A 72,089-nucleotide genomic window follows, 5' to 3' on the forward strand; every position below is an offset into this window, starting at 1 on the left:
GCACTGTGGTAGCCAAGCTTGCATGGGGCTCTTTGGATCCCCTTTTTTGGGAGGGGGAGGGGGTGCACATTTTTTGGCAAAACTAATCCATCCAAGCATTCAATAAATGATTTTTTAACATGTCAACTTTTCATTATATTTCTCTCGTTATTGTTTGTCACTGACATAATTGCAATACTTAATAATGTAACTTTGGATTGTAAAATACTTTAATATTATGATCATCTTGGACATAAAACAATGCAAAATATTCACATAGAGACATTGCACAAAATATCTCTTTGTATTGGTTAACATATTATAAGGGGTGTATTTTACAAAGGTTCTGTGAATGGGCAATAGTTTGAAAATTTTATTTCATTTTGAGATGTTTGATTCTTTCATGCACTTGCTTGTGTCTCTTTCGGGCCTCTAAGAATAGACATGTCCTAACACTCTACTCTATGGTCCCCTTGGTCACCCCTACGGTTCTTCCAATATTGATGGCTTGCAACACCCTCCCATGTAGGCATGTGCCAAATAGGTGCTTCACTAGCTCCTTTTTTACAAGAATGATCTTGAGTTTGAAGTAATATAGTGGAAGTGCACAACACCTTCAACAAGGCGTGCAAAATGAAGAGGTAAGTCTGCTTTTCTAAGATAAAAGTGGTATGCATGATGGAAAGCCAGTCAAGATTTGACCAATATAGTGCCCTATTGAGAAATCTTTCCTAAAAGCTCCCTGACCCTTCTAGTGACTTGTGAATTCATTGATGTCTAGCATAGCTTACATTGACAAGAAGTTAGTTGAAAATAGTATGTATAGTAAAAAAGAATCTCTAGATGGATGTTTTGTGCACACACTTCCCACTCATCATTGGCAACAATCTTCAAGGATTTGGTCAAGCCCAAACTAGGACTTGGACTTGTCAAATGGGGGGCTTTGTTGCTCGTCATGCTACAAGGATACCTTGTCATTGTGATAGCTTGCATAGCTTCAAAATCTTGGGGGGAAACCACAATGTGCTTTTCTAAGTCAATGGCATCCCCAAGAGCCATGATTGCACATTGCACATCTTCAAGCCCTCCATTGTAACACTCCTCAAATAAGTTCTTTGACACTAGGGGAAAGTCATTGGCAATTGTTGGCATCGACAATGTCTCATCTTCCATCCCTCTAAAAAATTTCTCCACATCATGGTAAAACACAAATTTGTTGTTATCAATGAAGATTTCACTCATGTTATTGAAATAAAACAAAGAGAGAGAGGGACAAAGGCTAGGCAAGAAGGAGAGCATCCATGCTCCCTATCAAAACTTCCATTACATTCCACACTCTCACTTGTGTACATACATTCAAACATACAAAAGTAAAGTGACCTAGATGTAACCGTGGTTGAGTCATTGCGATGCAAACCTTATTCAACTAAGATAACCAAACCAAACCAAAGGTATGTGCTTGAATCTCAACACTCCCCCTCAAGCTCAAGTGTGGTACTTCACTCCAAGTAGCTCTCTGAAATGCACAAACTTATCTTTACCCAATGAGTTGGTAAAGATATTTGCAACTTGGTCTTCTGTCCTCACATGGACCAAATCAATGTCACCTGCAATCACTTTTTCTCTAAAAAAGTGATAATGTACCTCAATGTGTTGAGTCCTAGCATGATAGACAGGATTACTCGCTAGGAGCACACTACTCATGTTGTCATAATAGAGTGTGATAGGCTTGGACTTCCTGCATCCCCAAATCATCAAGAAGCTTCATGAGTTGTGTTGCCGCACATGCAACAAGTGCAATACCTCTATAATCTGCCTCAATACTAGAGAGTGTAACAATAGGTTACTTCTTACTGCTCCATCTGACCATACTAATACCAAGGGAAAATGCATACCCACTGGTATATCTCCTATTATAGGCACTTCCTGCCCTATCAAAATTTGTATATCGTGTAAGCTCCAAAGGCTTACCATGCTCATAGAATAGACTATAATCTGATGTAGCCTTCACATATCTCAAGATCCTCCTCAGGGCATCCAAGTGAGGCTTCCTAGGCTTCTGCATGAGTTAGCTAATCAGTCTAACTTAATAGCTAAGGTCTGCAGTCTAGTAATGGTAAGGTAAATTGGGCTACCCACCATCTGTCTATACATAGTGACATTCTCAATCTCATGCCCAACATCTGCAAGTAGCTTAACATTTTACTCCAATGGAGTGCTCAAAGGCTTGCAATCCAACATATTATACTTGGTTAACATGTCTTGTGCATAATGCTTTTGCAACAACCAAGTACCATGAGGTGTAGAAACAACCTCAATCCCAAGGAAATACTTCAGTTCACCCAAATCTTTGACATGAAATTCAGCATGTAACATTTCCTTGATCTCTCCAATTCCTATGGCATCATCACCTGTAATGATCAAGTCATCCATGTAGATGACTAATATCAAATAAACAGCCATTGTATTCTTTGTGAATATGCTATGATCAACATTTCCCACATTGAAACCAAGCTTCTATAAGCATGCACTTATCTTAGCATTCCAAGCTCTAGGTGCTTGCTTCAACCCATTCAATGCTTTCTTACCCTTTTGCCACAAGTCTTGCCTTGTATCTTTCAATGTTCCGTCTGATTTGCACTTCACCTTGTATACACATTTGCAACCAATAGGCATTTTGCATATGCAAATCAACCAAATCCCAAGTGTCATTTTTAGCTAATGCTAAATATTCCTCATCCATTGTCATACACCAATGATCATCCAAAATAGCTTTAGAAAACTTTGTGGGTTCCTCAAAGCTAGTGACTTTTGCCATATATGCATAGTGCCTCACTGTGTAGCCACTATATGTAAGCCTATCCATAGGCTTTCTGACTCTTTCTAATCTCCTCAATTGAGGTGTAGTATGAGACTCTCCTCTCTCATGAGGTGGTACATATCTATGTCTCACATCAGGAGTCACAAATTGATGGAATGCCAAACTCACTATCCAACCTGTCAGTGCTAGGTGAATCATAACCAGAAGTGAGTGACCATGTAACATCATCAAGTTTGCCTTTGCCTTTATCTACATTTCTCCCCCTCACTGATATAATTGTGTTAGTGGGGATAAAGATGCTGAACTCCTCAATCTACCTATCCAAGGACTAATTGATGTAGTAGCATCTTTAGAAGGCCCAGAAATTTTTGCACTCTCATTTGTACCTGCATGTACATAAGTCTCCTGAAAAAATCATCATCATCTATCAAGATGGTCTTCTTCTCATATCATGAATTCAGCTCATCAAATACTAATGCCAGGAGGCATATTCCACGATGGATTCCGTGAGGTTTTGCGGTGGATTGCGTAAAATTTTATTACTGGGGCTCATACACAATGTGGATTCTTTGTGCGAAAAGTGGATGGGGACGCCTATTCTTTTCGGGCGTTTTGTTAATTTAATGTGTAAGTGGGTAATTCCATAGTAGGTGATTCCACAAAATACATATTTGAATTAATAAACATTTATGAGTTTTGAGTGCGCACTCATAATAAATTAAGGTTAGGATTGAGTTCTAACCAATTTATTTTTGTAGCTGAAGACTGCTAGGTATTCACTTTTGTAGGTTCAATTGTATTATTTTTCTAACAATTGTGAATGCTTCATTTGATGTGTAGAGCAAGCAGTGGTGGCATTGGGAAGCATTGGAGGATAGCATGTATTCAAATTATCATCGATTTTTGATAGGCACATATCTTAGGCATGGCGTCCATATTTTGTCGCGCTTATTTACTAAAGCGCTTGATATTTATTTATTACTTTTGTATGTGCATGGGGGCACGATTTAAATATTTGTATTGGACATTGTATTTGGGTACCACCTAACTTCTTGGGCGCCCTTAATTCTTTAGTGGCACAAAAGCAAACACAAAAGCTAAAGCGTACTAATGGAAAATTGGGCTATTTCTTGAGCTTAAAGATGAATAATATATAAAATACATGCTTTGTGGAGTGCTCACACAAGGCATGGGGGAGATTGCACCAATTGGTCTCTTGTTCATGTTGTGCAAGCTTTCTTCATTGTTTTTTGTGCAAAAAGTAGAGTTCTTTTGCTCTTGGCGACCTTCTGACGCTCACTATGCGCGCATATGGCGTTCGATCTGTGCATCAGTGGTATCAGAGCCAAGCTGAGATCAAGAGCTTCCAATCGCTTACCATCTCGCACGAAGGCGGAGCTCCTGGAACGATCGAGCTCTACAGCGTCTTGTGGCAAACGGTCGATACCAGCGTGTTCCTGGCAGTCAAGAACCCCCTGCTGGGACACTCAAATCGCGAAGGACTGGCCTCTGCAGGCGGAGGACCACGCGGGAAGATCTCTCATCAAGTCATTGAGTACAGATAAGAAAACTCATCCATAGCTTTTCAAGCTTTAGTAATAAGCTTATTAAGCTTCAAAAGAAGCTTTACTAAAAGCTTCATTAATCGAATTCATCCGTCTGCGGCGGTGGCAGCACAAACTGGTCGTCGCCGAATCGGGCGAGGACATACTCAGGTCCTCAAAATCCAAGCTTAGTCATTAAAGCTTAAAACTACAAGTCCTCTAAGTTACTCCAAGTCATTAAGTCGTACAAGTCATCTTCAACAACTACTATAGCGGCAGTTTGTATTCAGCAACATACAACTCACTTTACTACCCTTTGAAAGCCCCTGTTCACACCTGTGAACTGACAGAAGCAGATTACAGCAAACAATCATCAACACACAGACTATACGCAGTCTATACGCACAATTACTTTCTTGGAAGATGATTGTGACATCGAATTTCGCAATCGTAAAGGACAAAAACTACAAAAGGCAAACAAATATATATATATATATATATATACAAGCCTTGTAAACCCGCCTTTGAGCTACGCTCATCCCGCTAATAAGGTTTCGAGTGTGTGAGGTCTTTTGGAAATTTTCAGGATGACTGATCAAACCATGGAAGATTTTATGGCTGAAGGAGATCTACCCGAACCAACAATGGAGCAAAAGTTGGATTTGATTATGATGCAGCTTCAAGAGGAACGAAGAGCACGACAAGCTTTGCAAGATCAATTGACCAATCTGCAATCTACCACCACCCAAGATGGATCCCAACCTGAAGATCTTATACGACGTACCATTGATGCAACACTTGAAGCCCAATCTATTCGGAAAGAAACAAAGATAAGTAAAAGAAACTTCAAATTTCGTACTTTCAATGGATCATGCGATGGAAAGACTGTCCTTGCTTTTATAAGTCAATTTGATGATTATTTCCATGAAGAAACATATGCTGAGAAATACAAAATTAAATGTGTCACTAACCATTTAGTTGACCGAGCATCCTTATGGTGGACTATGGTCCGCAAAAGCGTTGATTGTCCCACTACTTGGGAGACTTTCTAAAAGAAATTTTTGCATAATTTCCTTCCTCCCAATTCCACGAAAAAGCAATCAAGCAATGGGATCTTCTACAACAAAGGGACCGCAAACCTATTTCACAATATACTGAACGTTTGTGGAATGCTCTATTGCAACTATGAATGCTCGAAGATGTACCTGAAGCAACTCATAAACACAAGTTTATGTCTGGCCTACTTGGACATTTTTATGTGGAGGTCAATATGTTCAAGCCAACAACCCTTGAAGATGCAATTTCCTTGGCCCATGACACTGAAGACAAAATTCGCGGACGAGACAAGCGACCACAACAATTTCCAACTAATAATAACTTTGGTTCCAAACCATTCAATTCAAATTTTTGAAGATTCAATCAAAGTCGTTTTCTTCCATCTTCATTTCGTAAATCTTAGGCACGACCACCTGCCTTGCCATCAAACACAAATCCAAACCCTAAGCCATCTCTTCAGTCAAATCCCAACATTCCTAAACTTCCTGCCATTACCAATAATGTATCCAAAGAAAAACCCATAGCTTGTTATAAATGTCATCAACCTGGATATCTAGCAGCCAATTGTCAATCCAAAAAGCCATCTGTCCATATCAATTATCTAGGAGCAATAGAAGATGAAGAACATGAGGAAATGCCAGACTTTATGGAAGAAGATGACAACAATGATACTACTTCTGATACTTTGCCAAGAATGCCAACTCCTCATTCCTTATTAACAATGAAATGTTTTATGCATGGTAAAGAAAAGACTATTTTACATGATAATGGGAGCACACATGACTTTATTTCTGCAAAATTGGTCAAAGAATTGAATTTACATACTGTTTCTACACATTATCACATCAAGGCTGCATTCCTAGGTACGAGATATAATGGAACACAAGAGGTACATAATTTAGAAATTAAAATTGGTGATTATATTGAACGAAAAAATTTCTTAGTTGTACCTTTACAGTCTAGTGACATTATCTTAGGAATGCCTTGGCATCATCAATACAATCCTGATATAGATTATTCTACGCATTCAATTAAAATTTATTTTCAAGGAAAACAAATCACACTGCATGGTATGCACGCTTCCAATAATTTTCCATTGCTTACTCATACTCAGGCTAAACGTGCATTACGTAAAAGTAGCAAATCCTATTTAATATGGGTGAATGAAATTCAAGCTAAAGAAAAATAGATGCATCCTAGGCATACACAATTTCTTACCCAATTTCAAGATTGTTTTGCTGTTGATTTACCACCTGGATTTCCACCTTCACATTCTGAAGATCATAAGATAGATTTAATTCCTGGAACACAACCACCATATAAAGCACCATATAGACATAACCAAATTGAATAGAAAGAAATTCAAAACCAAATAGAAGAATTGCTTAACAGAGGATTAATTAGACCTAGTAGTTCTCCGTTTGCTGCACCTGTTTTATTAGTGAAAAAGAAAAATAATACTTATCGCATGTGCATTGATTATCATGCCCTAAATAAAATTACTGTTAAGAATAGATACCCGATTCCTAGACTAGATGATCTTATGGATAAGGTACAAGGATCTGCCATATTCAGTAAGATAGATCTTAAATCTGGATATCATCAAGTAAGATTGGACAAATCTGACATATTCAAAACTGCATTTAGAACACAATTTGGACACTATGAATTTCTGGTTATGCCTTTCGGTTTAACTAATGCACCAGCCACATTTAGTCGTATGATGAATCGCATATTTTTGAAACATCAGCATTGTGTCATTGTTTTCTTTGATGACATATTAGTTTTCAGTAAAAATGAGAATGGGCATTATGAACATTTGTCTTTAGTTTATAAGTTACTAAAAGACAATCAATTATATGCTAATCCAGAAAAGAGTGAATTCTTCCAAACAGAAATTGAATATCTAGGACATATTATTTCATCAGAAGGTATTAAAGTTGACCCTAAAAAGATAGAAGCAATTTTAAATTGACCGATACCCAAAAATATGCATGAATTACGTTCTTTTCTAGGTCTTTCCAGCTTTTATAGAAAATTTGTGAGGAATTTCTCATTACTTGCATTACCTTTGACAAAACTCTTAAAGAAGGGTATCGTGTATAATTGGTCTGACAATCAATAATTTTGTATCTGAATGCTTAATTTGTCAACGAGTAAAAAGACACCATGGTAAACAATATGGTTTATTAATGCCATTATCCATTTCATCACGACCATGGGAACATATTTCAATGGATTTTATCACTGGTCTACCTAACACTAAAGCTAATCATGTTATGATTTGGACTGTTGTAGACAGGTTCAACAAACAAGCATATTTTATTCCATGCAAGAAAACCTTAACTGCATCTCAAGCTGCTCAACTGTTTTTGAAAACTGTTTTCACTAACCATGGTTTACCAAAAGTCATTATTTCTGATCGTGATTCTAGATTTTGCAATGATTTTTGGATTACTTTGTTTGCTAACTTAGGAACAAAGATTGATTTTTCATCTGCATTTCATCATGAAACAAATGGTCAAACAGAAGCTACTAACAGTACTATTTTAGATCTTTTGTGTGCTTACACCATTTCAAAACCACATACATGAGATACATATCTACATTTACTTCAGTTTGTATATAATAACACACCACATATAGCTACAAAGAAAGCACCATTTGAAGTTATTTATGGATATCGATTGCCTACACCTGTTACATCATTATCAAATAAAATTCAGACTGCTGATGATATTGCTAACATGCATGCTACTATTTTTGATGAAATTAAAGATATGATTGCCAAAGCCCAGCAATCATACACAAAACAAGCAAACAAGAAAAGAAAAGCTATGAATTTTAAAGTTGATGATTATGTTTGGTTACGAATTGAAAAACCAGATTACAAAGTGTAGATAAACACCCCGTTGTCAAATTAGCACCTAGATTTTATGGACCATTCAAGATCATATACAAAATCAATGACAATGCATTTAAACTAGAATTACCACAACATTGGCAAATCCACAACACCTTCCATATCAGTTTATTACGACCCTTTAGAGGACAATTACCTATACACCCTATCTATGAAAACCCTCCTTTGCTAGATGATGAAATTGAAATCCTTGAGCTTGAAACTATTATAGATACTGACTTTATGAACACTAGAACTGGCCGTAGATATTCAAGATATTTGGTCAAGTTTAAAAATCATCCTGTTGAAGAGGCCCAATGGATGCACGCTAGAGACCTAAGTGCTTTCCCCACATTGTTAGCTCCACATTGAGCTAATAGTAATTGAAAACAATTGCTATCCCACCCCAGGGGTATGATGCCAAGAGGCATATTCCACGGTGGATTCCGTGAGGTTTTGTGGTGGATTTCGTAAAATTTTATTACCGAGACTCATACACAAGGTGAATTCTTTGTGCGAAAATTCGATGGGGACGCCTATCCTTTTCGGGTGTTTTGTTAATTTAATGTGTAAGTGGGTGATTTCATAGCGGGTGATTTCACAAAATATATATTTAAATTAATAAACGTTTATGAGTTTTGAGTGTGCACTCATAATAAATTAAGATTAGGATTGAGTTCTAACCAATTTATTTTTGTAGCTGAAGACTGCTAGGTATTCACTTTTGTCGATTTAATTGTAGTATTTTTCTAATAATTGTGAATGCTTTAATTGATGTGTAAAGCAAGCAACGGTGGCATTAGGAAGCATTGGAGGATAGCGTGTATTCAAATTATCATTGATTTTTTATGGGTGCATATCTTAGGCATGGCGTCCATATTTTGTCGCACTTATTTACTAAAGCATTTGATTTTTATTTATTACTTTTGTATGTGCATGGGTGCATGATTTAAATATTTGTATTGCACATTATATTTGGGTACCGCTTGACTTCTTGGGCGCCCAATAGCTTTAATTCTTTAGTGGCACAAAAGCAAACACAAAAGCTAAAGTGTGCTAATGGAAAACTGGGCTATTTCTTGAGCTTGAAGCTGAATAATATATAAAATACATGCTTTGTGGAGCGCTCACACAAGGCATGGGGGGAGATTGCACCCAATTGGTCTCTTGTTCATGTCGTGCAAGCTTTCTTCATTGTTTTTTGTGCAAAAAGTAAAGTTCTTTTGTTCTTGGGGACCTTCTGACACTCACTACGCGCGCATACAACGTTTGATCTGTGCACCAAATACTACATCTCTTGAGACCAATGTCTCATGAGTAGAAGGATTGTAGCATTTGTAAGCCTTCCTATCTTGTGCATACCCAATAAAGATAGCATTTTCTCAAGCTTCTTCCTCTTCTTATCTGGAACATGTACATATGCCAAACATCAAAAGACCTTAAGATGGCTAATGTCATGCTTTATCCCATAAATCCTCTCATGAGGAGTCGCCTCATGCATCCTTGCTGTTGGTGTATGATTCATGACATACGCAACTGTCATTACAGCCTTTGCCCAATATGCATTTGGTAGGCGCTTCTCATTCAACATGGCTCTAGTCGATTCCATGATCACCTTGTTTTTCCTTTTTGCCACACCATTTTGTTGTGGTGTGTACCTGCATGTCAATCGCCTTTTTATCCCATGGGCTTCCAAGAAGTGATCAAAGTCTTTAGAGACATATTCTCCACCACTATCATATCTCAAGCATGAGATGTAATAAGCCAATTCTTTCTCCACATGTCTCTTGTAGTCCCGAAAAGCATCCATGACACCACTCTTGTGCTTCAGCACATACAACCATGTGTACCTACTATAGTCATCTATGAATGACACATACTAGCATGATCCCCCAAGAGATGCATTATGTACAATGTGTAATGGTCTAGTAGTGGTGCTTGCATGCCTCATAAATGGAAGCCTTGATTGCTTCCCAAATTGACATTATTGACATACATGTCCCAATTCCACATGCTTGAACTTCGGGAGTCCGAGTACAACTTGCTTATGGTGCATATTTTTCAGCTTTTGGGCATTTATATGACCAATCCTTTTATACCATATCTCAATGTCCCTTATTGCAACATTGTCATGTGAATACATAGCAGCATTCAAGGCTGGGATTTTTGTATCCAATGTAAACATCCTGCCATTTCTTTTGCCTTTAGCAATGAGTTTGCCTTCTTGACTATACTCTTCAATGTAGCATCCATCTCTATTGAATCTAACTTGTAGATTTTTTTCAGCCATTTGTCCCATATAAAGCAAGTTTTTGGTAATGGAGGGTACATGTAACACATCATATAGTCTCTTTTTCTTGTCACCGTGCATCATCAGGGGAATGGTACTTGTATGCTTGATGTCATGCTGCATATCATCCCATGTGCAAACATATCCATAAGCACCTTCTACCAATGTATCAAACCACTCTCCATAAGGAGTCATGTGGTTAGATGCCCTTGAGTCTATATACCATACATAATCTACTTTGCTTTGTGTAGGAAACCCCTTTTTCACATGTTGCATAGAAAACAACTTATCATCCTCTTGCATACCACTAGAAGAGGCATAATTACCATATTGCCTTCCTATTACTCTCTGATCATTATTGTTCTTGTAGAAATCTTTAGCTAAATGCCCATATCTTCCACAATAATGACAATCCTTATCTGCATTTGATTGCTTTCCATGGCTCATTTGGGGCTGATGCCAAGTACCTCTTCCTCAAGATGAGTAACCCCCTCTTCCATGAGCATTAGAGGCACTTCTATTTGCTTGAGGCTATGTATTTTGCCATCCACTACCTTGTTGTCCATGGGATGCATATGCATTTCCAGCCCCTCTTCCTCTAAAGTTTGACCTTCCTCTTTCACCTCTACCCCTTTGATTTGAGTAAAAGACATTTTCCCTGCTATTCTTAGACCCACTGGAACTTATATTGAGTCCAAGCTTCACTTCTTCATGCAAAAGAAGTGCCATAAATTCATCAAAGTTAGGCTGCTCTTGATGCACTAATATGGAAGTGTTAGATTGCTTGTACTCCTCTCCAAGTCCATGGAGGGGAGTGGCGACCAAATCATTATCCTCAACTTTAGCTCTAATTGAGCCTAGTTGCTCTGCAATTGTTCTAATCTCACTCACATAGTCTTCAATAGACCTTCCATTCTTGGATATGTGGCTGAATTTTGGCTTCGATTGTGTCTTTCTTGCATGAGTGACACGGCCATAATTCTTCATCAACAAGTCCTAAGTGACTTTTGGTGATGTACAATTTGCAATTTGCATAGCTTTTGTATCTGACACACATAAGGACAGCCAATGTAAGACCTTGCTAGCCTTTTCCAACCATGTCTTATGTGTCTTCAATTGATCGTGTGTTGGAGGTCTATACTCTAGTAGCATGGGCTCATCTTCAAGACCTGTGATTAAATCCCAATAGCCTCTTCCAACCAAGAAGTTTGACATCTTGAACTTCTATAAAACAAAGTTGTTGTAGTCCAGCTTTTCACCTACTATCTAGATAATAGTATCTGATGGACCTAAAAACGGGCCGGCACTGGCTCATGCACTAGCTGGACCTCGTCACTACGCACAAGACAACCCCTCGGCCTCGCGGCCAGGAGCGTCTATCAAAATCTCTGCCTTCCTAAACATTGCGTTTGTAATACGTTGTAGTCCAACTGATCCTAACTCAATATTACTCCTCAGAGGGAGTCCCTTTCACATAGCCAAAAGGCTCGAATCACATACACATGGGATTCCTCCTACGGCTAAATGCCGTCAACCCTCTGCGACTCTCCTACACCTTGGGGATTGGCCCCTCGATGCGTCGCTCAACATTTAGACATTTCGCACAAACGTCGCTCAAGGTACTCACTAAGCGTGTCCAGGAATGTACCATTGTCCTTACTTAATTTCCCCTTTAGGATCCCACGACTAGCCTACAGCATGGGTATCTCACTGCCTCTCAACGTAGGTCATGTCCTAATAAACCAATTGCAATGCATGTCCAGGAGCTAATCACTGATACTTTTAAATTCTTTTCATGCTCTATGCATTTGGTAGATGCCTAGTGCTCAAACATTTAACAAACAGTATCGTGCACAAGTGCAAAAACATTATTTTAATGGTTTCCAACTACCGTTCGTACTTCGTTGCATGGGCCTAGCACCGAGGTGATCCTCGTGCTACTAAGCTCTTAATTTTAATTATCATCCGTCCTAAATGCTATGCATAGAAATCAGCAACTTTCCCATCATTTCACACGGCATTTAGACATATTTCAACTTCTCTACCCTTCCCCGTTTAAGTATTGCATCGTTGGATAGGTTTATAGGGTATTTCTCCATCATTTTATGTGGAAAAAACAGAAAAAGACACACTAGAACAAGAAGGTGGGGTTGAACTGAGGCAAATCCTCATGCTTCAGTCCCCACAAACATTCACAAACATTGCTCTTATTTATCCTTATTTTTCGAAACCCAAAATGCATTTTTCCCCTATTTTTTAGGGTTTTTCCCTATTTTCCCTTATTTTTCTGCATTATTGAATTGCTGAAAATTCAAAACAGGTTATGGGCTGTGGCCCTTAGTTCCTTCTTGCAGAAAAATGAAAGTTTAGTTGATGTTCCTATCCATTTTTCCATTTTTATGCCAAAAAACCGTCATTTTCCCTTGTTTTTCATGTTTTTCGTGTTTTAGCATATTATTTTGAACCATAAAATGCATATTTTTCTGATTTTTTGATTATGACCAGCAAGAACTCATAGAAAACAGCAACATGAACAATTATTATCCCACATGAACAACATTTCATCCATCAAAAGCCATAAAAGCTCAAATTTCCTTTGAAAATTTTAAATTACCGCTTATTTGCGTGTTTCGGGTTTTGTGTCCATGGCTGTAGATTTGGAAAACAGCAGCACTTCATGTCCAGCAACATCACAAACCACCATTTCCAGCCCGTGGAGCAATCCGATCCATGCCGGACAAGCCTCCATCATTCTTTCTTCTTCCTTCTTCTCCCCACATGAACTTGCCTTTAGAAGAGAGAGAGGGAGGAGAGAGAAAGACTGAAATCAGAATTCTCCAAAGAGGGCATCATTGCGCGAGCGAAGGGCGGCGAAAGAGTCAGGATACAGAGGGGAATGAGGGGCAATGATGATTGGGGGGGGTTGTTTGCAGGCTGGAGATGACATGATCAACATTGAGGGCGCATTTTTCGGACGTGATGGCGCCATCTCCTCCTCCTTTCTCTCTCCACGATTTGCATCTAACATTTCATGTGACATTTAATCTTGGGCTCCCAAGAGTCACTTACTCATTTTGGCCAAATTTTGTCCACCTCTTCGCATCTTGACCGGTTTCTTGGCCATTTCCCCGTCCGGACTCGGAATCGAGCTCTGAAAAATCCTGGGCGTCTGGCTTAGCATCCCGCATTGGCCAGTAGCTCGTGTCAACCCGCACGACTGTCTGAAAAATTATGAAAAATCAACAAGTGTCGCTCGGGCACCTTTAAAGCACTTTGGCGCTTAAAATCGTCCTAGATCGAGCCGTCGCCTTTGACAGTGAATATTTTTCCATTGATATTCATAAATTTTTGCTATTTTTAAGCACTTTCCGGCACCAAAATTCCACTCTCATTGGCGACCACGGGATAGGGCGACACAGCCCGTCGAATCCACGAACATATCTGCACATAAACAACCAAAGAAGCATCAAACTGATACAAAACAATTATCATCATAAAACTCAGCACAATGCTCCCCCTACCCCTGGCAGAACCAAGGCATAGCATCCACAAGGAGTAGGCCTAGCATCATTTAATAGAAGATCCGAAGCGAGCCACTAACCAGCTGCTCCAACACAGCCAGACTAAAAAGAACTGTCAAAGAGGTTGCCCTAAGTGGTAGTCTGAACTACTGACCAACTAAAGACAACACAACTAGGAGCTCCTACAAGGCGAGGACTCCTATAGCCTGATCAAGAGTATTTTCTTTCAGTACATTTCTTCTTTGAGGATTTTATTGGATGAACATACTTGGGCATGTAAAAAGGAGGGAGCTGAGCGTAGTGACCCAAGGAGAACAGGGCATCGGCCTCAGGACCTGTCGCAGCACCCAAGAACCTACCAAGCCCTCACAAGGTGACACTTAATCCTTTTCTCACGCTCACTTTTATTTTCGCTCCAACCTTCCTTGTTTTGATATTATTTTTCCAGCAAGAAGCCACCCCTAGGAAGACAAGGTATCGGCCCCGGGTCTGATTCGTCCCCAGGAACCTACCAGGCCTTCGCAAGGCAATGAGCAACGGCTTATATATTTTCATTTTTTTTCTCTTTTGATAGGGGTTAGAACCCCTTTTTACACACCTTCGCATTTATATTCATCTTTTAGGATATTCAGGATGTCTTGGTATTATCATTATTATCTTCTGGCAGGCTTCTCTAACTGCCTCACTACTAACAAGAACTCCTAGAATGGTTGCCTAGCAGGCTAGCAGAACAGGGCCACTAGGACATCCTTCTAAAACAGGTCGTTCAATGTCTAACAATGTCGTTGCTGGAGGCAATGACTACTCCAACCTCCCTCAAACATACTTAGCCTAAACTTGGGACTTCATGCCTTGGTTGCCGGTCCCCAAAAAATGTATCCCCTCGACAAGTACAAATACACATATAACAGGAAAGAAAGGTACTCGTAAAGGAGAGGTATCACCTGGACTGGCCACAAGAAGCTTCCATCGCAGCAAAGGCTCCTCCAGGCTCCACAAAATTCCACGAACCGCGAAACTTGTCCAGCACAACACTAAACAAAAACCCAATTAAACGCACCCGCACTAGACAGGGAAATGGCCCTCTTGGCCTAATGAAATCAGACATGACTTTGCTACAAAATTGAATCGGCCCTCTTGGCCTAATGAAATCAAACAACACTATGCATAACATCCTCCTGGAAACAATTATGATAGACATCAAAGCATACCATTCCCAGGGGAACAGGGCTTGTAGCCCTAACCTAGGTGCATTAAATTATGACCTATCCCTCCTGCGTATATCGCAAGAGGTGTTCGTATTACATGTCGTCGAATCAGTCTGTGGGTCTGAGATAATAAAGGCAGATGAGTCTCGCTTACCCTCTGCATCACCCAAATCAACCATCGTCTGCCAAAGAGGGCATGTTCAGAAAGCATACCCCACAAACGACCAGGTCCTGTCTCACCATCAATAGATATATCGGGACAAGGCCCACAATTAAAGAAGAGGTCCTCTTCATACGCAAGATTAGCCAATGAATCGGCAAACTGATTCCAATTCCGTGGAATCAGCTGAAAAGACACTCTATCAAACTCGTCTAGCAGGGCTATGGCAGTATGATGGTACATACAAAGGATGGGGTTTCGTACCATGTACGTCCCATTGAGTTGATTTAAAACCAACTGAGAGTCCCCTTTCACCAACAACTGGCGGATACCACCCTTCTTTGCAATATTCAAACCCATAATCAGGGCTTTGTATTCGGCCATATTATTGGTAAAATTCGCCCCGAGATAAGCGGCTAACTTCATGACAATGCATCGTCGGGGGTCTCGGATGACAACTCCTACACTTCCTTTTTTGCATACACCCCTGGACGCCCCATCAAAGTACAAGGTGTACGTCCATAAAGGGTTTACATATCCTGCCATCCTGAACTCTACTTGTAATTATGGTAATCGAAATTCAGCATATTCAACGGGTGGACTGTAGGCTCCATCCCTCCATCATCGTTGAATTCAACAGGGATGCTCGTCAAAATTTGTAGGCAGTGATGGCAGAAGACCTTGATTTCCCAAATAAATGTCCCGCCTTCTTGCTCAATCACCTTGTATCCTTTGCTCCACCAAATGAGCTTTCCCTGATGATACCTCTGTTCCAAATATGGGTGTTCTAAATAAGGGATCAGACGACCCATCAACCTCTATCACGATTTCCTTGCAGATGTTTGATCGATCTCGCCTAGACCTGCAAGGCAGTCATAGCATTAGTGCAATCAGAAATAATAAGGTTTAATCTTATTAAGATTAACCTTATTTTTAAATTCTATCCCCTCAAGGTCAGCTAACAAAACTGTGGATTTATTCTTTCCTATTCTATCGATCCTATAGGGCCCATCCCATTTGGGCTCTAGCTTGCCTGGAAATAATTCACGTCGTGCATCATAATACAGAACAAGCTGTCCTTTCTTGAAGGTGTATTTCTTGGCTTTGAGGTCGTGTAGCTGCTTCATTCGGTGCTTTGCCACTTCTTGGTGCAATAAGCTCTACAACTTAAGCTCATCTAAATGTGCCAGTGTCGTCAAGCGTTCAAAAAGTGCGTCTTCATCGCTCAAAGAATGATTGATGGCAAACCGAATAGTCGGCAGCTCAATTTCTAAAGGCAAGACACACTCCTCCCCATATACTAACTTGAACGGGGTATGGCCAGTGGCTCGTTTGAAGGTAGTATTATAAGCCCACACAGCCACGTATAACTTTCTATCCCAATCCCGTTTCTTTTCCGACACAATTTTGGACAGGATGTCCACAAGCTGCTTGTTGGTGCTTTCAACTTGCCCATTGGCTTGCGGATTATATGGGGTTGTCTTGTTATGCTTGATGTTCCACAACTCTGTCAAACCTTTGATCACCTTATTCAGGAAATGGGTTCCGCGGTCCGACACTAATTCTTTCGGCGGACCAAACCGACATATTATCTGCTCTAGAAGGAAACTAGCAGTTTCTTTAGCATCATCTTTCCTTGTTGCACGTGCTTCTGACCACTTTGTGAAGTAGTCAGTTGCTACAATGATGTACCGCTTTTGCGTAGTCGATGACGGAGTAATAGGACCCACAAAGTCTATTCCCCACTTCTCAAATGGAAGTATCGCCATAATAGGGGTGAGTGGTCGTTTCCTATTCTCTCGACTATCATGTCATTGGCAAATATCGCATCTCTTAACATACGCAAACGCATCCTGGAAGATGGCAGGCCACCAATAACCTGCTCTTAAAGCCTTTTGTGCTGTGAGTCGTCCAGCAAAATGGCCACCGCAAGCAGAATCATGGCACTCTTCCAAAATGAATGGCACCTCGTCAGGCATCACACATCGGCGATAGATGTCATCAACCCCTTGCCGATATAATGTACCTGCGATCAAGGCAAACTTTAACGCTTGCTGCTTAATTTTCCTTTTCTCAGCCTTAGATAGTTCGGATCCCGCCTCTCCCGTTGATAAATAATGCGTTATTGCAGCATACCAGGAGGGAATAGAGGCCGTATCTATCTTAAATAACAACTCCATGTCACTACCTTCAGCCATAGATTCTTTCGGCTCCCCAAAGTCCACAAGACATTCCACGATGCCTTGCAACCTTGGTGGCTTACTCTTGATTTCATAATCAAATTCCTGCAAAGTGATTAACCACTTCGCTAAACGATCAGGCGGCTGTAACTTATTCATCAATAGTCGAAGTCCCTCCGCCTTCGTATACAGCACGACTTTCTCATAGAGAATGTAATGCCTGAATTTCTTGGTCCCAAAGACCATCGCTAGACACAGCTTCTCCATGTAGGTGTAATTGATTTCGGATACCCCCAGCTTCCGACTAGCAAAAGCAATCGGGTGGTACCACTTCTCTTCCCAAATTTGGGCTAAACAGCAGCTGATACTATACATGGTGGCTGCTGAGAATATATAGAACACCTCACCTCTTTTAGGTGCTTTTAAAACGGGCGCTCTTGCTAGCTCTTGTTTCACATCCTCGAATGCTACCTTACAAGGGTCACCCCATACAAACGAACAGCTAAAGGACAATAAATTTGTAAGCGGCAACGTTCTTTCTGCTAAGGCGTTGATGAATCTACGGTAGTAACCAACCGAAGACAGAAAGCTATGAACCTCTTTCGGAGTGCGTGGTGGACCCATGGCAACTATAACTTTGACCTTCTCGGGGTCTGTCGCAATTCCTACCGAACTGACCACATGACCCAGCAATAGCCCATAAGGTACTCCAAAAACACACTTCCGTGGGTTTAGGGCGATGCAAAATTGTCTACAGCGCTCAAAGCATTTTCTTAGAATGCTCAACTGCCTTTCTCTCACGGTGGCAGCCCCTAAGTCATCAATAAACACCTTCAACTCTTCAGGGGATATGTCACCGAATGTCTTATCTGCTGTTCGTTGCCACGAACCAGGCGCATTGCATAAACCAAAGGCCATCACATGGTACGCAAAAGTACCAAATACAGTAATGAAAGTTGTTTTCAACTTGTCCTCTTCTGCAATTGCCATTTGGTTATATCCTGCAAAGCAATCCATAAACGAATAAATCTCCCTACCCGCTAATTGATCCAAAATCTGGTCAATAAATGGCAATGGGTAATAGTCTTTAACTGTCTGCTTATTCAGCTCCCTAAAGTCTACACATAAACGGATCTGATTATTCTTCTTCTTTCTGATCACAACTGGCGAACACCATTCCGTGTGTTGCACAGGAAAAATCAAACCCGCTTTTCGAAGCTTCTGTAACTCTTCAAACAGGCCGTCCCTCAATTCGAAAGGCATACGCCGTACTTTCTGTCGTACAGGACGGCTGCCCTCTTTCAACGGAATTGTATGAACAGCAAGACTAGGAGGGATGCCTCTCAACTCATCATAACTCCAGGCAAAGATATCACAGAATTCCTGGATCAAGGCCACATAGTCCTCCCTTTCTGCTGAGCTGAGCATAGAACCTAACTTGATTGGCCGCGAATCATCAGGCGTACCAAGGTCTAGCTCGATAACATCTGCATCTCTTATATGATCTTGGCCCTCTATCGGCTCGTTCAAAGTGATCTGATAGATGTCCTCCGTGGTGGATCCCTCTTTGGACTCATCGCTCGATGATGTCTCACTGGCAGATAAATCTTCTAATGTCTCCAATTCTGTCGAAGATAGAGGAGCTCTCTCACTCTGCGGGGACTCAGGATAAGCATCAACCACCACACGCTGGGCACCTCTGCCGAATATCAGTCGACGGGCAGGTATATCTACTTGGCAGTCCGCTTGCAAGATCCAAGGTCATCCAAGTAATACTTGGTAACTTGGCCGCCCTGCAAAACGAATCACCCTAAAGTCCAACATGCATTCTACATTTGCAACAGTGATATGGACCTTAGTAATGCAGCCTTCCGGCTGTCTCAAACTGTCATCTGCCATTCTGAGAATTGTGGAGGTGTCTTTCTGAATCGCAAGACCCAACCTTTCCATCAGTTCAGAACTCATAATGTTAACAGATGATCCCGTGTCGACAATGGCATAATCTACTAATATCCCATCGACATAGGCTGCAACCCTTGGGCAATGCTTCTCAGCATGCTCAAACCAGTCATCACCAACTCGCGCAATACCCAAAGGTTCTACAATATACCCGGTACGTAGGATCTTTCTAAATTCCTTACGTACTCCTGGGGAAAGCTTAATAAGCTGTAAAAGATTCACATCCGGCTTGACTTCGCAAAGAGAGCTCGCTAAATCGAATTCATGATAGTTCGATAGAGCTCGCTTTTCACGCCAAACCATCCGCTCTTTAGGTCGCTGAACCGGCTTTATTGCCTCTTTCATAACTTTCACCTTCTTCTTTGGTGGTTCCTTATCGGCTTTACTTTCCACGGGCTTCAAAGGTCCCCCTTCCATGGCAGGATCCAAAACTTGCGTTCCTTTGTCGCCTTGTTTAGGGTTTCCGTCGACAGGCTTACCCTTGTCGGCTCCTCTGCCCTTTTGACCTCTTGTAAGAATAGCTCGCAGATTAGAGGTTTCAACATCATTAATGCGTACAGCCTCAATCAAACTAACCCCACTACCACTAGGTAGCTCCTCCACTGTAGTCTTGGGTCATTGAAGTATTTGTTTAGGCCCGTCCTCTCGCTGGGAATCATTTCCTTGGGCACGATGATTAACAGGCCCGGGTTGCCGACTACCTCGCTGGAGGGAACTAATCTTACTCCAGCAAGTAGCTGCTAAATGGCCAGATTTTCCACAAATGTCGCACTTAACATTTGGGCAATTTCTTGGATAGTGCTGCCCGCCACACCATTTGCAACTAAACCTCGACGGTGCACCCTCCTCCGGGTATCTACTTCCTATCAAATTTTGTTGTTTTTTAAGGAAGTTGACATCAACAGCTATTTGTCGATACTGCTCCGTAATCATGTCGGTATAATGCTTCATCATGTCCTTAACCTCGCCAAGAACATTGGAAGAACTCGACTCATAGCCTTGGTCATTACCATGTCGCTCCATCGGCCTAACAATTCGATTAGGCACTGGTTGTTGAGCCACAGGCATGGTATTAGAATTGACCGCCTGGCCTCCACCATTTGGAGCCATTTGACTGCCCGTAGGCATCGACATGCTAGGGGGAGCTGGTAATAAAGAAACATTCTGCATCATGTTCCCTCTCCCATTAGGATTAACCATCGCTATCCCTTGGCCACTACTGCCATTGGCTATTGCCATATTGTTTCCCAATACTAAACCCATGTTCGAATTGCCTCTAGAAGCATAGGCTGCTTGTAGTCGGGATTCCACCTCTTGTGCTCGTGTAATGGCAGTATCTATATCCCCCAAGGGGACACTACTCAACTGCAATTGGATATTGAAGTCCAACCCATGTAGGAAATATTGCAATTGGGCAGCTGCGGGGATAGGAATAGAGGTGTCCAACTTACGGAAAACCTCTTTTATCTTCTTCGCATAAGCACGAATATCCTCGTGTGGTTCTTGGCGGGTCACGTTGAGTACACGCAACCAATATTGCCCACCCCTTTCAGGGGCAAACTCCCTTCGAAAAGCTCCATAAAATGCATCAATGTTCAATATGGTTCCGGCTTCTAAACCATGATACCATATAGCGGCTCTTCCTTTGAGAGTCATGTTGAAGAACATCATTAAATGTCCTTCTTCTTGGATGCGACAATTAAACATCAGCTTTTGAAACTCCCTAATGTGGAGTTCTGCATCTTCCTCAACTAGCCCATTAAAAATGGGTAGCGGGTAACCTAGAGCCGGCAAATCCGTCGTTCCTGCTGGAATTGCAATAGGCTGCGCCATGACGAGGATTGGATTTGCACTAGGAATAGGGAACGGTGGGGTTACACCTCCCGTGCATGACGTGGACTGGCTTATCGAAGGAAGGGGAGCACTAGAGCTTCCACCTTCTCCTAACTTACTGCTTGTGGTTCTAAGACCACTAGATCCACTTCCTCGTAAGGGTTCAGCGCCGCTACGCTTAGGATAATATCTCCTAAAAATTTCAGCACGTCGCCTAGCTCTTTCGTCCCTTTCTTGCTTTTGGATTTCTGCTAGACGATGCTTATCAATAAATAACGGATCAATCTCAGTATCCTTTGGCATAAACTGCTAGTGGGTCCCTAAACAACCAGGATTCGAGAACCGGCACTTTTAAGCGGCTCCCGGCAGACGCACCACTGATGGACCTAAAAACGGGCCGGCACTGGCTCATGCACTAGCCGGACCTCGTCACTACGCACAAGACAACCCCTCGGCCTCGCGGCCAGGAGCGTCTATCAAAATCTCTGCCTTCCTAAACATTGCGTTTGTAATACGTTGTAGTCCAACTGATCCTAACTCAATATTACTCCTCAGAGGGAGTCCCTTTCACATAGCCAAAAGGCTCGAATCACATACACATGGGGTTCCTCCTACGGCTAAATGCCGTCAACCCTCTGCGACTCTCCTACACCTTGGGGATTGGCCCCTCGATGCGTCGCTCAACATTTAGACATTTCGCACAAACGTCGCTCAAGGTACTCATTAAGCGTGTCCAGGAATGTACCATTGTCCTTACTTAATTTCCCCTTTAGGATCCCACGACTAGCCTACAACATGGGTATCTCACTGCCTCTCAACGTAGGTCATGTCCTAATAAACCAATTGCAATGCATGTCCAGGAGCTAATCACTGATACTTTTAAATTCTTTTCATGCTCTATGCATTTGGTAGATGCCTAGTGCTCAAACATTTAACAAACAGTATCGTGCACAAGTGCAAAAACATTATTTTAATGGTTTCCAACTACCGTTCGTACTTCGTTGCATGGGCCTAGCACCGAGGTGATCCTCGTGCTACTAAGCTCTTAATTTTAATTATCATCCGTCCTAAATGCTATGCATAGAAATCAGCAACTTTCCCATCATTTCACACGGCATTTAGACATATTTCAACTTCTCTACCCTTCCCCGTTTAAGTATTGCATCGTTGGATAGGTTTATAGGGTATTTCTCCATCATTTTATGTGGAAAAAACAGAAAAAGACACACTAGAACAAGAAGGTGGGGTTGAACTGAGGCAAATCCTCATGCTTCAGTCCCCACAAACATTCACAAACATTGCTCTTATTTATCCTTATTTTTCGAAACCCAAAATGCATTTTTCCCCTATTTTTTAGGGTTTTTCCCTATTTTCCCTTATTTTTCTGCATTATTGAATTGCTGAAAATTCAAAACAGGTTATGGGCTGTGGCCCTTAGTTCCTTCTTGCAGAAAAATGAAAGTTTAGTTGATGTTCCTATCCATTTTTCCATTTTTATGCCAAAAAACCGTCATTTTCCCTTGTTTTTCATGTTTTTCGTGTTTTAGCATATTATTTTGAACCATAAAATGCATATTTTTCTGATTTTTTGATTATGACCAGCAAGAACTCATAGAAAACAGCAACATGAACAATTATTATCCCACATGAACAACATTTCATCCATCAAAAGCCATAAAAGCTCAAATTTCCTTTGAAAATTTTAAATTACCGCTTATTTGCGTGTTTCGGGTTTTGTGTCCATGGCTGTAGATTTGGAAAACAGCAGCACTTCATGTCCAGCAACATCACAAACCACCATTTCCAGCCCGTGGAGCAATCCGATCCATGCCGGACAAGCCTCCATCATTCTTTCTTCTTCCTTCTTCTCCCCACATGAACTTGCCTTTAGAAGAGAGAGAGGGAGGAGAGAGAAAGACTGAAATCAGAATTCTCCAAAGAGGGCATCATTGCGCGAGCGAAGGGCGGCGAAAGAGTCAGGATACAGAGGGGAATGAGGGGCAATGATGATTGGGGGGGGTTGTTTGCAGGCTGGAGATGACATGATCAACATTGAGGGCGCATTTTTCGGACGTGATGGCGCCATCTCCTCCTCCTTTCTCTCTCCACGATTTGCATCTAACATTTCATGTGACTTTTAATCTTGGGCTCCCAAGAGTCACTTACTCATTTTGGCCAAATTTTGTCCACCTCTTCGCATCTTGACCGGTTTCTTGGCCATTTCCCCGTCCGGACTCGGAATCGAGCTCTGAAAAATCCTGGGCGTTCGGCTTAGCATCCCGCATTGGCCAGTAGCTCGTGTCAACCCGCACGACTGTCTGAAAGATTATGAAAAATCAACAAGTGTCGCTCGGGCACCTTTAAAGCACTTTGGCGCTTAAAATCGTCCTAGATCGAGCCGCCGCCTTTGACAGTGAATATTTTTCCATTGATATTCATAATTTTTTGCTATTTTTAAGCACTTTCCGGCACCAAAATTCCACTCTCAGTATCCTTCTCTCTTGTGTTTTCCATTTCAAAGTCTTCAACTTTGCCAAACAAGATTTGATGTGTAGAGTCAATTACCCCAACATGCTAGCAGGCAATGCACTTCAATGACCATAGTGCAACCAATTTTTATTGAAAATTTGCAGTAAACACTATTGCATTCTCAGTCAATACATGTGCGTTGTTCCCAAGTATGTGTATGAGACATATATATATATCTGACCACTTGTACTTGTCCAATTTAGAGTTCAGATAGCTCCAACAACAACCAGTAAAATTTTGCCTTGTTTTTTAGCAAATTTAGCATACATTTGATGAGTTTAGACTAGCTCAATATTTGCCAAATCAAACTCCCAGTGGTTGCTCCACTTGTTAGATCAATTTTAGGCTAATTTTCAGCTGGTCAAACCTTGGTGAATAGTCAAACTATTTTTTAACTACACAAAATTGGTGCATTCTTCCATTCTTGTCCACATTGATTTTTTCTCCTCTTGATCTCCAAAGTACTCAACCATGCATGCTTAAACTGTTACAAAGATGATACACTTCCTTGTCATCCACATAACTAGTTTAAATCTACACCTTGTTGTTCATGCTAGACATGGCATAGTTTCTACAGATCTCCACAATGTTGTTACTATCATGCTTCAACTCAGCACTTAAGAAACTCCATGCTGCTGTTTTGAGGGATGCGCCTTGCAGTCCACACAAATTTGGCATTACACTATCCACTTTGGCCACAATCCACGCTGATTTGGTAGCTCTTGGCATTGTCCACGATGTTGGGAAGAATGAGAACATTTTTACTACTCTACTTCACAGCTCCTTAGTTTGCATATCTTAGCTTGGTCACACAAGCCATTAGTATGCTTCTTCACAAGAGAGGAAGGCCCATCCATAACATTCAACGTGAGTCCCTCCCTGCATGAGAGATGTTGGAAGAGAGGGAGAGAGACAGAGTGGAGTGGAAGATGAGCATCAGCTCATTGTTGTTCTTCTTCCATTATTCTTCCATCATACTAACGGAAAGAAACTTACACACATAGGTATGACTAATCAAGACTAACTATGGTTACATCACTAACTACACCGACTTATTGAATTTTACACACATGTACAACTGTATCCAGCTAATGTCGATTACACACATAAAGATAGACTGATTGAAGAGTAGTGGGAGCTTGATATTCTAACACTCCCCCTCAAGCTCAAACTATCTGATAAACTCCAAGTAGTTGTCTGAAGTATATGAACTTTTCTTTACCAAGAGACTTGGTAAATATATCTATTACTTGGTCTTCATTCTTCACATGAATCAAGTCAATGTGTCCTGTAAGAACCATTTCTCTGATGAAGTGGTAGTGAACCTCAATATGTTTGGACCTAGCATGGTAGATAGGTTTGCTAGCCAACATAACATTGCTGAGGTTATCCCAATGCAATCTCACTTTGCTTTCCAACTGTATTCCCAAGTCTTTCAGCAGTTTCATCAACCAAACTACTTTGCAAGCCGCTAAGGAAGCTCCTCTATACTCAACTTCTGTCCTAGAAAATGCAACAATAGGTTGTTTCTTACTCTGCCAATTGATCATACTACTGCCCAATCCAAATGCATAACCACTGGTTGATCTCTTGTCATAGGCACAACCAGCCTAATCAGCATCAGTAAACCATGTTAAGTCAAGGGATTTTCCATATGCATAAAACAACTCATAATCTGTAGTACCCTTCACATATTTCACGATCCTCTTGACTACATCTAAATGTGGTTTTCAAGGCTTCTGCATGAATTGACTTATCAGCCCCACTGCATAATATAAGTCAAGACAGGTAATAGTCAAGTATATCAAGCTGCCCACCATCTGTCAATACATGGTCACATTCTTTATGTCATTCCCAACATCAATTTGCAGCTTGATACTCTAATCAAGAGGTGTCTCTGTAGGCTTGCATTCAGCCATACAATACTTCTGTAACATGTCATGAGCATACTGCTTCTGTAGCAGCCATATACCTTGAGGCGTAGAGACTACCTCAATCCCAAGAAAATCCTTTAGTCCACCAAGGTCTTTGGCTCTGAATTTAGCTTGCAAACATGATTTAATTTTAGCAATGCCCTCTTCATCATCTCCAGTGATGATAAGATCATCTACATAAACCACTAGAAACACATATCCATGATCTGTCTTCTTCGTAAATAGACGGTGATGCAGTAAACAGACTGTGATCTGCATCACCCAATCTAAATCCATGTTGCTGTAAATAATTGCTGATCCAAGCATTTTATGCTCTGGGTGCCTATTTTAATCCATATAAAGCCTTTTTCAGCTTACATACATGTGTAGGAAAGTTCGGGTGAACATAGCCTTCCGGCTGCTCCATATATACTTTCTCAACCAAATCACTATTCAAGAAAGCATTCTTGATATCCATTTGCCATAATTTCTAGCCTTTTCATGTTGCCAAAGCAATGACAGTTATGACTGTTGCCATTTTAGCCATTGGACTGAAAGTCTCCTCATAATCAAGGCCATATTGCTGTGCATACCCTTTTGCAACTAGCCTGGCCTTATAGTGTTCTAACAAACCATCTGACTTACACTTAACCTTGTACACCCATTTGCAGCCAATGGGGACTTTGTCTTTAAGAAACTCAACCAATTCCCATGTCTCATTTTCAGCCATGGTTGCATACTCCTCATCCATGGCAACACACCAATTATCATCTGTTAACTGCATCATCAAACTTTTAGGTTCGTTGTAACATGTCACACTAGCCACATATGTATAATGACCAGCTGAATGACCAATGTATGTAAACTTGTCAACTGGTTTAATGACTCTCTTAGATCTTCGTAACTATGGCTTACTCTGATCTTGCCTCTCATGAAGCGGTACATAACGACTCTGCCTTGCTCCAGGCATCATAATAGCCGGAATGCCCAACTCACTATCCAAACTATCATTGTTAGATGACTCATAACCTACTGTAAGTGGACCTATCACATCTTCAAGCATATTTTCTTTTCCCTTATCCAATCTCCCCCTCACTGACATATTTGTGTCAGTGGACATAGGAGTATGACTCCGCAAGCGTCCTGACCAAGGACTTACTGTAGGTGGCCCACCACCTATAGGACCACTCATAGATATACTCATTGTAGGTGTATTTTCAGCATTGCTAGTGGTAGTTGATCCATCAGTAGCCACTACAACAGGATTACCATACCACGATGCCAACTTATCAAAAACAACATCTCTGCTAATCAATGTCTCATGTGTAGATGGTACATAACACTTATAAGCTTTCTAGTCTTGTGCATAACCAAGGAACACACTCTTGAGAACTTTAGGATCCAATTTCTTCCTCTTTTCATCAGGAACATGCACATATGCAATGCTGCCAAATACCTTCAAGTGTGAAATGTTAGGATTATGACCATACAACCTCTCATATGGAGTTACATCATGAATCCCTATTGTAGGGGTTCTATTCAACACATAGACATTAGTCAGTATTCCTTCAGCCCAATAACCATTTGGCAAACTCTTCTCATTCAGCATAGCTATTGCCGATTCCATCAGTACCCTGTCTTTCGTTTCTACTACATCATTTTGTTGCAATGTATAGCTGCAAGTTAATTGTCTTCTGATCCCATATTTAGCAAGGTTGTGAGGTGCCTCCTCCAATAGACCTGGAGGAGTCCTCTAGTAGTCGATTGAAATTCATATCCATGCACATCACCATCCCCTCTCCCCATGGGAAAACCTTGGACTTAGTTGAACATGGGAATCTCAATTCTACTTCACAAGGGAATCGTGGACAAGTCACCCCTAACAGCAATCTAACGCCCATCTAAGAAAGAGCACTTTATAATCAATCAAAGGTAGGAGTGAGGTTAACACCGCACTTGGTTCAAAGAGAGTGAGAGACGGGGGAGAGTGTAACTCGATCCCCCTATCCATAAGGCAAAATCTCAGCTCCGCCCCCCTAAAACAGTGTTAAACCTGGTAATTAATCCTACCAGTATTGGGAGGGTAACAATTTAATTAGCTCTATCTAGTGTTGAAAAGTTACTCGATTGATCGGGTCCACCCAGCCACAAGTGTCCAATCGTCAAGATCAAAGCCTCCCACTTTTCTCGATGGGTTTGTGGAGCCCCGAGAGGAACACCAAGGAAAAGGGAATTCTCTTGCAAGAAAATCTATCTTGTAACATCAACAAGCTTGTTTATCATATTTCATATTGTCACAATGAAGAAAAGAACACCAGGCACAACAAATCTTCATGCAGCATCATGTAAATCTCCCACGGTTTTTAATAGAATCAACCATATTCTTCAACATCCTCATAAAATCCATCAATAGAACAAAGAAATCAAAGAAATACACCATCTTTGAATGGAAATACATCACATAGTATTCATCTTCAATATCTTCATAGTCTTCTCTCTCAATCTCTCATATACAATCACTCTGTTTGAGTAGAATTGGCTATCTCTGACTCTCTCTCTCTCTCTCCATCAATAATACATCATATCCTCACTACAATCTCTCAAAAATTACACTCAATAATCACTCTTAGGTCGTGGATACCCCTCCCAAGAGGTATGTCTGATATGAAGGGTCACCAGAGCCACTACAGTGTCTCTTCACAGCTCACTACTATCACTTCACTCTAGTCTTCACTTGAGTCTTCAGCAGCTACTTCTTCTACTTCTTTCAGCTCTTTTGCACTTGTATTCACCTCTTTCCAAGGCTAGAAAACTTTCCCCAAAGTCACACATACATTCCACAGAACACTTACAGAACAGTCTACAGAACAGTACCAGAACAGCTACAGTACAGAACAGAACAGAAACAGAACAGAAGCAGAAGCTCTACAGAAGACCTACAGAAGGTTACAGAAGGTCATCAAAACCACATCACTCATTCTCAACCCATTTCAAACTCTCACAAACCATTCAATAAACTTTCACAATATCTCATTCTTCATTAATCAATACTTCATCCCTCCTTACAGAAGACAATCAGAACAAAACAGACCAAAACAGAGCAAAACAGAAGGTATACAGAACCTATCAGAACCTATCAGAACCTATCAGAACATCACAGAACCATCAACAAACATCATGATCTTCCAAAACACTCTCATTATCATCTAAAACACTCTCAAACCACTTCCAAATCAACCAATCATCCCATAAAATCAACCATTCAGCTCTCAAAAACAACAAAAATCAGCCAAAAAACAAGTCATTTCAACACTCAACATATCCCCACACTTAATAAGGAAGCGTCCTCGCGACCCAGGAAAAAGGTAATACAAGTTCATTGAAAAGCTCAACTTTGATCTTCAATATCTTTTCAGAAAGAATCCATCCACCACGACCCCAACTTATAACCTGTTTCTGATATAAAAATACAAAGAAAGGAAAACTCTTTTGAAATTAACACCTCTTATCAAACTAAAAATCACAACAAATTTGTAAAGGATATAAGAGTTTGCTTCTTCTTCTTCAGCATCAGCTTCAACTCTCCAACCACGACCCCATCTCGACAAATCTCCAAAACATAGCTCGTACACGAAATCCAATAGGAAACCACCACGTTCGTTTGACATAAATGAACTCACAACACAAACACTAATACACAACACAACCATCTGAATGACTTCTTCAAAAAGAGAGTTTTGCATTAAAAAGCTTTCACCATACATTGGAAAGGTATCAATGAAGATGAACCCTCTTAAAAGATTGATGTTGTCGGAATCGATCCATAGATAAGGATTCATCTACAAAGTTTTTAGGAGGATTTTGGAAAAATTGGAGACAGCACATCCTTTCCAACAGGACCAGGTATCTGCTAGGCAAACAGAGGGCATGAAAATACAATATCTCCAACTGCTGAGAATCAATGCTTACATTGACATTCATGCACAACTTTGGAATAGGCTTTGAATCAGTATGAGAGTGCCTATGCATATACGCCAGATACCAAGCAAAGTGAGCAGTTAATCTCACTGAGGGATCTGCAGACTGTGAATATTGTTGGGCAAAATGAACATAGTTTTGATAAGCTTGACTTGAAACTGTCCATTCCCCTGGAATTACTGGCCAATTAATCTGCGGTCCTGTAAGGCAATCATCCGAACTCCATCCCCTTCTTCTGGAAATCTGAGTATCAAAACCGTCACAGTCACTAACCAACTGAGGTGGTTGAGATATGGAAGTGTTAGGAGAGGGTAGTGGAATAAGGGAAAGTGGATGTAGGGAAGGATAGGAAAAATCATAAAAGGAAGAAAAGGTTAAAGAAGGAGTGGCAGAAATTTGTAAGGAATCACTAAGGAAAGGTGTTAACTGATAAATAGGAAATGTGGAGGGTACATTGATGAGGGGTGAAGGACAGGGTGGAGAAGGGGAAAATACCCTATCCTCAATAAAGGAACAGTAAGTGAAAATAGGAATTTGAGGGAAATTGGAAGGTTGGAAAAGAAGTGGTAAAATTACTGTGGAATTAGTTTGACAAAGGGAAAGATATATAGCATAGCGGTGAGCCAATTGTTGGTAATAAAGGAGGGTAGGAACAGAAGGTCCTAAGAGAGATCGTCTATGATAGGCATCAAAGAAAGTAGCATCAAATGGATTATGTTTGGAAAGATAGGTTAAGAGATCCATCCTCAGTTGGTTAGTACTCTGGGCAAAGGTAGGAGCTGTATTTTGTCTTTGATTGAGGACCACTGACTCAATCATGGAATGCCACGAACTATCCGGACAATCAGCTACTTTGGAGGAATAACTCTGAAACATATCAGCTATGCGCAACTCCAAATGATTGACATATAGAACAGCCTGTAAGACCACATCCCCCACATACCATGCCATATCTACCTCATCTGGAATTAACAAATCTCCTCGGAGATACATGTATGACATCAGCATGGTGTCTGGCGTGACAGAATCTTCAAAGAGCATTCTAACTACCTCTGTCAACAACTCAGCAGACCAAACCCCACTCTAGCCATCCTCTGGAAAAGGTAAATCCATCGTGGAAAGCTTCATATAGAAGACCAGCTTCTGCAAGTGGTAGTGGACAAAGAAAGAATGGTCTGGTAGGACATAGTCCTGAAACTGTTCAAAGGTAGACCATAACAAGTCCATTTTGGACTGCAATCTTTCCACTTTGTCTTGGAATAAAGGGCACAAAGTAGCCTGTCTCTGTAGGGCAGCCAAATCCTGCTGTGAAAGAGAAGGAATTAATGGAACAGGAGGGCTTGGAGGAACAGAGCGGGACTTTGCAAGCTGATCCTGCAACTGTTGGAGTTGGGAGGCTTGGTTGGCCACTGTGTCATTAGCCATCTGTAAAGCTGAAAGCTTGTCATCTAAAAGAACTTGGAATTCTTTCGCTTCACTGGACATCCTCTCCTTCTCTGCTGAAAGGCTAGTAACCTGTGACTGAGCCTCGAGTAACTGGGTCTTCAATGAAGAAATCTCATCGCTTTGAGTGGCAACCAGTTGGGTTTGCTGTTCCATTTGCTTAAATAGATCTGCTAGGGTATCCTTAGCAGATGCTAACTCAGATGTTGCCTTATGCAATTGGTCTTTGGACTGCATGAGCTCCTCATAGAAAGATGCGTACAGCTGTTGAACACAGGCTGTCACTGACAACTCAATGGAACTTTGAATATCCTTGCAGAGGAAAGGAATGGCATCTCCTGAAACGAGACTGTTCAGGGAGGGAACTGAGATCTCCAAGGATCCTTCTCTATGAGCTCTGAACAGGTTATTGCAAGTGAGATACCCAGGGAGTTCACTGCCAGAAGTAGCAGGGATAGGCACTGAGGGAAGTACAGCAGGGGCTTTGTCCGCTACCCTCTTCAAGCGTTTACGTTGTATGACCAGGGGAGGCGGAGAATCATCATCCTCAATGTCAATAGGTGCTGACTCTTCTGAAGGTGGAGGAGGAGGTACTGGATCTAATGGAGGAGGTGGAGGCACAGTCTTCTGTAAACCCGAATAGGTCAAGAAGGCAGACAAATAGGATCCATAGGTAACATTGGTAACATTACCCCTCGTGACTTTAACAAAATGCTGATCCATTTTAGTAAGGAGGTATGTGCTCCAATCAATGGCAACTCCTTTTAGCACCATCCTGGAAGCTGTGAAAAGCTCTTTGGATAAATAATGGGATGGCGTTTTGGCAGGCATGAACCTGTCCTGAAGGAACTGACAGATCGTCTTCCATACGGGATCAGTAATCATAGAAAACGAAACTCCTGAAGAGTTGATCACTTTCTTAACATCAAGGACTTCCCTTGTCTGCTTCTGCAACAGCTTGAGAATCTCTTCATTAGAGAAGAGCTGACGAGTGGTCATAAAAGGTTCTCCTTTGAAGGGAAGAGACAGAGCCTTCCCTAAGCCTCGAGATGTCAAAGTCATAGACATGCCTTGGACTACTCCTGTCTTCTTGCTGTAAGAGGCCAGGAACTCATCACATACGGACGGATCCTCTGGAAGTAATGGAAAGGGAGTGGCCACAAAAGCAGCAAGTCCTGCCTTCGTGAGGGGCTCAAAAGTAAGTAGGGACGAGTAATCCCTACTAACTAGTGGAACGTACTGGATAGGGGGAGGAGCATGAGAAGGCGCCATTCAGATGGTTACACACACACCACAAACACAGACAATCAAAGAGAATGCCTGCAAAGCAACAGACAAAAAACCAAGGATATGAGAATTACCAATCAAACATGACCCGACCTACTAACCCCAAGCAAACCACATCCTAGAAAAAATTTGACATGACCTTGAGACAAATGCGACCGAAAGCTTCATGCGATGCATCAGACAAACACCCTGAACCCCGTATCAGGCAATAAAAGAAAAAAAACAGCATATCGTACCCGTAACCGTAACTAAGACAGGAAACCAAAACCATACCATATCCGACACATATCAATACGACATCTATGATAGACCAAGACTGGACCATGGAAAATAACACTAATGACTGCGCATACCCATCCCACGAAACGCTTCATTAAAAAGGGGATTAAGTGCAGTGAGGGGGGATTTAATTTAATGAAGGGTTGATTTTAATCAATTATTAAAAATGGGTGAATTTTTATTAGGTGATAAACCTTAATAAGAAAACGACGGTTCCTTATTATAATTTTATTTACCAATTATTAGGTTAAACCGGTGCAGTTATTCGATTCCCGGACTTCGATTCCCGACTGGGTCTCTAAATGCAATTCATTGATTATAATTAAGGTGATGTGGAGCGCTTTTTTGCCAGCGCGTGCTCATGTGACGGCTGGTTGATTTTAAATTAAAATTTTAGAGTGCCTCTTTAGCGCACGTAGCGCGTGCTAAGTGAACGGCTGGTTGATTTTAAATTAAAAAAAATATGTGTGTTTAGCGCGAATGTGCGTGGAAACTGTGGGTGGATTAAAGGGTTTATTTTAACAATTAATTCGTGATTAAGGGGGAAAATAAATAAATAAATCACAGAAAATAAATACCTGGAAGGGTGTGTATGTAATGCAGGAATGCGCACGGAAGAGTTCCAGTAAAGGAAAAGTAAAAAGCACTGATGAAACAACAATGAACACCTTAGCAGATGTGTTAATTTGGTTTATGTTGGTTTTTATTTTTATTTTTTTATTTTTTTTTAAAAAGTTGTGATGTTTGTATGGTGGAATAAATGGAAAATGAGCAAGGGAGGTGAGGAAAATTTTTTAGAAGGTTTTTAGAATTTTTTAGAATTTGTTACAAATTTTAAAATGATTTTTCCATATTTTTTTGCAATTTAGGGGTAATTTTAGGAAATATGGATTTTTCAGAAATTATAGGGAAGGCAATTCCTAGCATACAAAGTTCCAAAAATTGGCAACTGGCAGAAGGAATTTTAAGAAATTTTTCTGAAATTTTTTTAGGGAAAAATTAATGTAGTGATTAATGAAGTCACATAGGTCACATTAATCACATTAGTCAATGAGACATAAGTCAATTAAGTCATGTTAGTAGGAGTAAGTCAGGTTAGTCTACCTAAGGCTAGTCAGGTAAGTCTACCTAAGTCTAGTCAGGTTAGTCTACCTAGGTTAGTTAAGTTAGGTCTAACTAAGTCTAGTTAGTTAAGGTTAAGTTAGGTTAGTGTTAATGATGAATTTAACTTAGGTTAGTTTCTAACCTTAGGGTGGGAGGAGGAGAAGATGGGGGTGGTGGAGGAGAAGGGAGATGGAGGTGGTGGACGATGGAGGTCGGCGGCAGTGGCGGTGGTCCACGCGGCGCTGTCGGCGGCGACCAGGCGAGGAGGCGCGGGCGACGGCGGTCGTGGCGGCGAACGCGGGCCAGGCGGGGCGGCGGCTGGCGATCCGACTGCGACGGCGGCGCGGGCGACCAGGCGGTCTGGAGGTGGCGTCGACCAGGCGGACGGGGGCGAGAAGAAGGAGGGTGAAGAAGGGAAGGAGAGGTGGAGGAGGTGGAGGCGATGGAGGAGGGAGGAGGAGGCAAGGAGAAGAAGGAGAGGGAGGTGGAGATGGAGGGCGTCGTGAGGGAGGAGAGAGAAGGAGAGGAGAGGGGAGGGAGGGTACGCACAAAGAGAGAGAGAGAGAGAGAGAGAGAGAGAGTGGGGGAAGACGGTTGGGATTCGGGGGGGGAAGGGTGTCCGTTGGGGGGATGGGTGGGGTAAAAAAAAAATTGTATTTTAGTTTAGTTTAAAAAAAAATAAGGTAATTAATTAATGTTAAAAAAAAAAGAGGGAAAGGGAAGACGCCCCTGTCCCGCGCGCATGCGCGGGGCGGGGGTAAAAAAATTTGCGGTGACGGAAGGGAAAGGGCACTCGGATACAGGAACGGAGCACGCGGACATGCCCAGGGCGCGTGGAGATTCGTAAAATCGAAAAAGGGCGCGTTCACGCGCAAAACGGGCGCGCGAATACACGTAAAAAGAAAGAAAAATTAATAACTCCCAATCCGGACGTCAAAACGAAATAGCGTAAAAACGAAAAGTGGGCAGGACGACAGGGGGGAAACAAGGAAAATACGGGACGGGGGTTCCGGGAGGGGTAAAGGGCGGTCACGTGCAAAAAACACAAAAAAGAACCAAAAACGCAATTTAAAAATTAATATCGAAAGATCCGTGCATCGGAATGAAGTTCAGAAAAAGGGAAAACGGTGCAGAAAGATGTGCCCGACAATCTTATCATGTCAAAACATAAGTCCGACTGAGATAAGACGCATTCACATGGGAAAAACCCAAAAAACAAACCCGAAAATGGGATCGGAAATTAATATCGAACAAACCATTCACCGGAATGACATGCAGTAAGAAGGAAAAATGTCCACAGAAAGGAGTGGCACAGGGTTATCACATTAAACCGCAGTTCCGGCGGAAATAGGAGGGGTTCGCATGTGAAAAACTCCAAAAAGACTCCCGAAAACTCATTTAAAAATTAATAAGTAAAAATCCGGAAGTCGAAAGAGGGTGGAGGAAAAAGGAAAAAGGTAGGGGAAGGCACAGAGGACACAATTGTCAAATCAAAATGGAATTCCGATACAAAGAGGGCAGGTTCACATGGAAAAATGTCGAAAATACGCATGAAAAAGTCGTGAAAACCCGAAAAATTAATAACGGACAAACCGTGTATCGAAATGATGCGGAATAAAAAGGAAAAATGTCAGGGGAAAAGCTTTGGTCAGGGCTATGACGTCAGAGCATGATTCGGAAGCAAGAAAAGCGCGTTCACATGGAAAACCGTCTAAATTGCGTAAAATGCTTCAAAAATTAATAACTCGAAAACCATGCACCGGAATAGGGGTAGGTAAAAAGGAAAAATGATCAGTTTAACGGGAGGAACAAGGCTATAAGGTTGGATTTGGATTTTGGTGAACGTAGGACGCATTCACATAGAAGGACCGCAAAATCAGGGAATGAAGGAAAACTGCAAGGGAACAGCCCCAAGGGTGGGTGGAACATATCCGGGCGGGTGGGAGGGAACCCCATTAGGGTAAAAGCAAGGCAAGGCATTCATGCATGAGCAAGATAAGGCATATGCAGATGGGTATGCAATGTAGACGCGCAGGGACGCGTCCCCACACTTAAGACCTGAACGGATAGGGTTAACCGAGCAACAGGGACCTAGGACCACGCCACAGACCATCCACTAACTTCCCCACACTTAAAACATGACCATCACTAAGAAACAAAAGTTGTAGGGTTAGAAAAACTTGGCCCGTTTCGTCCAGAAGCAAGGTTGAGTGTCGATGGCACGTCCGGTGTTGTTGTCGGCGCTGGAGGGACCAAGGCATCTTTACAGCACACGTTCATCATGGCAGGGACCACGCCGCAGCACCCAGGGAGGTAGCTGATGGAAGGAATCGTAGGAAATTCGTTGTCGATGAGGGATATTACACTCAACTCACAGTCACTCAAACGAATTGAAAGAACGGTCACTCGCCCCATGACTAATATCACTTGAGGAAGAATGATTAAAACCCATATCGCATACCCGGTTGAGGCATCAACAAGGGGGAATGGTGTAGAAAGGAGTATGCCAGGGTGCACAGTTGATGGTGCATTAGTGCGTCCAACCCGTCTGGCATAGGTGCAAGGAGGAAGGCAAGGGAGCCTTACAGTGCAGTGTACAGAACAGGGTGACGTGTCTTGTGTTGACGGTAAAAACCCATCCCGTGGGTGCATAGGGAAACAGGAACATACCTGACTCCAAGTGTCGTAACGTCCCTCAATCTCACCTCTCGGTAATTGATTGAAGAAACTCTAGTCACACTCAACCCACCCTCTGTCTCACTCTCTGTTGATAGATATAAGAGGGCAGCCTTTTCCTGAAACCCATTGATGTAATCCTCACAATCACTTGTGCAAAGGGTGTATGCCTTGTGCGCATTTGATGGTGCAACCGTGCATCCCGCCCTGTGCCGGCATACGGTGCGAGAAGGAAGGCCAGGGAGCCTTATGGTGCAGTGCACAGAAACAAATTGTGCTTTGTGCATTGAGAGGCCCATCCCGTGCGTGCAACACTTCATTCACACTTCTCACCTCTCATTTGATTGGAAGGGAAAAGACTGGTCTCTCGCCCCACCCTCTGTCTCACGCTCTGTTGATAGATACAGGGGGCAACCATACTCACTTCCCCATCCGGTTAGGATGAAAGCTCACATCACTCAAGGGGTTGTCGATGAAGATCGCGTCATCAGTTGTTGAAGAGGCGTACCCAGGGAGGTAGCCATCAAATTGAACATTGTGTTGGATAGGAACATGTCGTCTGCTAGAGGACAGTTAGACACTTTGCAGAAAGACCCAAGACACAGCGTACCAAGGGAGGCAGCTTCGGAATTGGATCCGAGGGATATCAATTAATGAATCCGCTTTCTGGACTGCTGGGTGTTACCACCTTTTCCACAGCCAGCTTCTCGCCCAAGGGTGTTTACCACCTTTTCTTGGAACGAGGCCTGCTATGACAGGGAATTGCTTCCTTTTCTCTCATAACAGATTTGTTTTGTTTTGTTTTGTTTTGTTTTTTTTTTTGTTTTTTTTTTTTCTATTCCCGAGGGTGTTTCCACCTTTTCTCGAAGGATAGGTCGGCATGACAGGGACCTAAGTCCTTTTCTCCCATGACCGATATGTTTTGTTTTGTTTTGTTTTGTTTTGTTTTTTTCTTTTTCTCTTTTTTTTTTTCGAATTGAGCAAGAGAATGGTAGAACTACCATTTGTCAGAACCCACCTCGCCACTGTCGCTGGTGGAAAATAGAGGATAAGAGATCAAGGCTGGAAGGGGGTTTTGAGGGGACAGAGGGTTGCGTCCACTTCATCAGGAGTGATTGAAGAACGGCTATCAGAAGTAGCATCATAAGAAGTACAGTGCCGCGCCAACGAGGGAAAAGATCAAGTGACCGTAATTGTCAAGATCCCCAAGGAGGGAAGTACTTCTTCAGGCGATATCCATTGATCAGAAAGGGATCATCAGAGGCATCAACGGTCTGTATTTGGACAGAACCATTAGGGTTGACTGCAAGTACCTTATAGGGGCCCATCCACCGCTGTTGGAGCTTGCCAGGAAACTTGCCAAAGCGTGAATCATAGGCTAGGACCAAATCACCTTCTTTGAACTCCTTGTGCTTGATGAAGCTGTCATGGTAAGCCTTACGTCGAGCTTGCGTGGCTTCCATGCACTGTAGAGCCATCCGACGAATTTCGTCCAAACATTCCAGGTGCAGGAGACGGCGTTATAGTGAATCGTCATCCCCCAAACGCTCTTTGATCGCCACTCTCAAAGAGGGTAGTTCCAGTTCAACAGGAAAAACTACTTCTGTACCATACACCAGCTGGAAAGGTGTCTGTCCCGTTGCTGCTTTATGAGAGGTTCTGTACGCCCAGAGGGCCTCTGTAAGTCGATCGTCCCAATCACGACGATGTGCAGCAATTGTTCTTGTCAGAATCGAGCAGAGGATGCGATTGGTGACTTCGACTTGGCCGTTGGCTCTGGGGTAATAAGGAGTGGACTTGCGATGGCGGATCTTATACAACTCTGTCAACTCTTCCATGACTTTGTTAAGGAAATGAGTGCCTCTGTCACTTACCAGCTCTAAGGGACTGCCAAAACGGGTGATGATATTCTCATACATGAACAGGGCCACGCTGTTACCATCGTCCCGCTTTAGGGCTTTAGCTTCACACCACTTTGTAACATAATCCGTACATACGAGGATGTATCGGTTCTGTTTCCTTCTGGTAGGAGGGTCGATTGGACCTACGAAGTCAATGCCCCACTTCTCAAACGGCTTCAACGGAAGGATAGGTTGCAATGGCATGGCACTTGTCTTGGTGGGTTTCCCTATTCTTTGACAAGCATCACATCTTTTACAGTAATCATAGGAATCTTTGTGGATGGTAGGCCACCAATATCCTGCTAGCAGAGCCTTCCTGGCTGTAGCTTCTCCTGCAAAGTGACCTCCACATGGCTCGTCGTGGCAAGCCTTCAGAACAATCCCAATCTCATCTCCTGCAACACATCTTCTGAGCACTTCATCTTTGCCCTTCTTGTACAGTGCACCGCCGAGCAGGGTGTAGGGGGCTGATTCTAGCATGAGCTTCTTCCTTTCCCGACTAGAAATACCAGGAGGGTACTGTTGGGTTGCCAGCAGATTGGCAATGTCCGCATACCAGGAAGTGACAGTTTCTACCAAGAATAGGGAAGCATCAGGGAGGTCTGGATCATCCTGCTCCTCGTCTGCAGTTTGTGGGATACGCGACAGATGATCAGCCAGAACATGGGAACGACCAGGCTTAGTAATCACCTCAAAGTCGAACTCCTGGAATAAAAGGAGCCATCTCATCATTCGTCCTTTCACATCTGCTTTGTTCATTAAGAAGGACAGGGCCTCATGATCCACATAAAATTTAAAGTGGGTAGATAGGAGGTAATGGCGGAACTTCTCCAGGGCAAACACCATTGCCAAGCACTCCAGCTCGGTCACTGTATAGTTCCGTTCCCTATCAGTGACTTTTCGGCTTGCGTAATAGATCGGTTGATCCAGCTTCGACGAGCCCTTCTGGCATAGGACTGCGCCTAAGCCTTCAATTGATGCATCAGTGTGTACATGGAACTCTTTCGTCCAATCAGGAGGTTGTAGAATGGGTGCCTCTATCAGACACTGCTTCAGAGTGTGAAAGGCTTTGTCACATTCTTCTGTCCAAGTAAACTCTGCATCTTTCCTCAGGAGCTTGTGCAAGGAGGTTGCCTTTGTCGCAAAATGGGCTATGAACCTTCTGTAATAACCCACATGGCCTAGGAATCCCCTCAACTGTTTGAGGTTGGTGGGTGCTGTCAGAGCTGCGATCTTTTCGATCTTTGCAGGGTCTGTTGATATCCCTTGTGCAGAGACAATGTGGCCCAGCAGGACTCCAGAAGAGACCCCAAAGATGCATTTGTCGGGGTTGATGGAAATCCCATACTCCCGGCATCGGGCAAAGCATTGCTCCAGGTGCTCCCAGTGTTCACTGATCAAACTATAGACACAGAAGTCATCCAAATATACCTCAATAAAGTCGTGTAGATGATTTTGAAATGCAGCCATCATAACTCATTGGAAAGTAGCAGGGGCATTGCAGAGCCCAAATGGCATCACTCGGTAAGCGTAGGTCCCCCATTCTGTGGTGAAGGTTGTTTTGGATTGGTCTTCTTCTGCGATTTGGACTTGGTTGTATCCACTGAATCCATCCAGAAGAGAATAAAGCTCATGTCCTGCCACTGTGTCCAACAGTTGGCCTGTGAAAGGGATTGGAAAGTGATCCTTCTTTGTTTTGGAATTAAGCTTTCGAAAATCCACACATATTCGCAATTTGCCATTCTTCTTGGGTACAACCACGATGGGTGAAACCCATTCACTATTTGCCACTGGATAAATGAACTCGGCTTCCAGAAGCTTCAGCAGCTCCGCTTTCACCAATGTGGAATAATTCGGGTTCATTCGCCTCTGTCGTTGCCGTACTGGCTTGGTATCAGGCTCCAAGTCAATATGATGTTGACATATTGTGGGATCAATCCCCTTTAGGTCTTTGTAAGACCATGCAAACACGTCCAAATTTTCTTTCAACAAGTTGTACAAGGTTGACAACTCCTCTTCTGGGAGACTGCTACCCACCTTCAAGTGGCGTGCAGTGCCTTCTGAATCCACAAAGGTTAACTGCCTTTCACCTTCTACTTCACGGATGAAGGTCCCGCGGACTGCTTCTGGGTACAGATCCGACTCCTTCAAGGGAGTGGTGTCCTCTTCTGATGTCCCACTAGAACCAACTTCTTCTTTTGGTGGAGACTTAGGTTGCTCCTTAAGACATTGGAATGGGATAAGCGCCGTTTCGGGTTTGGTTTCAAGAGTAATTACCTCTTGGCTTGAAGACTCATCTTCTGATGATACATCCAGGAACGTCACATAACAGGGACCCTCTAATGCTTGTTGGGTTAGTTGGATTAGTGCTTGTTGGCACGGTGCATCATCATCATCTTTCTTTGGCAAGGATGGGTTAGGACGGCATGAGCCACACTTAAAAGACGGCTTGCTCTTCTTAATCCATTTCTTATAAAAGTTTTGCATATGAGAAGATCCATTTACCAAACCAAATGGTACCATTACCATTCTGTCCCATAGCATGAGCTCGTCGGCTTCTGATGCTTCTGGAACTTCTTCTTCAATTGTATCCTCTTCAGGTGGGATAGATTCTTCCATTTCACTTTCATAATTCTCTTCGTCTATATCATATCCATCCTCTTCTGTCTCTGTCTCTGTCTCTACGTTTGCTTCTGTCTCTACTTCTGCTTCTGCTTCTGCTTCTGTCTCTGCTTCTGCTTCTGCTTCTGCTTCTGCTTCTGCTTCTGTCTCTGTAGGAGCTCTGTAACAGAAGAATAGATTCTCTGTTTCCTCTCCTGTTGCTGTCTCTGTTTCTACTATGGCCATGTAACAGGGAGAGCAGTACATCCATGCTTCTATCTCACTGTCAGAAGTGATTTCAGAAGTCATGCCCGGTTCAGGCAGGAAGTATTCACCCATTGATAATGGCTTTGCATCTTTTGGAAGTCGGCTTACAGTATCCACTGTTAAGGAATATGCCATTATTTTCTTGGGAAGGATCTGTTTGACAGCATCTTCGTCTGCTGACGTTCCATCTGTAGCCTCATTAGGGGAGTCAGAAGATAATTCCAAGGAGGTGGATCCATGTCCTTTTTGAGAACCATACAGTTTCAACACCACTTTGTTGGGTCCTCTGCCCAAGGTCAAAGTGCCTTTGAACCAATCCGTCCTTGCTCGGGCTTCAAAAAGCCATGGTCTGCCTAGTAACAGAGGATAGGATGTACCATAAGAGTTTGGCTTCACCACCAGATAGGTTAGCCAATAATCTTTTCCAGCCACAGTAGTCTTCACATATGGGAGAATGCCCAAAGGCTTGATTCTACTCTGATCCGCCAGTCTGATGAGCCATTGGGTGGGTTGCACACCTTGTAGGCCTAGATCCTTCATTGTCACATCCGTCATAATGTTCACTGATGAACCACCATCAATCAGTGCATTTGAAATAAAGCAACCTTCGATCCATACGCCAGTCTCTGGAGTACCCGGGTCTAGGAAAGCGTTAGCCACATCCACTTCTTTTACAGGCTCTGGAGCCTTGTTGGACTTTGTCACTGTTGAGGGAGCAATCCTTAAACCACGTCTTTTTGTCAGTATACTTTTGAATCTTTTCCGGCAACTGGGGGACAACATCAATAATTGTCGGAATGTGAGGTTTGGTCTAAAGGTATCTAGATCTCTAACTAGATCGTATTCCTTAATAGGATCCACTGGCTTTTCTAATCGGTTAGGGAATGGGGCAACATCCATTTTCATTTTCCCTCTTTCTTCCAACAGAGGAATTACAGGAACTTCTTCTGCCACTTGTGGCACGTCCTCCTCTTCTGTATACTGGACCTCTGGTCCTGTCTCTGTAACTGTCTCTGTAACTCTCTGTGGCACTGTAGGGCTCTGTACGGCACTGTTAGGCTCTGTTCTGTTCTGTTCTTCTGGTGGAAGACTGAACTTCACTGTTCTGGCAGGAGGGTCATTTTCTTTCTGGGTAGGTGGTTCCTTCTGTTTTGCACGCGTGATGGCAGCAACTTCCAATTCCACTAAGTTGGAGGTAGGCTCTTGGGCCTTGGACGGACTATCAGTAGCACTGTTTTTCACTGGGGCTGGGCTTGGACAGTCTTTTGCAGTGTGGCCTTCTCCTTTGCATCGACTGCATAAGGGCTTGTAATCCACTGACCTTCGAGGATTTGGACAATTTGGTGAGATGTGTCCCTTTTCTCCGCATCTGTAACACTCCACTTCTGATCTCTGACCACCGCCAGACTGTCTTCCTCTGTAACTTTGAGAAGGAAATCTTCTGGGTCCGAAATTAGGACCAAACTCTCTAGGCTTGGGTCCAATATCTTGTGTTGTCATTTTGGATTCCAGCAAGTTAAATCTTGCGTCTTCTTCCTTTCTTCTCCTGTCATGCATCTCCTTCAGGGAGCAAATATCCTCTGTATGGTTCTTCCGCAAACAGTAGGAACAGAAGGCTCCAGGGATGGTTGGTTTCCGTGTACATTCAGTGGCTAAATGGCCTGCTTGATGACACTTACCACACCAAGTATTTGACCGCATCACATCTCTTCCTGCTCCTGCAACGTTGGATATGCTCGCTGTGTTCACTTTCAGCGTCTGTAGTTGCTCTGTAATCACATCCATCAACTCCTTTTTGATGTTTGCAACTGAGTTGGATAAATAATCCTTCAAGCTTTCTCCTCCTGACGTACTGGCAGGAGGGTTTTGAGGAGTCTCTGTAATCACTGCATAAACGGGTTGAGCTGGTACAGAGGGGTCTCTGTTCTGGTTCTGATTCAGAGCTCCTGTTTGAACTGTTGGCTGTTGGCTCCAGTTGGTAGGGTTCCACTGGTGCTGCTGATTTGGCATTGAGGAAATTGGTTGAGACCATGTTTGTTGTGGTTGAGCCATCATTTGAGGCATGGATTGTGGCCATGTGGATTTGGTGCACTGTACTGTGATATCGGGGGCATCTGTTGGTAGGGATAGGGAACAGTCCCTGGGACTGCATTTGGTGGATACATCATTCCTGGCATCAGAGGAGGTAGAACTCCTCTTCCTGTATTCATCGCCAATCTAGCTTCCACTTCATCGTACAGTCTTGCACCTTCTGTTGCAGCTTGCAGTGTGGCTGGTCTTTGTAGCTCCACAAACTTACGGACTTCTGGTTGTAATCCTCTGAGAAACACCCCCTTCTGAATCCCATCATCTAAATTATGGTTAGTCCATCTCTTCAGGATGGATTCCATTCGTGAGACATAGGCTTCCACTCTTTCTCCAGAGGACTGACTTAGGTTCATAAATTCCTCTCGCATCCGCTCTTCAAAACCTTCACGCCTGAATTTAGTGAGGAAGGCCAACTTCAGGTCGTCCCATGTGCCAAAAGTTCCTGCTGCTTGTCTCTCATACCACTGAAACGCCGCGCCCTTGAAAGTGGCGGGAAATATTGCTAACCAATGCTCAGGGGTTCTGGCATTGTTAGCCACACACGCTACCATAAACTCTGCTACATGAAGATCGGGGTCTTCATTGTACTCTCCCTTAAAAACTGGCAATGGGACTACATTCACTGGTCTGTCATCAATATTTCCAGGACGGATCTGGCTTGGAAGTGGACCTCCAGCAGGAGGAGGAAGGGCTTGATGTGCCATTGGGACTTCTGTAAAGAGTTCCGCAAGGGCGTCAAAGGCGGCTTCTGCTGCGAGCTCGTTCTCAGCCTTGATTTTTGCTTTCTCTCTTCTCACGTACCTCTGGACTCGTTCCAACGCTTGCCTTTTTATTGCGTCATTCATCAAGGGGTTGACTCCACTATGTTGTTAGTGCTCCACAGAGGGTTAACAGAAGGCTTCAGTCTCTGGAGGACTCTCTTGCCAACATTTCTTCTACTTCTTTCTTCTCAACGTCCCTGAATTCTGCTTTCATGCCACTGCACAGAGGAAGGTATTCGGTTCTGAAGGTGTCAAAATGCATACGTCTGAGCATTGTGGTGGTGCCATCATCATAGTAATGCCAGCTTCTGATGGTTTCAACAGTGTATGTTGTGAAAAACACTCTGTCTACCAACTTCCAGTGGGTTGCTAATTGAACAAACAGAAGATTATCAGTACACCAAGCATCCCATGTATCTTGCTGTTGAGCATCCACGAACAAATTCCAACTCTTTTCCTTCTTATCTTTGTGAACCTCTACAGACCAAGACTCCTGAAGCTTCTTCACAATCTCCCACTTGATGTTGTCTGGAAACTTCTCAATGAATGCCAAATCTTCCATGGATGGTCATTCTCTCTGTTTTTGCTCTTCAGTTTGTTCCCAAACAGTTTGCCACCAAGATGCAAGTTTCTGCTGCTTCAATAGGAAGAGGAAACTGTCCACTACATAGAGCATGCATCATGATGGTGATGTGTTTCCGCCATTGTGGGATGAACTTCTTGTGGAAAGTGGCTTTGATTATGAGGAATTCCAACTCTTCAGTGGAAGAAGGAACTTTACAAACATCCATTGAATTCTTCTCTTCTTGGCAATGCCATTTCCTTCATTTTCAACCTCTTTTGGTGCTTGTTGTTGGCAAGTTTCCCCGGCTGCGCACCAAAAACATGGAGCCCCGAGAGGAACACCAAGGAAAAGGGAATTCTCTTGCAAGAAAATCTATCTTGTAACATCAACAAGCTTGTTTATCATATTTCATATTGTCACAATGAAGAAAAGAACACCAGGCACAACAAATCTTCATGCAGCATCATGTAAATCTCCCACGGTTTTTAATAGAATCAACCATATTCTTCAACATCCTCATAAAATCCATCAATAGAACAAAGAAATCAAAGAAATACACCATCTTTGAATGGAAATACATCACATAGTATTCATCTTCAATATCTTCATAGTCTTCTCTCTCAATCTCTCATATACAATCACTCTGTTTGAGTAGAATTGGCTATCTCTGACTCTCTCTCTCTCTCTCCATCAATAATACATCATATCCTCACTACAATCTCTCAAAAATTACACTCAATAATCACTCTTAGGTCGTGGATACCCCTCCCAAGAGGTATGTCTGATATGAAGGGTCACCAGAGCCACTACAGTGTCTCTTCACAGCTCACTACTATCACTTCACTCTAGTCTTCACTTGAGTCTTCAGCAGCTACTTCTTCTACTTCTTTCAGCTCTTTTGCACTTGTATTCACCTCTTTCCAAGGCTAGAAAACTTTCCCCAAAGTCACACATACATTCCACAGAACACTTATAGAACAGTCTACAGAACAGTACCAGAACAGCTACAGTACAGAACATAACAGAAACAGAACAGAAGCAGAAGCTCTACAGAAGACCTACAGAAGGTTACAGAAGGTCATCAAAACCACATCACTCATTCTCAACCCATTTCAAACTCTCACAAACCATTCAATAAACTTTCACAATATCTCATTCTTCATTAATCAATACTTCATCCCTCCTTACAGAAGACAATCAGAACAAAACAGAGCAAAACAGAGCAAAACAGAAGGTATACAGAACCTATCAAAACATCACAGAACCATCAACAAACATCATGATCTTCCAAAACACTCTCATTATCATCCAAAACACTCTCAAACCACTTCCAAATCAACCAATCATCCCATAAAATCAACCATTCAGCTCTCAAAAACAACAAAAATCAGCCAAAAAACAAGTCATTTCAACACTCAACAGTTTGCTTAGTTTTCTAATTAGCAAAGCATACTACTACGCTATTAGGACACATAAAATCAGCTTCCTTTTATTACTCTGTTAAACTGGGTTCGTTAAACTCGACCTTTAGCACATAACAAACAATTCAGAAATCAAATACTTTATTTCACCATCACTCTACAGAGAGTGATACAAAATTGTCTTTCCACAGAAAGACACCGTCTAGCCTAGGATAGGACCTTCCTATCCCTTGTGATTAGGCTGTATGTGATCGCACTCCATCCACGGTCAACATGGAAATTTACTGGCTCAGAGCCCCTCTAAGCTTCCTTGAGCCTCATGAGTCGTCCTACATAAAGGGGCACTTACCACTCGGCCCTTTGCCCTCTCACGTGCTTGAGTGATCAAAATCAAAAACACCTACCTCCCTCGGGAGCGTAGACTCCCACCCGCATGTGAGTTTTTCCACACTCCATAGAGTGTAAGGGAGCATTGGGTTGGGAACCCTAATGTCCCAAACCACCACAACCCACAATTCGTCTGGCTATGCAAGCCCGGAATCATAAGAGCCATAATTCATCATTCACAAATCCAAAAGCAGTCATAACCATAAGACATTTTAACATAGTTGTCAATGCGATGCATAGAATCTATCCTCTTCATCAATTTTCGTATTCCTTCCTAAAAGTACTTGATAATGCTAACATGCTTTTACAAGTCTAAGTAAGTTCTAACTAATCGTGATCCCTATCTTAGGTACTAGTCTGATTATCTTTGTTTAGCCATCCATCATGACTATAGTTTATAGTCGCAACCTTAATTTGTTGTGGGATGGCTGGTTCTTCAATGGTTCTTCAGTTTGAATGGGTTCGGGGTTAACTTCTACTTGTGCTTCAGAATCGTGTTGAGTTTTGTCAGCAACAGCGACAACCACTTCCTCGTGTTGGGGAGGTCTCTGAGCATGACCTCGCTCAACATCTCGATGTTTGTTGGGAGCCATGGAAGAAGCTTGATGGGTTCGGGTAGCACTTTCACGTAGGGGTGGAGAGAGAGAGAGATAGAAAGAGAGGCTCGATTGATTTGCAGCAGAGCTTTGTCGTGTCAATAGCAGTAGAGGGACTTTTGCATGGGTTGTTGTGTGTCTGTGTGTATGTGTGTTTGATGTGACGCTCTACCCCTGTTTATATAGCAATGAGAGAGGGGGGATAAAGAGAGGGTGCGTGCTTTTTGGCATTTTTGATGACATCATCGATGACAAATATTTTTGTTTATTTCTTCCCTACAACTTGTTTGGATCATAACTTTGTTGTATGAACTCCAAATGTAGATGTTTGGGTACTTAAAACAATCAAAACACATCTCATCGATAAGCTAGCACAGGCAGAATTGCAAATATCCATAAAAAATAGACAAAATGACAATTTTTGTAAATCATGTTATTTTTATAGATCTTTTTCCTTGGACGACTTATCCCCTTCAAATGAGTCATAGTATATATTTGGATCCATCTAAAGTGGAAAGTAAGTCATCTAAACATGATACTAGAGATTTTAGACTATTCTAGTAAACCATTCCTGCTTTCTATAAATCCTGTAGAGATTTTGCAGTTTTTTTCCATGTGTGGATGTTCAACATAAATCAATTTTCTTTGGAATGTATACGTACATTGTTTATTAAAATAAACTAAGTAATGGGGACATTACATTCTCCCCTCCTTAGAGAAATCGAGATGTCCTCATCTCGAGAGAAACTAGGGATATTCTTTCATAAGGGTTGCCTCGTCGACCCACGTGGCATCTTCTTCAGGATAATCCTTCCATTCTACTAGGTATTCTCTTAGAATTTTACTTCTTAGAGGTTTTTCCCTTGTATCTATAATCTTCTCAGGTTGCATTTCCAGAATCACTTGGGTAGGCATGACTATTTGTTCGTCATTAAGCACATGATCAGGGTTTGGTATATAAGGTTTCAATAGGCTTACATGAAATACATTGTGAATCTTGAGATAGGGTGACAATTTCAACTTGTAGGCTTTCCTTCCCATTACTTTGATTACTTCGTATAGTCCACAGTACCTTGGACTAAGCTTTTTGTAATTCCCCAAGTATAATGAGCTCTTTTCGGGTCTTACCCTTAGAAACACCATGTCACCTTCCTTGAATGTTCTTATGGATCTTTCAAGATCTGCATAGGATTTTTGCCGATCTTGAGCAGCTTGGATGTCATGTCGGATCAATTTGATTTGTTCGTCCATTTCTTCAAGCATAGCCTTAGAAGCCTCTACTTTGAGAATGGGATCTGAGAAGTTTAGAGGTGTACGACATTCTTGTCCATACAAGGCTTGGAATGGTGACATCTCTATTGTTTGTTGAAAGGTAGCATTATAAGCAAACTCTACCAAAGGTAAATGTTCAATCCACCGTTTCGGTTCTTTACCACAATAAGACCTTAGAATATCTTCAATGGTCTAGTTAACCCTCTCATTTTTGGCCATCAGTTTGAGGATGATAAACAGTACTAAAACATAGCTACATTCCAATTGCTTGAAATAGACAAGTCCAAAACTTAGAGGTGAACCTGGAGTCTCGATCACTGACTATGCTCTTTGGCAATCCATGTAACCTAAATACCTCTTTGATAAAGACTCGAGCAATGTTAGATGACTTATAGGTTGTTTTGACCGGGATCAAGTGTGCAACTTTTGTCAATTTATCAACCACTACCATGATGGAGTCATATCCACCAGCAACAGTAGGTAATCCAACAAGTCCATACTTGTTGACTCCCATTTCATTTGTGCAATGCCCAAGGGTTGTAACTCTCTAGGCACCTTGATCCTTTCTGCCCTTGACTCTTTGACAAGTCAAGCACTGAGTTATATAATTTAATACATCTCTTTTTAATCCTGGCCAGTGATAGCTCTTACAAAGTGTGTTGAGTGTCTTGGCATACCCCGGATGTCCTGCAATGGGGCTGTCATGGGCTTCCCATAAGATCTTGGCCTTCACTTCTGGTCTTTTTGGGATACAAAGGCGGTCATGGTAATATAGACAACCATTACTAGCACGATAATCCTTAATCTTAGACCTTTCTTTGTCAGAGCTTCCCCCTTGAAGTACCTTAGCCATGAATCCTTCATATTCTTTATCCTGAGAAATAGCTTGGCGTACAAGCTCAAGTACATGGTTATCAGGTATGGATACAGTTCTTAAGCTTCAAACTTCTACAACAATATTAAGAAAGGCTTTTCGGCTTAATGCATCTACAACAACATTGTCCTTCCCTGGATGATATTTGATTTTTAAATCAAATTCTTGTAGTATCTCTATCCGTCTTCTTTGTCCCATGTTTAGTTCAGCTTGGGTGAAGATCCACTTAAGACTTTTATGATCTGTCACTAAAGTGAATTCCCTTCCCAATAGATAGTGTCTCCATAGTTTCAAGGCATGAATTATTGCGAGTAACTCAAGGTCATAAGTAGCATAGTTGGATTCATAGGGTTTCAATTTTTTGAAAGTATAGGCCACTTGCCTTCCTTCTTGTACTAGCACCCCACCGATTGTGAGTCCACTTGCATCAGTGAGATCACTTCAAATGGTTGATTGAAGTCAGGGAGTTTTAATATAGGTGTAGTGGTTACAACTTCTTTAAGCTTATCAAAGGATTTCTGTATTTTTCTTCAAAAGATTTGTCAAGGGTGCAACAATGAGGGAATAATCCTTGATGAAGATTCGATATCATCCTATCAGTCCCAAAAATCCTCGAATTTCTTTTATTGTCTTAGGTATTGTCCATTCTAGGATATCTTTTACTTTGGTAGGGTCTACAGAGATTCCATTAGCGGAAACAATATAGCCAAGATATTCAATCTTGTCAGTGAGAAATATGCATTTACTCATCTTGGCATAAAGCTGATTTTCAGCTATATGGCTGTCTAACTCAAATTGAAGTTTCCCTACAGTTTTGGTTGAGGCAATTTCCTTCCCACTAGCCAATTCTACTATCATTTTCCTTGTCCCCCTGGATTCTAGATGCAATCTTTTAACTTTCATGGGTGCAAGAAAGGAATGCGTGCTACCACAATCAATTAAGATCATAAAACACGTACCCTTGTAAGTAGCTGGAGATTGAATTACTAAACATTGGTGGTCCGCTCCTTTCTTTTCCACAATAGCATGAATGGATCCTCTTTCAAATTCTTTACCTAACGTGCATTCCTTGGGTTGTCCAATCATGGTATTTACCCGGGCACCAGATGTTCTTCCATGTCCACGGTCTGGGTTGTTGTTGTCATTCCCTCGGCCTCTTCCACCAACCTGGTTTGGGCTATGATTTTGAGGATGGTTAGAACAATTAGCCCTTAGGTGTCCAGTCCTTCCGCACTAGTAGCATTGCCTGATTTCTATCCCATTTGGTTATTGGCTAATTGCATTAACTCTACCATTTCCTCAGGCATTGGTCATGTCAATACCATGGTTTGGGTAACCCCTTCCATAGTTGTTTAATGGACAATTTCTTTGGCCATTTCGGGCGATTTCTTTGGCCATACGTTTTGCTCGCATAAGAGCATCTTCGAGAGTCATTCGTCTCATTGATTCAAGGCGAGTGTCCAAAGGTGGATTTAGTCCTTGGCAGAACCTTGCAGCTTGTTGAGATGTTGTCATTGAGGGTGCATATTTGTGCAAACTCACAAACTTGGAATAGTATCCTTCCAAGGTTAGGCTTAATTGTCATAAGTTGTAGAATTCATTCATCTTGATTGATTCAAAAGATGGGGGAATATAATGTCCTTTCACAGCTTCTTTGATCTCCTCCCAAGTTTGGGAAACTTTTGTTACTTCTTTATCTCGACAAAACTTTTTCCACCAAAGCTTAGCTTTGCCAGTAAGACGAAGACGAGTAGTCATGGACTGATTTGCAGTAGTAGTTTCAATGGCTAGGAAATAGTTGTCCAAAGCCTCAATCCATGCTTCTGTATCTTACTCCACCTTGGGTCCTTCACCACTAAACCTAGGTGTTGGTGTTTACTTGAGAAGAAACTTCTTCTCTTAGAGTTCCTTGTATGTTTCATCAATTCGCACTAGTTTGGTGATTCTGATTATCTCCGTAACTTCTTTGTTACAAAACGAGGTATCTCTAGGAATCGATAAGACTTTGGGAGATCGAGATACTCTGGAAGCTCATAAATTTTTTACTTTACACTCCTGCATAAGGGTTATCCTATCGGGAGAAATAACCTTTATATATTGGTCATACACCCAATGATGTAGGGTTATTGGCTCCCCATTGATTGTCACAGTATCATTAACCCTATGTTCCTCAAATAAGAAACATTGAACTAGTTTTAGTTTTTCAAGCAATTTCAACAACTTGAGATGGACTTTCACATATTTGCATAGAGTACGGGTAAGGGTCATCCCTTCCCCAGATTTGGGCTCCAGTTTTAGCCCTTTCGTACGCTTAAGAAATTCCATAGAAGAGTCTTCTCTAAGATAGCCATTACACTTTCTCTTAATTCCAACATGTTTGACTGCCTCACAAGCAATGGAGTACATGATCTCAAAAATAACTCGCATAAGGCATACTTCATCATTAACTTGTTAAAATAGCTCAATTATCATCATAAGCTTATAAGCTCATAACTCAAACTCTTCAAAAACAATAATGAGACTTTATATTTATGAAAATTACTTACAAGATGTATACTATGATCTACCAATATATCATCTCATGGTTCCTTTCTTCATGAAAAGTATCAGGGTTTATATTCTCATATCTTGGGGGATTCTCATGTACATGGAAAACAACATAATGTGGTGGCTCTTGGGGATAACCAAAACATCCAGTACCGAAATAAGGCCTTCTTGGTACTACAACTCTCTCGGGTGGTACTATTTGTAACAATTTTCGATATACCTACAAGGTTTCTAATAAAGGCTCATCCCCAATTTTTAGTAACTGCTCCGCAGAGGCACTAAACAAAATATATATCTTAACTATCCTTAATCATTCGGCCCATTGAATCCTCCATAGTTCATAATGAAGAAGAATGTTATGCCATAATATATCTCCATATGTGACCTTTTACTTGGCCATTGTAATATCTCCCCCCGTGCCTCCCCTGTGCCCCCCCATGAGAACCCCCCCTTTAAATTTTTTTAAATTTAATTCAATTTTTTTTTCTCTCTCTCTCCCCTTCGGACAACATGTTGGGGAGAGAGAGAGAGAGAGAGGGAGTAGAGTGGTGGAGGGGGGCATGCACCCCCCAGATGTGGGGTGGCGGCCATTAAACGGCCATCTCCCCCTGTAAACCACCCCCTTCCCACTATTCAAGGGGATCCCCCCCCCCCCCCCCCCCCCGACCGTGGTCTGGAGTAACGCTGCCCCCCCTCCACCTGAAACACAGTGCCACCCCCCTGCTCTGCCTGAAATCGCTGCCAAGCTACCAGCGCCCCCCCCCCCCCCATCATCATCATCATCATTTTCGTCTTCCTTCCCATCCTCAGCTCGATGCCGTCAAGGTCCCCCTGTTAGAAAATAGGAAATAAAAGAAAAAAAAAAGTCTTCCAAGAAGCTTCCACAAAACAACTTCCTAGGGGGTGTTTCACCCGTAGACTGCGGAAGGATGCAACTCGCTTGCGAAAGGAGTTCTCTTGCAAAGAGGAAGGACTGCTAGTTTGCAGAGAATTTCAGCACACCCCCCACCTGCCCGACTTATTCCCAAGTCCTGATTGTGATGGCCCCCAAGTGCCACACAAGAGGAGCACACGTGGGAGTAAGAGGAGCACATGCAGGAGTCCCTACCCAAAGAGCAGGAATCAATAATACCCCTCCTCCGTGTTAGGATTGTGGGAGAGAAGGAAGGAGTCTCACTTGTAGCTTTCTTGCTTGCACAATGGGGGAATACACACAAGGGTGGAGGCTGAAAACAGTTTTTCTCTTCTTAGTTGTGTAAGCCAAAAGAACTCAAGTACAAAGAAATAGAAGAACCCTAGATATGGGTCTCAAACCAAACTCAACTAACTAAGGTGGCATACTAACTGAGCCATGAACTAGAGTAGATAAGGATAGCTATCATGTAGCTATTATTCAGGGGCGGTGTACCAACCGCATCTGCAACTAACACGTCGGTGACGTAAATGCACAACGGTCACCTTGGCGTATCACGAGTGGAGCTCGATATCTCAACACTCCCCCTCGAGCTCAATCCCAATTCCCGCACACCAAGCAGGTCTCTGAACTTGCGCAGCTTCTCTGCGCCCAATGCCTTCGTAAATATGTCAGCTACCTGATCCTCTGTGCTGACATAAACTAGATCAATAAGACCTAGTAAAACCCTCTCTCGCACATAGTGATAATGCACCTCAATGTGCTTTGTTCTAGCATGATAGACTGGGTTATTTGCCAAGTGTATACTACTCATGTTGTCACAATAAATGACAACTGGCCCATCTGTAGGCTGATGCATATCATAAAGTAGCTTATGCAACCAAGCTACCTCACATGCAGCCATTGCTTGCATTTTGACCTCTTTGCCATCCACCACGACCTCTTTGGCTCCCCCTGCCTCTAGAGTTACCACGTCCTCCTCCATAGGACTGGTTTTCTTGAGTTTGCTGCATATTCTGATTTCTACCACGGCCTCCAAATCGGCCTCCTCTACCTCTGCCTCTACCTCTTCCAGCATTTGAGTAGAAGACAGCTTCTTTTGAAGTTCCTCCTGAAGAAGATGCACCACCATTTCTCTGTTCCTCAGAAATTAGAAGAGCAATCAACTCCTCAAAATCAGGAAATCTTTCACGAACTGAAATGGATGTCCGAAACTGTGCATAATCTTTTCCTAGACCATTCAAGGTCACAGAAACTAAATCATCATCTTCCACTGGTGACCCAATGGAAGCAAGTGCATCTGCAATCTTCTTCACCTTCATATGGTAGTCGTTGATGCTCATATTTTCTCTTTGCACATTGTGCAACTCTCGCTTGAGCTGCATTTTCCTGGCTTGCGTATTTGTGCTATACATTTTTGACAAAGTATCCCATGCCTCCTTTGGCGTACTTGCATCCTGAATATGCACAATCATAGAGTCTGAAATGCTGATAGACAGCCAATACATAACTTTCCTGGCTCTCTCATGCCATGCTTTAAATGCCTGCATTTGCTGTTGATTGGGAACATCAGGAAGAACTGGTTCTTCTTCATTTCCTGCAACAAATTCCCAATATCCTTTTCCCATAAGGAAATTCGTCATTCTAAACTTCCATGCTTGGAAGTTGTTCTTGTCAAGATTTTCAGTGACAATCTGTGAAAGAGAATCAGATGCCATTACAGAAGACTGCAAAAAATTCTGTCACTGCAAAAACCACAGTTTCACCCTCACAAGGGAAAATCTGCAAAACTGGCGAAAGTGGTATTTGACCACACAGTCACTTCCTAGTGACGATTTTGCATCAACAGGCAACAGGGATAATTCTGTAACTCCCAATGTCTCTGCGCACAAGCATACAATGCAATTTTTACAGTAACTAATCACCGACCTGTAGAACAGTGGCTGCACAGCATAAAACTGGGCCTTTTCCTGAGTGCGTGCAGAAAACTTCCGCCTCCAAAACAGGCCCCGAAATGGCCTCAAATCAAAAAAATAAGGTCGCCATGGGCTAAAGCCCTTGCCCGCAGCATATACTGCCCTCTTGCTTCACCGCGAAGGGCGTCTCAACCTGAGACAATGCACTCCTGCACTTTCCGGCTGTGCTACCTGCAGAGATCTGCTCCCAAAACAGAAAATGAAAGCAACACTGCTCCTCTTACCAGAACACCACGAGCTTGGCTTGCTTTCTTGAGCTCCTTACCACGAACAAGGCTCTGATACCATGTCAGGATTGTGGGAGAGAAGGAAGGAGTCTCACTTGTAGCTTTCTTGCTTGCACAATGGGGGAATACACACAAGGGTGGAGGCTGAAAACAGTTTTTCTCTTCTTAGTTGTGTAAGCCAAAAGAACTCAAGTACAAAGAAATAGAAGAACCCTAGATATGGGTCTCAAACCAAACTCAACTAACTAAGGTGGCATACTAACTGAGCCACGAACTAGAGTAGATAAGGATAGCTATCATGTAGCTATTATTCAGGGGCGGTGTACCAACCGCATCTGCAACTAACACATCGGTGACGTAAATGCACAACGGTCACCCTGGCGTATCACGAGTGGAGCTCGATATCTCAACACTCCGGATGTTCAAGTTCCATCAAATTCACCCTTTTCATTTTCGCATGATATGGGTGCATTAAGTTAATTGCATTATTAGGATGCTTTTTTTAAAAAAAGATCATAGGAATGTTCGAAAAAGTCTTAAATTGATTGACAAGGTACTTATAATTCTTGCACCATCATGATGAAAGGTTATTGCGTTTTTAAGTATATGGTTCAGGTGTTAAAAGATGCACTTACGCAATAATGTCCTAGTTGCATCGCACACATAGGTTAAATATATATTGTGATGCTCATGTGCATTGGAAGGTTTGCATTAGGTAGCTTACGTTGGCAAGAATGGGTTATGTGGTACACAATGCATCTGTGCAATTAAAAAAAATACCTTGTGACGACCGTAAATAGGTTGATTCGTAGAAGGATGTTTAATTAAAGATTAGGTATTTGCTATGGAGAGGAATAAAAGGGTTATATTTTCGTATAAGCAACTGCATTCTATTTCACGTGACTTGTATGGGAAAGGAAAAGATTATGTTTTTATTTCATTAATTGTACATAGCATAACCTGCATGTATAAGCAACTTGCATGCATAAGTAAATGTATGGAAAGGAAAAGGGTTATATTTCATTTGATAAAAAGCATATAATATGCATGAAATGACAGCTACATTCAATACGAAAGATGGGTTAAGTTAAGTTAAAATGTTTCTTAGTATTGCGCTTGCAGCGTTAATCTAGCATTCTTGTACTTAGATCGTTCTATGTTACGAGTAAGAGAGGGTACCAGGCCTTAGGACACGAATACTAGTAATATCGACAAAGGGATGTAACTCCTCAAGATAGGCACTACTACCTATCTCGTGCAACTAGTCTGCAAGGTCAGATACTATTGCAACTAAATCATAAGATACTACTACTACATCTTAGGCCAAGGGAGGCGAGATCTAATTACTAGCTAGATTCGTTAAGAAGTCGAGTAGTCGCCCTACTACAACTCTCTCTCTTGGGGACCGATTTGTCAAACTTAGGAAAATTGTGAATTGCCAAGAAGCAAATTGACCAACCGAGGACGACGGGGTTGTCCAAGATCTATTTTACAAGGAGACCTAAGGTAAGGATGATTGGGATCGATAGGGTATAAACCCTAACCCAAAGGAAAAGGGAAAACAAGTAACCTGGCTTGCCAAGCCCTTGGAATCTTGCCAAGTCATGAACGATCCAGGATCGAATGCTGGGAATATTCGGGAAAAATGAATCACACCTTAGCAGTTGATTGTACGAACGACCATAGAAATGATCGTGATTGTACACTTAGGTACATTGTTTGAACTTCTTTGCTCAACGAACTAATTCAAGGCCAAACACTTAATGCTTCAGGTTAATAGCCTGGAGGGAGAGGCAGGTTCAGTTACCTCTGACTGCCTGCCTGGCCCTATCCAAGGGGGTTGTTAGCCATGCTGTGTACATGGACCAAACCCACCGCGAGAGGTCTCTCCATGGGTGCTGCTTGGAGCAAGAGGATGCTTGGGTGCCAGGGGAGGCTCTGGCTATAAATTCCTTGCCTTCGGATCCCACACAAGAGGCGACGTGACTCGAGATGGGATCTCGAGGCCCGTGTACTAGTCTACGGGCGAAACTTGGAGCAACAATCCTGTTGATTGCTGGGATAGCCTTCGGGCATGATACTTGATGTATTCCAAGACCATGATAAATAAAGGTCAAATATTTTGGAAAAGGAACTTGCTTGACTTTTTTTTTTAATGTCAGTGCCTAAGTTACGCGAAGGAACCTGTGTTTAAATTGATTAATTAAGGAAGCTTCTTTTGCATGTCAAACATAATGTGGTAGGTAATTAGATAACTAAGAAACTCGAGGAAAGTGCGGTGGACGTGACTTGGGTCCTGTCCTACGAAAGGGTGGCCCCGATTAGCTGGGAACTTTTCTCAAAAGACGTGATAACGAGACTGTGAAGACCTAGGGTCAGTAGAGTTAGAATCCCGATTGATGCTGTTTTAGGGAAGCGGAATGGGACTATGCCTTATGGGCAGAAAGGTTGAGCTTCGCATCCGTCTTGTTTCCCATTCTATATGAACCAAGTGCAGCATAAATCCGCTTCGACTCTGTTGTTCCTAGGCAAAGTGGTTCATCTGGAGCTCGATGCTAGCTACTTCCTAGAGACTTGGATGATAGGAAAGAAACCCCGACTTCAGGTCAATCCTAAGTGGGAATGGCCGGATACTTCCGCTTCGGGGCAGACTCGGGAAGACCTAGATCGCAAACCCTGTGACATTTCTTGCGAGTGCTAGGTGGTGCTTTCTAGACTCCCCTCCCCGATGGGCTGCTAAGATGTATCCCACAAGTGGATAAGCAGACACGTTATAGTTGGTATCAGAGCGAACCAACAAGATCTAAAGATTATAAGGGAACTTAATGGAGGAAAATATAGGGAATAAGGGGGTAAACAGGGGAGGGTGAGTAGAATAGAGTAGTTTTTCTATTGAAAATATTTCTTTACTCACTTACGGATGCTGGGTTGCAGAGTCACGAAGCATGGAGCAAGTTCTTGGTGTTCCAGGTCATGTTCATGACTGCAATGCATGCTTCGAATTATCGTCAGAGGCTTGGCATGATGAATATTCTGGACCGCATCTATAATCCTTCGCCCTTGTATGCGGAGCGGAGATGGACAGGAGACTCAAGCAACTTGAAAAGAATCAAGTGGATGGAGGATTTAAAGATCGTGAAGCTGTTCATCTTTGTCGAAGCTCGCGTAAACGCAACTTTGCACATTAGCGGTCGGCAAGTCAAGCAGAACAAGTATGTCTATGAAGAAGTGAACCGGGTAATCTCTGTTGATAGAATCAAAGTATTAGGGTGCTATGAGAATAACGAGTATCAAAGGGAGGGATACCCCAAGCTTCCTATGACTTACCATTTCTTGAAAATCCATGACCCCACTCCATATTATTATTTCATCCCTGTAGCTGATTGTAACACAATCCTATTTTCCCCAAACTGATGTATCAATCAACCTGTCCTACTTATCCAAAATAAATGTACTCAAGGGGTTATTCCTTCATGAATAAATAAGAATTTTTACAATTGTCTATCTTGATCATAAATATTAACTAAGGTGTTAAGTGATTAAATCACTTAGCTAAAAGTTGTGCTAGTCATATTAACATAAAATGGGAACGTATGATAATATGTTAACATAAAGAATCTTATTGTCTAGACGCAACCCCAAGCGCAGGTTCCAAATTCAACTCCTGCACTAAGTCCAGTTGTGGCTCAAGAGAAGAATTCCTTCTCAAACAAATTAAGCCACCCGAGTTTGATGGCAAGGGAAGGACTGTTCAAGCCGACACCGAGATCTGGATTGAGTCCATGGAGGACTACTTTGAGGCAGCAGGAACTGCACCTGCTGACCAAGCCATGCTCGCCAAACTTAAGCTAACAGGAGAAGCGAGACTTTGGTGGAAATAGTGGTGCAAAGACCAAGCGATCTCGGAGGAGATAGTCACTTTGGATAAGCTTAAGGAAGCTGTGCGAGGGAGGTATCCGTCACCTGCCTACCGCACACAAAAGATGAATGAATTCTATGAATTGAAACAACTAGGATTATCCCTTGAAGCATATTGTTCGAAGTTCATTTCACTCCTAAGGTATGCACCCCCAATGGAAATGACACTGCAGGTGTCAAAATTTTGTATTGGGTTGAATCCACCCATAAACACTCGATTGGAATCAATGCGCCCAATGGACCTACAAGATGCACTCATTCGAGCTGCTCCAATAATACAGAAGGTGCAGACCAAACCAAGGAACAGCAGGATTTGGCCTTACAAAGTTCAAAATAAGGGCATGTCTAAGGCTCAGACCAAGAGAGCACAAGGTCTAAATCAGGGCCAAAGAAAGAAAGCTAGAGTCAATGTTGTCAACAACTTTGTTCCAACACAAAGCAATGATCGCAACCCACGTTGCTTCCATTACAACGAGCCCGGACACTTCAGGAGAGGAAGTGTCCCAAGCTTGGCAGAGGGAATTGCCAGGGGAAATCCCAAGGTCAAAATAGAGCCGCTCATGGCCAAGAAACCACCGTTATGGCCAGAGGGAGAACCTCCAATGTTTCCAATAAGGAGTTGGACAATGAAGAAGATCCATCCATGGATGCTGACATTGAGAGGGAAATGGTTCATGCCACTCTTCACAAGAAGGGTCCGAATCGCCAATTCTCGATGATTCAAACTCTATCAAAATATCAAGGTAAAAGCTTCAAAACCTTGATTGATTGTGGCAGTACACATTCCTTCATTTCACCAATTTGTGCAAAAAGATTAGGGATAGCCACAATTCATGCACCTACTTTACTTGTGGAATTAGCAAATGATCGTGAGGTCACTTGTACTAGGCAAACTGCTAAGGTGAAATTTCTACTGGGTGGAAAGCCAATTTCTATGAGATTCAGGGTAATGAACCTAGGTGTCCATGAATGTTTACTTGGAATGGATTGGCTAATACCCAATGATGCCCACATCCACTGTGGGAAGGGTCAAGTCTCCTTCCGCAATTCTGAAGGGGAACTAGTCACGACTCAAGGTGAGGCTTGTAAGCCAAAAATACAGTTGGCAAAAGCAACACGAATAATAAAAGGTGTTTAAAAGGGTCTACCTGTCTATCTGATTAAACTAAATAAGCTAGATCAGAATCAGGAATCTAGAGAAGAACCTTCATGGTTAAAGGAATATGCAGACGTATTCCCTAAAGATCTGACGGAACTTCCTCCCCAAAGGGAAGCCGACCACAAAATCAAACTTGTGCCAGAAGCTGCACCAATTGCAAAGAGGCCATATAAGATGTCCATCCCAGAAGCTATCGAACTGAAAGAGCAACTCAAGCAACTGTTAGATCAAGGATACATCCGTCCTAGCAGTTCTCCATGGGAAGCTCCAGTGTTGTTCCAAAAGAAGAAAGATGGAACGCTTCGCCTATGCATTGACTACAGAGGATTACATCAAGCAACCATAAAAAATAAATACCCCATTCCAAGAATAGATGAATTACTTGACCGTCTTCAAGGGGCAAAGATCTTCTCAAAGATAGATCTCAGATCTGGATATTACCAGATAAGGATCAAAGAAGAAGATATTCTGAAGATTGCATTCAGTACAAGGTATGGACACATCGAATTCCTAGTAATGTCATTTGGGCTGATGAATGCTCCTGCTACCTTCAACAGGTTAATGTAGGATATCTTTAGGCCCTATCTTGATGACTTCATTCTCGTCTTTTTTGACGATACCCTAGTCTACTCAAAACAGGGAAAGGATCATGAACCCCAACTTCGCATTGTTCTTTAAACAATGAGAGCACACGAGCTTTATGCCAAGAAGAAGAAGTGTGCATTTTTCAAGCGACAAATTGAATATCTAGGATTCATCATATCAGTAGAAGGAATTTCAGTAGATCCAGCTAAGATCAAAGACGTTCTAGAATGGCCAACACCAACTTCTATCAAAGAAATACGTAGTTTTCTTGGGTTGACAAGGTGGCACAGAATTTTCATCAAAGATTATGCTTTGGTTGCAACACCTCTGACTTATCTACTAAAGAAGCAAGTAGCAATTGTATGGTCACCTGTTGAATAGACCAGCTTTGACAAACTAAAGCAAAGCTTAGTATCAACACCCATCCTGAAACTTCCTAATCTTAGTAAGGATTTTGAAGTGGTAATTGATGCTAGCACACTTGCTTTAGGATGTTTACTTATGCAAGAAGGTCATCCCGTAGCATATTCTTCAAGAAAATTGAAGAGCCATGAAAGGAATTATGCTACCCACGACCTGGAGGTGTTGGCTGTCATCCATGCTCTCAAACTTTGGAGACATTACTTGCTAGGTAACAAATTTTCCTTAGTAATGGACCACAAGAGTCTTAAATGGATTTTCACTCAGAATGAGCTCAATATGAGGCAACGTCAATGGATCGAAGTGCTGGAAGAATATGATTTTGAAATCAAATATAGGCCTAAGAAAGAGAATGTAGTTGCCGATGCACTCAGTCGTTGCAAGGCATTTCTAAATTCTCTCATTTTGCAAGATCCATCAACAGCAAGGTCTCTAGCCACAAAGGTATCAATGCCAAACAACCCGATTCTTGAGCTAACAAAAGAAGGGGCATATCATGACCCAGTCTATCAGAAAATGCTAAGGGAGATTCCCATCAAGGATCAAGACCCGAAGCTAAAGACGAAGCATCAAGAATTCTCCATTAGTAATGGACTTGTCTACTTTAGGACAAGATTATTTATCCCTACAAGCCAAACTCTCAAGCAGAAGATACTTTGGAAAGCCCATGACTCCCCTTTCTCAGGACATCCTGGTTATGCCAAGACCCTTATCACAGTCAGGAAGAATTATTTGTAGGAAAGGCTCAAGGGAGACGTACTCAAATATGTCACAGAATGTTTGTCTTGTCAATGCATTAAGGCAGAACATATTAAAATGCCTGGGAAATTGCAACCACTTGACATTCCACAAATGAAATGGGAGCTCATTAGTATGGACTTTATTGTTGGCTTACCCCAAGTTCAGGGAGGGTATAACTCTATTATGGTTGTAGTAGATATGCTCACCAAGGTTGCACATCTCATCCCTGTCAAGACGAACTATAAAGCTTCAGACATCCCAAGATTATTCATCAAGGAAATATTCAAACTTCATGGGTTACCCAGAATAATCATTAGTGATCCTGACTCTCTTTTCACATCACACTTTTGGAGGGCTATCTTTGAGGCTATTGGAACTCAACTCTGTTTCAACACAGCTTACCATCCCTAAACTCATGGTCAAACAGAACAAGTCAATCAAGTCATTGAAGATATGCTTAGGGCATACTGCTGTCGCAAACCCAAAAAGTGGATTCAATACTTACCCCTGGTTGAGTTTGCCTACAATGCTTCTTACCAACAGAGTATTCAAATGACCCCTTTTCAAGCATTGTATGGGCATGATTGTCATACCCCCTTGAACTTCTCGGATCCAACTTTAAGGGTTGAAGCTTCAAGACAGATGATGGAAGACATGGATGATAAAATCAAATCAATAAGACAAGACATTCAAGCTGTCAAGGATAGACAGAAGGCCTACGCTGACTCAAAACGACAAGACAGATCCTTCGTCGAAGGTGATATGGTCTTCATCCATGTACGTCCTAAAAAGAGTTCACTGTCCTTGGGAGAGTACAAGAAGCTAAGTCCAAGATATTGTGGACCTTATAAGATCATCAAGTGCCTAGGGCCTAATGCTTATAGACTACAGCTCCCCACAACTCTAAAGATTCATAATGTATTCCACGTTAGCCTATTGAAAAAGTATCTACCTAATCTGAATCATGTACTTGATGATCAACAAATTGTAATGCCTAGCCAAGGAGTCCTTGAGCTACGGCCTGATAGAATCCTAGATGTTAGGGAGAGGCATTTGAGATCAAGGACCTTGAGAGAATACCTCGTCCAGTGGAAAGATTATCCCGATGAGGATGCCACCTGGATGGATGAAAATACTCTCAACCAACAATACCCCCAGGTCTTCTCGAGATGAGGACATCTCGATTCCTCTAAGGGGGAGAGGATGTAATATCTCCCCCCGTGCCTCCCCCATGAGAACCCCCCCTTTAAAAAAATTTATATTTAATTCAATTTTTTTTCTCTCTCTCCCCTGCTGACAGCATGTTGGGGGGAGAGAGAGAGAGAGAGAGAGAGAGAGAGGGAGTAGAGTGGTGGAGGGGGGCATGCACCCCCCCAGATGTGGGGTGGCGGCTGTTAACGGCCATCTCCCCCCTCGTAAACCACCCCCTCCCCGCTATTTAAGGGGAGCGCCCCCCCTCCCCCCCGGTGGTCTGGAGTAATGCCGCCAACCCCCCTCCGCCTCACATGTAGCGCCACCCCCTGCTCCGCCTAAAATCACCGCCAGGCAGCCAGGACGCTGCCCCCCCCCCCCCCCAATCATCATCATCATTTTTGTCTTTCTCCCCATCCTCAACTCGACGGTGTCAAGGTCCCCCTGTCAAAAAATAGGAAATAAAAGGAAAAAAAAGCTTCCAAGAAGCTTCCACAAAAAAGCTCCTGGGGGGTGTTTCACCCGCAGACTGCGGAAGGACACAACTCGCTTGCAAAGGGAGTTATCTTGCAGGGAGAAAGGACTGCTGGTTTGCAAAGAATTTCAACACACCCCCCACCTGCCCGACTTATTCCCACGTCCCAATTGCAATGGCCCCCAAGAGCCACACAAGAGGAGCACACATGGGAGTAAGAGGAGCACATGTAGGAGTCCCCACCCAAAGCGCAGGAATTGATAATACCCCTCCTGTGGATGTTCATGTTCCATCAAATTCACCCTTTTCATTTCCACATGATATGGGTGCATTAAGTTAATTGCATTATTAGGATGCTTTGTTTTTAAAAAAAGTTTCCTTAATGGATTTGCTTAGTTTTCTAATTAGCAAAGCATACTACCATGCTATTTGGACATATAAAATCAGCTTCCTTTTATTACTCCGTTAAATTGGGTTCGTTAAACTTGACCTTTAGCACATAACAAACAATTCAAAAATCAAATACTTTATTTCACCATCACTCCGCAGAGTGATACAAAACTATCTTTCCGTAGAAAGACACCGTCCAGCCTAGGATAGGACCTTCCAATCCCTCGAGATTATGCTATATATGATCACACTCCATCCACGGTCAACAAGGAAATTTACTCGCTCGGAGCCTCTCTAAGCTTCCTTGAGCCTCAGGAGCCGTCCTACATAATAGGGGCCCTTACCACTCGACCCTTTGCCCTCTCAGGTGCTCGAGTGATCAAAATCAAAAACACCTACCTCCCTTAGGAGTGTAGGACCCCCACTCATAGGTGAGTTTTTTCACACTCCGCAGAGTGTAAGGAGCATTGGGTTGGGGACCCCAATGTCCCAAACCACCACAATCCACAATTCGTCCGGCTGTGCAAGCCCGAAATCATAAGAGCCATAATTCATCATTCACAAATCCAAAAGCAGTCATAACCATAAGACATTTTAACATAGTTGTCAATGCGATGCATAGAATCTATCCTCTTCATCAATTTCCTATTGAGATGACAAGCTCAACACATACAGACATTAATGATGGACCGCTTGGTTAGATGGGTCCACACATCTACACTTAGCACGTCGATGGTCATTATGACTCTCACATGGCCGCTGACTCATTACTTATTATATTCAGGTTGTTACACCTATTTACAACTGGCATAGTTATAGCGCCAGTCGACTAGTGTAGTCGGTTATACATTGTTTGACTTAGTAGGCCACTTTCCTTTATGTTGTATCTTATCTATACTTTGTGTACATTGTAAAGAGTGTGGAAGAAGAAGAAGAAATTAGCAAGAAAACGTTTTTGGCCTCCATCTCTCTTCTTGTCTCTTAAGTGAGCTTCTCCTTGTGCATTCTGTGTGTGTTCGGCGCAGCATCTTGAGCAAGTCCCCCCACCATGCGATTCTTGACATTTTCGTATTTCTTCCTAAAAAATACTTGATAATACTAACATGCTTTTACAAGTCTCAGTAAGTTCTAGCTAATCATGATCCCTATCTTAGGTACTAACTTGATTATCTTTGTTTGGCCATCCATCGTGACTACGATTTATAGCCGCAACCTTGATTTGTTGTGGGATGGCTAGTTCTTTGGTTTGAATGGGTTCGGGGTTAACTTCTGCTTATGCTTTAGCATCGTGTTGAGTTCGTCAGCAACAATGGTGACCACTTCCTCGTGTTGGGGAGGTCTCTGAGTGTGACCTCACTCAGCATCTCGACATTTGTTGGGAGCCATGAAAGAAGCTTGATGGGTTCGGGCAGCGCTTTCACATAGGGGTGGAGAGAGAGAGAGAGAGAGAGAGAGAGAGAGAGAGAGAGAGAGAGAGAGAGAGAGAGAGAGAGAGAGGCTCAATTGATTTGCAGCAGAGCTTCGTCATGTCAATAGCAGTAAAAAAAGGGACTTCTGCATGGGTCGTTGTGTGTTTGTGTGTATGTGTCTTCGATGTGACGCTCTACCCCTATTTATATAGCAGTGAGAGAGGGGGGGGATAAAGAGAGGGTACCTGCTTTTTGGCGTTTTTGATGACATCATTGATAATAAAGATTTTCGTTTATTTTCTGCCCTACAACTTGTTTGGATCATAACTTCGTCGTATGAACTCCAAATATAGACATTCGGATACTTAAAACGATCGGAATGCATCTGGTCGACAAGTTAGGGTGGACAGAATTGTGAATATCCATTAAAAATAGATAAAAATAAGAATTTTTATAAATCGTATTATTTTTATCGATTTTTTACCTTGGACAACTTATCCCCTTCAAAAACAGCCAGTCTACACAGTTCTATCCTGAATATCTCAAAATCTGTGAGGAATTTGAAAAAAAATTCTTTTGCAAAGTTGTAGATCATGTCAAAATGGTTAGGAGTCATGGGCCATTTCTCCAAAAACCATTTTAGTAGCAAGATGTATCTTCTGCAAAAAAATAGGCTGTAGGAACAGTCTCCTTTGATGACGTTTTCTTCAGATATGATGTCTTGATGTCAAATGGCCACTGCCAAGCCTTTAGGCTTTAGTCGTTCATGCTTTGATACCATGTTGGAAGAGAGAGAGAGAGACAGAGTGGAGTGAAAGATGAGCATCAACTCATTGTTGTTCTTCTCTAAATGTGGTTAAGTCACGGACTACACTGACTTATTGAATGTCATACACATGTACAGTTGTATCCAGCTAATGTCGGTCACACACATAAAGATACATTGACTGAAGAGTAGCGGGAGCTTGATATTCTAACAAGAGAGGCATTTGAATAACCAACATTCATGGAGCTTGATTCTCTCCAGACCTGCATCTTGAAGTATTGCTTGGGTACCCTTAAATCACCATTAACCCTTCAGATCTGCCTCAATAGGCCTTGTACAATAGTTGCATTGGACAAAGTTCATAGAGCTTCCTAGAGTACAATGGCTCTAATACCATGAAACAAAACACAGAGAGAGAGGGACAAAGGTTAGGCAAGAAGGAGAGCAGCCATGCTCCCTATCAAAACTTCCATTATCTTCCACACTCTCACTTGTGTACATACATCCAAACATACAAAAAGTAAAGTGACCTAGATGTAACCGTGGTTGAGTCAGTGTGACCCCAACCTTATTCAACTAAGATAACCAAACCAAACCAAAGGTACATGAGCTTGAATCTCAACAGTTGTCAATGCGATAATTTGCATTGACTATAGATGGGGTGTTATCTTGTTCACCCAAGCCACTCCCCATGCTAGCTTTTGTGGCCACTATAGCTCTATTGACAATAAGTTCTAGATCACTTTCTTCTTTTGCAACCTGGACTTCTTCTTTTTCATTGTCTAGTGGTCAAGGATTTGGGTCAAAGGTATCTTTCAGCAAGCCTTCCACTTGCTCTTTAGCATTCACAATAATTGGAGGGGGTCCTCACCTTCATTGAGCAATAGTACAAAGCGGGAACCCAAGAGAAGAAGTTAATGCATGATGATAAAATTTGTATACCTAGCTTTCCTAGGGTGAGCTTACTGAAGTAGGAAGAGGTGAGATTTTTACAAAAATGACCCTGTCATTTGCGATAGCCCATTGTCTTGACATACTTGAGAAGATCGTAGGGCACTTTCATCAATAGTGGCACTCTTTCTCCCACCCTCACATCCATTCCTTTTCCTTCATGCTTCCATCTTATCCAGGATTTAAGATAGGTGTTTAGTTTCATGTGTGTATTGCATGGTCCCCCTACATGTGAGCCTCAATTGGAGTGAAACAAGGACATTGAGAGCACAAGGAGAGCACTAACAATGTATGTATGCATTAGTTTATTTGTCCCAAACACTTCAAAGTGGAGATCTAGTCCCACACCTCTCATCATGGGCAGCTTATATTCCTATTTTCTAGACATACATCCATTGCCATGGGCATTATTCAGTGGGTAAACAACATTTATTGTGCCATTTATGCCATGAGTTGCATTTATGTAGTATTAATTTGCATCAACACATATTGGATAGATTGGGTTGACTAATTGCAACAACCTTAGGTTTTTATTTTCCCCATTTTTCCACTCTAGAATCAACTCATTCCATCATCAACCCTCAGCCTTCTGCCATTATTCTCTTACCTTGGTTTGATGTCCTCATTGATGCTTCATGTCATGTGTGGGAATTGATTGTTGTAGTCTTTTTACTTTCAATATCTCAATTTTGTTTTTGCATTTTCACCACATTCTTATTGTCTCCATCTCTCTATTTAGTATGTGTTTGTGTTCCTTTCTATTTTGCACTCTCACAGATCCTTGCACATGAGCATACTCTATGTGATCTTGACATTGGGCATACTAAAGAGCTGCATGAAAATTTCCATGAATAAGTAGATGATATTTTGGACTAGTCTTGTTGGTATGCTTTTGTAAAGGTAGGCTAATTTAAGGAGTTCCAATTTGCCTACAATGGTAGTGGTCTCAACCATCCAGAGGTGTGTTTCTTGTTGAGTAGTTCATATAAGTGATCATAGAAATATTCCTACATTTGCATGTGATTTTTTGATTCTTCTCTCATATTGTAGGTGATCAATATGTGAGTGTGTCACAACCATGACTCCTATTACATAGTTTGCGGGTTGGCAATCCTCCTGATGAAGGGTATTCATCTATATGAAAAATATAGACATATAAGCGATGCTAGAAAACTTAGTACAAATAATCTTAATTGAAAATGGGAAATCTTAAGAGTTTACTATTTATTCTATGTGAGAATAAAGTGTTCTGGATTTTCCTGTCACACTAAAACTCATTGGACATGTATACACACAATAGAACCTACTTGATAGCCTATTTTTTGGCCTCTATCATCTTGAAGTTCTTTGCTCGATCTTTCCAAAAATTTATGAATACATTTTTGTTGTCATATTCTTTGGATTTTGTAGTTGCATGAGGAGTTAGGATCCCTTAGCAACTTTGCTAGTCTATTTAGCTACAACTTAATCGACACAAACTTGTGACTATTGGAATCAAATTGTCCCTATTTCCCATATAGGGATGAAATCTTTCTACTTCATACCAATATTTCATTTTCCATGTATGAGTGAATAAGGAGGATGAATGAAAGATGAAGTGTTGAAGATTTTGAGGTCCCAAGGCCTTGGTAAAAATGTCAATAGTTTGATCCTCTATGCTGACATAAACCAAGTCAATATCACTTGCTAGAACCTACTTATGAATAAAATAGTAATGAACCTCTATGTGTTTGGTCTATGCATGATACACTAAGTTCTTGGCCAATTAAATCCTACTAAGATTATCATAGTAGATGATAATCTTCTTGTCCACTTGCTTCCTGCTTCTGAATAAAATAGTAATGGACCTCAATGTGTTTGGTCTATGCATGATACACTAAGTTCTTGGCCAATTGAACCTACTAAGATTATCATAGTAGATGATAATCTTCTTGTCCACTTACGTCCCAAAATCACCAAGTAGCTTGCAGCGAAGCTACATCACATGTTGTAATTGTAGCACCTCTTTTGACGTATGATTTTTGATGCTGAGAAGTGCTTAAAAATAGCCAAAAATTTTGAATTTCAAGGGAAAAATAGTATTCATTGAAGGCGGCAGTGGCAATAAGCAGGATTTTAAGTGGCAATGCCCAAAAGTGCTTAAAAGACCCACTAGAGGACAATTGGTGAATTTTCACAATTTTTTGGCATGTCAGATGAGACCCTGGGAGATGCTCGATAGTGGAGGACTTCAAGACTCGGACGCCAAGGTTTTTTCAGACTGTAAATCGGACACTAGACGCAGGAATGGGGATGCCTGGAAGGCCAAGGGCCAAAATGCCAAGTGTGAATAGGATTTAGGGACCCAAAAGTTATGACCTTTGGGGGCTCCCTTTGTGAGACCCACAAATAAAAAACGAATTTGGGGGGGGGGGAGTGTGGGGGAGGGGCGCCATTTTTTTCGGCCGTACAGATGAAGGCACCATCATCCATGATTAAAGAGGGTGCTATGGGGGCTGAAAGCAACCCCCCCAACTGATCTTAGGCCAGATCTACATTCAATCTAGGCTTCCAATCACCAGTCTCCGCTCCTCCATTGGTTGTTTGGTTTTGGAGATCAAAATTCAATCTTTCTCTCTCCTCCCTCTCTCTCCTCCATAGAGGCACTTCATGTGGCAAGAATCAAGAAAAGAATCGGGTGATGGATGCTTGTCCGGGAGGCATCGCATTATTCCAAGGGGCTGAGGAGGTTGAAGGCTGAAGATCTATGCTGAAATCCATGGTTAGTAGGTTGATACACAGTCCCAATGAAATATTCAAAAAACCCAAAACACGTAAAAATGCGGTATGCTCTATTTTATGAAAGAATTTTGCTTGGTTTTGATCATTCATGGTCTAAAATGGTGTACATATGGGCTGGAATTTTATTTGAATATTCCTTGCATTATGTTTGAGGGTTGCAATCACTGCTATGCAGAACCCTTATTAATTTACAGTAATTATAAATTTTCAATACCTGAAAAAACACTAATTTTGATGGAAATTGATAGTTTCTTTGATTTTAAATGGGGAAAAAATTAGTGGACATGGGATAAAATAAGGGATATACTAAGTTTTAGTTCAAATGATCAATTATAAGAAAAAACCATAAAATAAATATTTTCTATTAAAAATAAATTGGAAAAAATAGAGAAAAATAGGGAAAAAAGGGGTTCTTGTGTTCGAAAAAATTAGAAAAATAAGATCTATGTATGTGAATGTTTGACGAGGCTGAAGCATGAGGTTAAGCCTCAGTTTGGCCCTTGTACTTTGTGTTAAAGTGCCTATTTATTGCTTTTACATATTTAAAAATGACATTAAAAACCCCTCTACACCTATGCAATGCAGCACAATTCAAACGGTGAGGGGGAGGACGATGTTATACCATAGTTTAAGCGCTAAAATAATAAAAAAGTATGATTGTTCTCTTTATGCATATCATTTAGGATGCGGTTTATTTGAAAATAATGGATCTAGCAGTACAAGGTTAGCCTTGGTGCTAGGTTCCTACAACGAAGCATTGCGTATTAGTGGAAATTCATTAAAAGGGTTGTTTTTTGCATGATACATAGGCTGATTTTAAACCATAATTGTTTGTGCAAAATAAATCATTCACCATTGCATGAATCATACACATGGTATCTATTCCTGACCTACATAGCACTTGGTTGAATGATAAATGACCCATGTTGGAGAGAGTAAGGTACCCAAGCTGTAGGTCTAGATGGTGGGTCCAAGGGGACAAGTAAGTGAGGACTGGTACATTCCTGAAATGATATAATATTGGTACCAAGAGTAGAGTCTGTTTCGTATGTGTTATATGTGTTAGCGATGCATCGAGGGGCCAATCCCCAAGGTGTAGGAGGGTTGTAGTGGGGCCATGGAAATTCACCACGTAGAACAATATAGGAGGCCCCTCGATGCTCCTAAGAAGAGTGGACAATATTGGTTGCGTGTTTTGAATGTAACACGCCAAGAGCCAAATGAGAATGTCCAAGACTATGCCAAGAAATTAAAGCAAGTTCTTTGCAAACTTAATGCTTATATTCCCATTCCAGTGGCTGCACAGTTGCAATATTTCCTACATGGATTGGATTTTAATATCCATGTGCAGCTTGGTAGTGTCGCTTTGGTCGACATTGACACTGCTATTTCCCAAGCAGAAGGAGAAGAGTCGCACTTGCAAGTAGCTTATGCAACAAGGATAAATTGGAATGGTAATAATTTGGCCTTGACCAATGGGAGTCAAGGGGACCCCATGTCAAATGAAAATGGGAGAGGGAGTATCATGCCAAATTTGCCTATGTTACCTGCTCCTCCTAGCATGACTATGCCTATGGCTAGTCAGGCGGCCTCGCTAAATAGCGGTGGAAGCCAAACAATGAATCCTAATGTTGTCCTAGTAGGTCAGCGAGACCAATTCCTAATCAAGTAGTTAGGCCTATGGGACAACAAACAGATGATCACGGCTATGAGTCGAGTGCCTCTAATGTCCTTGGTGAAATTAAGGACATGATGAAGCACTATACTAATATGATTTCTCAACAATGCAGAAAAATAGTTGTGGACATCAATTTTCTTAAGAAGTAGCACAATTTGATAGGGAGTCGACACCCTGAAGAGAGTGCCCCCTCAAGATTCAGCTGTAAGTGGTGTGGTGGCCAACATTTCCCTAGGAATTTTTCAAATGTCAAATGCGATATTTGCAAAAATTCTGGCCACTTAGCTGCTACATGTTGGAGTAAGTTCAGTTCTCTACAACAAGGGAAAAAACAACCAAGTCCAGTTAACCATCGTGCACAAGGGAATAATATCCAGCAAGATGAGGGACCAAGATAAATACTGCAACGAGGAAAGGCTACTGTAGAGGAGTTGCCTCATGGCAGTGGAGTTAGCCTTATTGAGGCCGTATGTATCAATGATGTTGAAAATTCTAATCTACAAGCTGTAACAAGAGGTCAAAAGATCAAAGAGGGTGACAAAGGAATTGTAAAACCTGTCGAGGGAA

General features: G+C 42.1%; 1 non-coding gene across 1 annotated transcript; it reads right to left on the bottom strand.

Moving 5' to 3' along the window:
* Positions 1–29,266: 29,266 nt before the first annotated feature.
* On the bottom strand, positions 29,267–29,334 carry LOC148026925 (small nucleolar RNA SNORD36). The gene has a single exon (XR_015692994.1). It is a non-coding gene; the product is annotated as a small nucleolar RNA SNORD36 (small nucleolar RNA).
* Positions 29,335–72,089: the final 42,755 nt, after the last annotated feature.

This window comes from Lygodium microphyllum, chromosome 13 (assembly GCF_053477565.2).
Source record: "Lygodium microphyllum isolate KBCC chromosome 13, Lygodium_microphyllum_v1.1.10, whole genome shotgun sequence".
Lineage (NCBI taxonomy): Eukaryota > Viridiplantae > Streptophyta > Polypodiopsida > Schizaeales > Lygodiaceae > Lygodium > Lygodium microphyllum.